At 42.4% G+C, this 59,733-nt stretch overlaps 3 protein-coding genes across 6 annotated transcripts in view; 2 read left to right on the top strand and 1 right to left on the bottom strand.

The window, feature by feature from the left end:
- Nucleotides 1-1,899: 1,899 nt before the first annotated feature.
- LOC108416961 lies at nucleotides 1,900-22,950 on the top strand. 2 transcript variants are annotated; one of them, XM_037531763.1, is made up of 14 exons: nucleotides 1,900-2,027; nucleotides 13,424-13,690; nucleotides 14,345-14,617; nucleotides 14,850-15,143; nucleotides 15,661-15,714; nucleotides 16,567-16,833; nucleotides 17,497-17,769; nucleotides 18,000-18,293; nucleotides 18,811-18,864; nucleotides 19,727-19,993; nucleotides 20,648-20,920; nucleotides 21,153-21,446; nucleotides 22,010-22,063; nucleotides 22,700-22,950. In XM_037531763.1, exons 1-14 carry the CDS (start codon nucleotides 1,979-1,981, stop codon nucleotides 22,708-22,710), a joined length of 2,724 nt encoding a protein of 907 aa, XP_037387660.1. In that variant the 5' UTR covers nucleotides 1,900-1,978; the 3' UTR covers nucleotides 22,711-22,950. The 2 variants fall into 2 exon arrangements, with proteins under 2 accessions (XP_037387660.1, XP_037387661.1); XM_037531764.1 differs by lacking the exon at nucleotides 1,900-2,027 and adding an exon at nucleotides 2,762-2,780.
- Nucleotides 22,951-38,113: 15,163 nt separating this feature from the next.
- Nucleotides 38,114-47,376, top strand: LOC119261802 (saoe class I histocompatibility antigen, A alpha chain-like). Its single transcript, XM_037531540.1, has 4 exons — nucleotides 38,114-38,163; nucleotides 45,758-46,030; nucleotides 47,219-47,281; nucleotides 47,366-47,376. Exons 1-4 carry the CDS (start codon nucleotides 38,115-38,117, stop codon nucleotides 47,374-47,376), a joined length of 396 nt encoding a protein of 131 aa, XP_037387437.1. The 5' UTR covers nucleotide 38,114.
- Nucleotides 47,377-53,093: 5,717 nt separating this feature from the next.
- The window catches only part of rusc2 (RUN and SH3 domain containing 2), a 64,810-nt gene continuing 58,170 nt past the window's right edge, over nucleotides 53,094-59,733 (bottom strand). For all 3 annotated transcript variants that reach the window (XM_017684709.2, XM_017684710.2, XM_017684708.2), the window contains 4 exons: nucleotides 59,061-59,733; nucleotides 56,367-56,639; nucleotides 55,820-55,987; nucleotides 53,094-53,888 (listed from right to left, as the gene is read on the bottom strand). The exon at nucleotides 59,061-59,733 is cut by the window's right edge and continues 177 nt beyond it. In XM_017684709.2, the coding sequence (XP_017540198.2) occupies nucleotides 53,690-53,888; nucleotides 55,820-55,987; nucleotides 56,367-56,639; nucleotides 59,061-59,733 (1,313 nt within the window). In that variant the 3' untranslated portion in view covers nucleotides 53,094-53,689. The remainder of the gene's footprint in view (nucleotides 53,889-55,819; nucleotides 55,988-56,366; nucleotides 56,640-59,060) is intronic.

The raw sequence follows: 59,733 nt of genomic DNA on the forward strand, positions 1-59,733 counted from the left end.
TTCAGCATCTACTATGAATTATTCAGCATCTACTATGAATTATTTAGTTACTATGAATTATTCAATATCTATTACGAGTTGTTCAGTGTCTACTATGAATTATTCAGTAACTAATATTATTGAAAAAAGTAAAATTATCTTCAGATAAACATCTTAAAGTGAAGGTTCAGAAACATTTAAAAACATTCAGGATTTTGAAATAATATTACTACAATACTCAACTCAACTCAACTCAAATTTATTTGTAAAGCACTTTAAAAACAACAGAGGCTGCAACAAAGTGCTGAACACTGCAGGTATAAAATAGACATATAGAACAGTAAACCAATAAAACCATACCAATAAAATAATATAAGCTATAAACAGTGAGAAAGTAAATATAAATAAAACCATACACAAATAAGATGCAGGAATAAAAATTATGTTACATGAAAGGCCAAGGAATAAAAGTGGGTTTTGAGGCTGGTTTTAAAAGTGGACAAAGAAGAGGCCTGTCTAATAAAAACTGGCAGTTCGTTCCATAATTTCGGAGCTTCTATTGAAAAGGCTCGATCCCCTCTGAGCTTAAGCCTAGACCGGAGGCACCGTGTGGGCACATGCAGATGGAGGAGCTCAGAGAGGGAAGGCGGGGCAAGTCCATCTAAAGATTTAAAAACAAATAAGAGAATCTTAAAACGAATTCTAAAATGCACAGGCAGCCAGTGGAGGGAGGCCAGAATGGGAGTCATGTGCTCCCTCTTGCGTGACCCCGTTAGTAGCCGGGCAGCTGCGTTCTGCACCACCTGGAGACGTTTGAGGGAGGACTGGCTGACTCCAAAATAAAGTGCATTACAGTAATCCAGCCGAGATGTAATGAAGGCATGGATTACTGTTTCAAAGTGCTCATGTGCTAAAATGGACTTCACCTTCGCCACTTGCCTTAGGTGATAAAAGCAGGACTTCACTACTGCGCCAATCTGGTGATCCAGTTTAAAATCACTGTCCATTTTAAAACCCAAGTTAGAAATGACTTTCCTCTCATACTGCTTAAGGGGGCCCATTTCCACAAGAGTGTGGGCTCCATAGAAACCACTGGGACCAAACACCATCACTTCTGTTTTATCTTCATTAAAATTTAAAAAGCTTACAGACATCCAGGCTTTAATGTCCTCGAGACAGAAGAGAAGAGGTTTAATAGAAAAGGTATCTTAATAATTTAAAGTATGATGATGTTACTGAATAATACTGATCTTTCTCTCCCTGCAGTGTTTAGGTGACGTTCCTTCTGCTTCCTTTTCATTACATCATGTCAGATTTCCACACATGAAAGAGAGATAATGTATTCAAACAGGTTAATTTATATATACAGTCATATGCCAATAATTACCAATCACTTCCACTTTGTTATAATCCCACTGACAGTTGACTGTTTAATGTTCAGTAGTGAGGAAATTTCACGACTGGACTTGCTGCACAGGTGGCGTCCGATCACGGCACCACGCTGGAATTCACTGAGCTCCTGAGAGCGACCCATTCTTTCACTAATGTCTGTAGAAGCAGTCTGCAGGCCGAGGGGCTCGGCTTTATACACCTGTGGCCATGGAAGTGACTGGAACACCTGAATTCAATGATTTGGATGGGTGAGTGAAAACCTTTGGAAATAAAGTGAGTGTTTAAATTTTGGTCAATTCAGAAAATCAACAGTTAATAATGAAAACATGCCCACTTCTTTTCACCTTTGTTCATGACTTTAGGAGGTGAAAACAATTCAAAACTCTCTTTTGAAAACTCTGTACATCTCCATCAAGAAGCTTTGTTTTGAGAACTTTTGCAAACAAAGTCATGGCCATGGGTAAAGGAAGTGACACTCATCATGTGTGGTTGGATATCAAAGAATTCAAGGATATCCTCCTGCTGTTTTTGGTGGGGTGAAGAACTGGACGGTTCTGCTTTCTCTTTCTCAGTCTGCATTGAGCTGCACAGTGGGGGAACCAAAATCATGAAGTCTCTCCTTTTTCTTGCACTTACCATTAACCTGGCATCAGCAGGTGAGTTCATATTCCTAACATAATGCTTAAACATAAACCTAAAAGCTTACAGGTTAAAGATTGTTTTAGAAGCCATAAAAGTTCAGTGTCGCAGTCATTAACTTCCTGTTTTCAGCAATTTTTAAAAATTCTGCAGTTTGATTTGAGTCAGGAGAATAAAAACTGGCTTAAATATGGTGAGTGTGTTTTGCTGTGAGTCGTCCTGTAAAGCCTGAAATAATCATTTAAAAGTCAAAGGCATCTTTAGACCCAACTTACCCACCTCTATCTATATAACTCAAATTCCTACTTTTAAAAACCCATTATGATACCAATCTTATTTATACATGGTTTGGTCTTTTTAGCCCACAGTCCACCACACACATTGCACTTTGACCCCCAAGACCAAACGTTTGGGCACTTCTAAACTAAAATCTGGGATTACAGATGTATTCTTGGAATCCTGCTGGAGATACTCAGTGAAATTTCATGTAATTTCAACTTTATTTATCTGATCATCTAATGGCAAGGTTTGGGGATGTTCTTCTCTGTTCAAGTTCAACAACAGGCTGGTGACCCTTTTCCTACTGCTTGTGTGAGCGCTGTTCCTGCCCGATGTTACCCTCATGAAGCTGATGGTCTGAATCAGGTCTTTTAGAGCAGGGGAATAATAATGTGCAGCGCAGTTGCTCATACAAGAGAAGAACGGGAAAACTACAAGCTACAAGCAAGTGCTGAGGGTCAACAACTGGAGCAGCGTTGAATTCTTGCACAGTTTGGTGATTTTTCTGTTCAAACGCTTTTGGTAGAACATCCTTTTGGTCACCTTCTTTCCACAGCAAACTCATCACAGCAGTCAGACAGGGACTAGATTCACCTGGTAGATTTCTCCATCAGTTTAATGGTGGCTGTATTTTAGCCTCTACTAGCCCCATGTGGCCAGACACAATCTTGTAACAAGAGCATCAGAAGACAATCATGAGGAATTTTTGGCTAAATGTGGGAGGGAGCATAGATTTATTATGGGGAGATCAAGATAAGAGTGAAATTTCTAAACCAGCCCGACACACCATGAAGGTAGCGCTCACAGTAGGGGGCGCTGGTGCATTCATCAGCCTTGTCCAATGCATAACAAGCCTGTCGTTAGCACATGCATGTAATGTAAGTTAGCATTCCTGAAAGATCCCTCAAAAAAGTCAAACTAAGCATGTAGAAGTGTTCAAACAAGTAAAAGCAAGCAAAATGTTTCTTTAGCTAACATTAGATGGTTTTGCTTTTAACTAATTGAATTGAATCTATTTATTAAAATCTCTACTTCATACTTCTCTATACTTTTTTTTTTTTTTTTTTTTTTTTTTTTTTTTTTTAACCTGTCATATCTGGCCATTTTTGCAATCGGAATGGTAATCCGAATGTACTGATGTACCAAACATATTTGTTTTCACAAGAAAAAGCTCTATAGGTTACTAAAGCCTATTCTTGTTAAAGTTTTTATTTTATTTGTTTGGCCAGGCCTGACAGGCAATAAAAAAGAGGACAGGAAAGAAAGAGAAGAAGGGAGGAGAGAGAAAAAAAAAAAAAATAATAATAATAATAATAAATCATAATAATGATAATTAAGTAAGTAAATAAATAAATAGAAAAAAAAAAATAATAATAATAATAAAAAAGAGAGAAAAAACAAATAAAATAAGTAAATAAACAGACAACTAAATAAAAATAAATAGATAAATAAGTAAGTTAAAAAAAAAAAAAAAAAAAAAAAAAGGGGAGGGGAAAAAAACAATTATACAGATATACATACATATACATATTCACATATACATATACATATATACACCCAGACATAATTCTACTATTTGCTGCTACATACATACACATGTTTACATATCTATACATATGCCTCTATACATATACACCCACCCACCACACACAATTCTACTGTTTGCAGCAATGTGTATATGTGTGTATATGCGTTCACGTGTCATGTGTCATGGAATGTGCTCAGCAATGAGGGCAAGAAGCCGCAACCATGCCCCCGTGGTCCAGAGACAGATAGGGAAGGACCCGGGGGACCCGGACCATCCACAGCCCATTAGGAACTCAGGAGACCTGAGGCCACACGCTCCGACGGCCACCGCGTGCACGCCCCAGAGGACGAAGAATGGAGGCCCCAGACAGAGCGCCCACAGACAAAGGGCAAGTGACCGGAGAGCCAGAGGCAATGAGCAGCCCACCCCCCCCGGCAGGCCAACATCCCCAGCATGAGCCGAGCATGCGGCCCCCGAGGGCCCAGGCGCCCGAGACCGGCCGACCCCCGGCAGGACCCCCCCCCCATGCCAGAAAGGCCCAAACCACCCTCAGGACACAACCGCCAAGGGAGCAGGGCAGGGACCACGCCACGATGTCCAGTCATGCACCCAGGGACCCACAGGGCACCCATACCCCGGGTGTGGGGCGGAGTCGGCAAGCAGCGGGGAGCGGTGGGGAGGGGTAACTCCTGCCCACCACCATGTACCACAGATGTCCAGGCTCAGCAAGTCATAGACCCAGGCCCAGCTGTCCACACACACATGTTCACATGCACCCACACACACCCACACCCACACTCGCACACACCAGTCACCCACTCATGCATACACACGGAACATACATGGACTCACAGTATCGGCGGGCGGACACCAGCACGGGTCAGCGGTAACCCAGGGAGGCAGCCACCCCGGCCCCGAATGACCGGCCGGTCTCCCCACCAGGCAGGGTGCACCAAACCGGTGTGAGAGGACCTGCCCACCCCCCCCCCACACACTCAATATGTGTGTGAAATGAAAAGAATGTGTGTGAGCTACAGTGCAATTAAAATTGGAGGGACAGAGGCAATGTAGTACTGAATAACAGCACACTGCCACGCTGCCCCCCAAGGCCCTCAATGTCTAATGTGTAAATAAAATTGAGGGGCAGGTAGCAGTGAGCAGATAAGTGAGGTCACATCAGCAGCGCCACCCACCATCCACTGAGTGACACCTGCCCCCCAAAGCCCTGTGTGTACTGTACTGTGTCATGAAATGTGTCATTGTAAGGGGGGGAAAAAAGGGGAGGAGTGGGACATCACGCATCACAGCGAGCAGAGCCAGGTAGGTGGCCCTACTCACTGTAGCATGGGCCCCCCTCCCCCAGAACCCCCATGTGTAGTGTGATGTTTGACTGAGTGGGAGGAGGGGAAGGGTCAGGATAAGAAAGACCGAGAGGCAGAGAACTACCCCTCGGAGGAAGAGAGCCAGCTGGCGCTAGCTCACTAGGCACCCCGGTTTCCTACACCCGGCCGCGGCGCAGGGAAGGCCGGCCCAGGGCCCGAAGCGGCCAAGCCCCCAGGACACCACCGCGCTCCAGGCCGGCGCCCGCCCACACAGCTGACACAGCACAAAACATACACACGCACACAAGAGACAACAATTATCACACATACACATACTCACGGTTACAATACACATACTCACGATTACAATACAAACACACACACATACATACCAACACAAACACACTCACCCGCACAAACTTCACACACACCCATATATACGCAAACACAGTGGTCCTGGGTCCAGAACCAACCAGCCCTATGTGGTTGTCCCCCTACTTGAGTGCCCCACCCCTCCTCCCGGGAGGCATCAAGAATCCTGGAATGCCAGACAGACACCCCGGCGCGCCCCAGACCCCCATCACCCGGCGGTGCGCCCAGGGGGGCACAGACCCCTCCAGCGCAGGGAGGAGCCCAAACGGGGGACGGGCGACCCCAGGCGCCAAGGCCCCAGATCCCACACCCCGGCCCACACAGAGGAGGCCAGCCCCCCGGACGGGGCCAGCACCCACCCCCACGGGTCCCCAGGTCCCCACCCCAAGACCGTGAGCGCACACATCCAGGCCCCCCACCATCAACAACAGGGCCCGCACACAGAAACCGCAGAGCGTCAGCCCCCATCTCCAGTCCAAGAGCCATCAGACATCCAAATCCCCCAGCCCACCCCCAGCCACCTGCTGGGTACACCACAAGACAAGACTACAGCCGGTTACCCCCATCACGTGATGGAGCTGATCAGTGGGGACCAGAGGGATTCAAATGTAGTCAATTGATTTTTAGTGGTAGCAGACATTCTTTCCAGACTAATGTGGTCTAGAAGTAGGTTTCTGTAGTGAGTTATACATAAATCATTTTTTGATTTCCACTTCATGAGGATAGTTTTCTTGGCGATGCATAAGGCAGTAAGAACTATAGGTGATATATTCGTTTCTATGTTTAATTCACTTATATCACCTAAAATGCACAGTTTTGGTGAGGCTTGGATATCACAATGGAACCATGTGGATAAGTCTTCACATATTGTCTGCCAAAATCTCTGAACTGGCATGCAAGACCATATAGCATGCATATAATTTTCAATATAATTACCTGTGCAGTTAGTGCATATATTTGTTTCTCTGAGGCCCATTTGGAACATTCTGTGCCCTGTATAATGTATTCTATGGAGAGTTTTGTATTGTATAAGTTGTAAATTTGGATTTTTAGTCATTTTAAAAGTATTTAGACATATCTGTGTCCAGAAGTTTTCATCCGGGATGATGGAAAGATCTCTCTCCCATTTTGTAATTGGAAGGGATATTGAATCATTAATTTTTAATAATAATTTGTATATTTTTGATAACAGTTTAGGGGTATAGAGGTTTAGAAAGTCTGTTATCCACACAGGGATTTCTAGATTTAGATTACTTAGATTAAATCTTGCCTGTATGATGGACCTCAATTGGTGATATTCCAGAAATTTGCTACTGCTAATTTCATATTTTAAAATAAGATCTTCAAATGAAATAAAGGTCCCATCATGAATAACATGTTCTAAATTATTTATTCCTTTTTCTTGCCATTCTGAAAAATTCAGTACTGTCTTTTTCCGACATATATCGGGATTGTTCCAAATGGGTGTTAATTTACAAGGGATTAGTGAAGACTTAGCCATCTTTAAGAATTCCCACCAGGCTATCAGGGTGGTGCTTATTGTAAGGCTTTTAAAGCAATTGTAATGTTTAATGCTGGAGCTAATGAGAGGTAAGTCAGATATTTTCAATTTCCCACAGAGTGTTTGTTCCAGATCCAGCCATGGGCTGTCTGAGCGGTTTGATTTCATCCACCTTGAAACATACTGTAGTCTATTGGCTAAAAAATAGTGATAAAAATTTGGTAGTTCTAGACCACCGCTGCATTTTAGCTTTTGTAAAGTCTTCAAGCTTATTCTAGATGTTTTACTTTTCCATAAAAATTTAGAAATATATGAGTCTAGCGACTTAAACCAAGCAATAGAAGGTTTATTAGGGATCATTAAGAACAGATAATTTACTTTAGGCAGAATCATCATTTTTATTGTGGCAACTCTCCCCATGAGAGATATAGGTAGAGAGTTCCAACGTGTGAGATCGTCCTCTATTGTTTTTAGTAAAGGAATATGGTTCAGTCGTACCAGATCTAACAGCCTGGGAGAAAAATTTATACCTAGATATCTAATGTTGCCCGACTGTAGTGATGTAGGTATGATGTTCTGAAATTTACAATTCAGAGGCAAAACTGTTGATTTACTCCAATTAATGGAGTAATCTGATACAGATGAGAACTTATCTATAAGTGTGATTGTCTTTAGAAGAGCGGTTTGTGAGTTCCCGAGGAAAAGTAATACATCATCAGCATAAAGGCTTATTTTATGGTCTGTATTTTCTGTTTGGATTCCTTTGATGTTTACATTCTGTCTGATTTTTGCTGCTAGTGGCTCAATGAAGATGATAAACATTGAGGGAGAGAGTGGGCAACCTTGTCTAGTTCCCCTCTGCAGACTGAAGCTTTGTGAAATAAGATCATTTGTCCTAACCCGTGCATTTGGAGAGCTGTATAATGTTTCGATCCAGTTTATAAAGGATGGGCCAAATCCAAATTTATGTAGAACTGCTAACAAAAATTTCCAATTTACCCTGTCGAATGCTTTCTCTGCATCTAAAGAGACTACTATTTTTTCTAATTTGTTAATGGAACAGTAATCTATTATATTTATTAGTCGGTGTGTGTTATCGGCTGAGTGCCGGCCCTTGATAAAACCTGTTTGGTCCGAATGTATAATATATGGAGTGATTTTTTCTAATCTTCTTGCGAGAACTTTGCAAATAATTTTAAGGTCTACATTAATAAGAGAGATTGGGCGATAGCTAGATGGAAGTGTTGGGTCTTTGCCTGGTTTAAGAAGCAGGCTAATGTTGGCAGAGTTCATGTTTGGGGAGATTGTGTGGTTATTCTTGATTTGAGTCACCATTCTGAAAAAAGTAGGTTCTAACACAGGCCAAAATTCTTTATAGAATTCTGCTGGGAACCCGTCTGGGCCTGGGGCTTTATTATTTGGAAGGTGCTGTATTGCCTTATAGAATTCAGATGATGAAAACGGTGAATCAAGAGTTGTAATCTGATCCTCATTTAATTTAGGTAGATTTATATCATTAAGAAATTCTTCAATTTCAGCATCAGATGGATTAATCTGTGATGAGTATAAGGCTTCATAAAAGTCTTTAAAGGAGTTATTTATTTGTTGTGGGTCATGAGTAATATTACCGACCGAGTCTTTAATAGAGTGAATAGCTGTTTTTTCTTTATTCAGTTTTAACTGATTGGCCAGGAATTTTCCAGATTTATTTCCATGTTCAAAGTTTTCCAGACGCAACCTCTGCAACATAAATTGTGTCTTCTTATCAAGTATTTCATTTAATTCCAATTTAAGTTTCCTCAGGCTGTTAATTATATTTTCTTGTGGTGATGCAGCATAGGCATTTTCTAAAGATTTAATTTTCTGTTCCAATTCTAATATAAGTGTTTTTTCTTTATTTTTCTTATGTGCGCAGTAAGAAATTATTTTACCCCGCATTACTGCCTTTCCTGCTTCCCATAGAACACATGGCGATATTTCCGGCAGATTATTTTGTTCTAAGTATATAGCCCACTCTCGTTTAAAATAATTAATGAAATCTTGTTCTTTAAGTAATGATGTATTAAATCTCCAGTTCCTAGTTGGTGGTGTAACTCGTTTCTGTGTCAGAGACACAGATACAGGTGCGTGATCACTAATAGTGATCGGATGTATCTGAGTGTCTGTGATTTCCGTCATCATGGAGCTACTGACTAAAAAGTAATCCAAGCGGGAGTGGGAGTGATGTACTTGTGAGAAAAAACTATAATCTCTCAGAGTGGGGTGATGTGAGCGCCAAGCATCGCAAAGACCAAAATCCTTCATGTATTGTTTAAGAATGTCTGCAGACTGCCAGTTTCTTTGACTCACTGCTGTACTAAGCCTGTCAATCTCTGCATTAAGTACCAGGTTGAAGTCCCCTCCTATTACAATTGTGGTATCAGAGTGATCAGCAAGTGAGGTGAAGAAGGTATGAAAGAAGGAGGGATCATCAACATTTGGTCCATATATACTGGCAATACATAAATCTATATTCTGAATAGATAGATTAAGTATTATAAATCTGCCTTCGGGGTCTGACATCGTGTTTCTAATAGAGAAGTTTATCCTTTTGTTAATTAATATAGCTACACCTCTTTGTTTAGAGTTGTAACAGGCTGAGTACATATGAGGAAACTGTGAAGAGGAGAGTGTGTGTGCAGATGTTCTGGACACATGTGTCTCCTGTAGGAACACAATGTCAGCCTGCAAGTCGTTTAATCGGTTAATAATTTTCACCTTCTTCTCCCTTGAACCAACTCCACGCACATTCCATGAAACAAACCTCAGTGTGCTCATATTGAAATTAATCGAGAAAGTGTTGCGTGCTCACTGAAGATGTGTGTGTGTGTGTGGATGTGTGTGTGAGTGTACATTGCATGTTATGTGTCCTGTATAGCATTGTGTGTGTTGTGTAGCAAACATGTTGGATGCAGAAAGAAAAGAAAAGGAAAGGGTGCTCCAAAGTGACAAATATAGCAAAAGAATGAGGGGAAGAGAAAGAAAAAAAAAAAAAAAAGAGAAAGAAAAAAAAAATAAATAAATAAATAAAAATAAAAATAATAATTACTTAACATAAAGTCCACTATGCTGTCTAAACCGGCATTAATTGTTATATATAGACATGTAAAAAAAAGAAAAAAAAACAAAACAAAGAAGATGGAGAAAAAAGGCGTTTGTATACACAGGTCACCTGATCAGTATAGCCATGGCGTGGTTTCCTGGTCGCGATAGAGCTGTCCGTTTATATAGAGTTTGTCCACCGCAATGATAGCTCGTGAACCTTCTTGAATATGTTTTTTCCGGAGAGGGAACAGGATTTTGCGTCGCTCCAGGATCTCTTTAGGAAACTGATCGTTGACGCTGAAGTCCGTTCCTCTCAGCTCCCGTCCGCGGCTCTTCACCAGCTCTTTCTGCTTGAAACGTTCGAATTTGGCTACGATTGGTCTGGGTCTGTGTGCCCCGGGTCGCTTAGCTCCTATACGGTGAACACGATCGAAGTTGATGGTTTTAACAGTGTCTTCCGGGAGCTTCAGGTAGGATTGCAAGAACTCTTTCACTGTCGTTTCCGGGTTTTCCTCCGATTTCTCCGGTAGACCCGAAAACACGAGGTTGTCCCTCATGCTGCGGGCCTGGAGCTCGGTGACGGTTTCCCTGATTTTTTTATTCTCCTCCGAGAGCCGGGTCATTCCCTTGGTGAGGGAATTCACCGACTCTCTGAGAGCGGCGTTCTCCACAGCAAGTGCTTCCACCTGCTGTTGGCTGAACTCTACCGACTCCCGGAGAGCCTGAAACTCCTTGTGAAGAATTTCCAAAATGGAGAGGCGAGCGTCGAAACTGGACAGCTTCTTATCGATGGACTCCAAAATGTCCGCCACTTCGCTGGACTGAGAAGAAGCCCCTGGTGAATCTTCTGGGCGACTCCTCTTGGTGGATGGAGCTCCTTTGTTGCTGGACGGAGTGTTGGTTGGTTTTCCCATTACGACTCGGTCGAAACACTCGTCGATGTAAGCTTGCAGACTGTCCAGATCTTCTTCACCGTCCTCCAGTGTACTTCCGGTAGTGAGTAGTTTATTAATATAAATTTTATAGCTTTTAAAGTTGTTTTATAACTGTGTTGGCTAAGAAAACTAATCCATGTGGTTTATAGATTACTGACTTGCTGCCTTGCTCAATATTGCCGAGGTTCGCGTTGAAGTCTGCGTTACTACAGCATAGCGTCTTCCTGTCTCTTCCTCTTCCTGTCTCCTGTCTCTTCCTCTTCTCTATACTTGAGTATGTTTACATGCTGATACTTTTTGGCTTTCACTCAAGTATATTTCTGGCTCTGTACTTCTGCTTGTAACTGAGAAAGATTTTGACACTCAAACTTTCACTTCAGTACAGTTTCTCTGGACTTTTTACAGCCCTGTCCTTCCAGTCATATTACTCTCAAACTTGGCACCCTTTAGTGAAATTCCTGGATTTGAGTGTTAAATATGCCAGTCATGTGAACTGAGTGGAGTGAAAGAGTTTCAGGAGCTGCTGGATAATATTAACTTAGCTAAGTCACTGGAAATGAGTGCTTTAATGGAACTGCTAAATGAACCATCTTCTGTGCAATAGAAGTTTATTGAGCAGTTGGTTTCATTTGCACAAATACAGTATGATATCATTCTTCAGTAGTTTTAGAATGGTGGGTGTAAAAAGGCTAGTATGAGTAGATTATTATTATTATTATTATTATTATTATTATTACATAACTGATAGGTACCGCTTTGTTTTTGTCTGAAACTGCAAATTACATTTCAATTGGCATTTCACACCTTATGGCGCCAGCATAGGCCTTTCAGCAGACAGAACATAAGCGAATGGCCTCTGTTTATAACTGTTGAGGAGGGCTCTTCCAAGGAGATGTTTTCCAAATTTTGTATACAGTGGCATTGGTATAGTAAGCAATAAGTTAGTCTTCACAAAAATTTCTAAATTTCTGAAAAGCAATACAGTTGTTGACATGACTTGAACTGTCATAGATGTTCAGGTCTATGAACTGAATCTTTCTACAATCTTTATCTTTCAAGGGTAGCTGATCCTGGTCGTTGAGCTCTAACAGCCTGTAGAGTTTAGCTCCAGACCTTATATAACACCCCGGCTCCAATTAATAGATGAAAATTAGACACAGGGATGTTGGATCTGACCTCTGAATCTCCAGCACCAGGAATGGTCCCTTCTGTTCTAAAGCTACCACCCATTTCCCTTTGTGAATGCATAATAATGCTTAATTTACATTTAAAATAACTTTAAAATTTTCTGAGCTAAATGTTCCAAGTCTTAGAACTCTTTACAAGGGGTCAGTTTCTGAACTTGTCACATTTTTTGCATGTCCGTATTTGGTAGGTGTGAAATTATTAGCCTCATGATTGCATTTTACCATGTCTGCTGCTAAATACAAAACACATGAATAATATATTATATGGACAAAGGTATTGGGACACCTATACATCACACCAACAGGAGCTTTTATGACATCCCGTTCTAAAGCATTAATATGGAGTTGGTTCCCCCCTCCCCTTTGCAGCTATAGCAGCTTCCACTCTTCTGCTTTCCACTTTCCACAAGAATTTGGAATGTGTTTGTTGGAATTATTGTCCTTTCATCCAGAAGAGCCTTTGTAAGGTCAGACAATGATGTTGGACAAGAGGGTCTGGCTCACAATCTCTGTTTTACTTCATCCCGAAGGTGTTTGATGGGATTGAGGTCAGGGCTCTGTGAGGGCCAGTCAAATTCTTCCACACCAAACTTACCCTGCCATGACTTTGAGCTGCTTTGTGCACTGGAGCTCAGTCATGCTGGAACAGAAAAAGGTTCTTCCTCAAACTGTTCCCACAGAGCTGGAAGTGTAGAATTATCCAAAATGTCAAGGGTTCTAGGTCAACCCCTGAAAAACAATCCTATATCATTATCCTTCCTCCACCAAACTTTACAGCTGGTACAGTGCAGTCAGGCAGGTAACATTCTCCTGACATTCACCAAACCCAGACTCATCCATCAGACCGACAGACAGAGAAGCATGATTTATCAGTGGCGACGTGCTTTACACCACTCCCCCTGACATTCAGCATTGTACATTTTGACCTTAGGGTTGCGTGTAGTTGTTGGTCATGGAAACACATTTTGTGAAGCTCCTAATGTGCAGTTCTTTGCTGATGTTGCTGATGAGTTTGTGTGGTTCACAGCTTTGTGGTTTAGCTGTGGTTGCTCCTGGGTGCTTCCATTTCACAATAATAGCACAGTTGACAAATTACTGGCAGTGTTTGTCTACGGAGACTACATGGCTATATGTATATATATATATATAGCCATGTATATGCATTAATAATGAATTAACCTGATACTGCTTTTTCATCCTGACAGCCTCCCATTCCCTTCACTACATCTACACTGCAGTAACTCCAGGAATGCAATTCCCAGAGTTCACCACTGTGGGTGTGGTAGACAGGGAACAATGTGATTACTATGACAGCAACATCAGCAGAGTGATCCCAAAGGCTGAGTGGATGAAGAAGATAGAGGCTGATGATCCAGAGTACTGGAACAGAAACACCCAGACTCTGCTGAGTGATCAGGAGACCTTCAAAGCTAATCTGAATACTCTAATGCAGCGCTTCAACCACAGTGACGGTGAGCGCTCAGAGCTTTGATTACATTGTATTCCTGCAATTGCACCTGTCCCTGCGGTGGTTACAGTGGTGGTGATAGGAACCCCGGGGTTGTCATGACTACAACACAAATTGCGACTTTATTTACTATACAAAACCACCAGTGAACCTACATGTGCCTTCTGAGTTTATATGGACTGTTGATGATGATGATGATAAAATAGAGGAAAATCTAAAATAATAGATTCTCTTTTGAGACTATTTTGCCTCATAACAGCCCTGCATGCATCCCTCCACAATTCATTGTAAAACAGCGTCTCAGCCATCAGACAGTGAATTCTTAACCGTTTCATGTAGGAACTTTCTGTGAGGGAGCTTTTAGAGGTGGACGTCTGGTTCCTATCACCACCACTGTAAACGCTTCTGACGTTCTGAAGTTATTCTAGAACAGAGCGTTTCACACCAAACTGCTCTGAACAACTCTGTTTACATCTCAACCACTTAGTCATGCAGAAATTTTTAACAGTTGCTGGAATTTATCTTCATGTTCACTCACTGGATGAGAGGCTCATTTTTACCGTGTATGTGTTCTTACAGGTTGAGATGAACTAATGGTGTCTAACGTGGTTTAATTCCTCATGTTGTGTATCGGTATGAAGTGTTTGTGTCTCTGCAGGTTTTCACACATTCCAGTGGATGTACGGCTGTGAGCTGCATGATGATGGAACCAGGAGAGGATACATGCAGTACGGCTATGATGGAGAAGACTTCATCAGTCTGGATCTGAACACTGAAACCTGGATTGCAGCCAATCAGAAAGCTGTTATTACCAAATACAATTGGGAGCATGTAAACTGGGCTGCTCAGGTGAAGACCTACCTGGAGAACTCCTGTACTGAGTGGTTAAACAAGTATGTGAATTACGGCAGATCCACTCTGGAGAGGAAAGGTAAAGTCTGTGGTCACAGCGGTCAGTCATATTGGGTAAAGCTTTTAGAAGTTTCAGAAGTCACCTGTGTTTAGGTTAATAGAAAAATGGCGTAAATTTGATTTTCTTGCATTATCAATATTGAAAATATAACACAAATATTCAATAGTCAATATATCACATGCTGAACAGTCTCTCTCTCTCTCTCTCTCTTCCTCCCTCCCTCTCCCTCTCTCTCTCTCTCTCTCTCTAGTCTCTCCTGAGGTGTCTCTGTTCCAGAAGGACTCTTCTTCTCCAGTGGTGTGTCTTGCTACAAGTTTCTTCCCCAAAGCAGTGATGATCTCCTGGCAGAAGGATGGAGAGGATCTGGATGAGGACGTGGAGCTCAGAGAGACGCTACCCAACCAGGATGGAACCTTCCAGAAGAGGAGCGTTCTGACCGTCTCACCTGAGGAGCTGAAAAAGAACCAGTACAGCTGTGTTATTCAGCACAGTGGGCTGGAGAAGGAGATGGTGCTACAGATGGCTGATCGAAGAGTCCTATCAGGTAGAAAAAATTGATTCTGTAGGAGAAAATGTGTGAAAGTCAAGAGATGTATAGACGCTAGCTCTAACGTGGTCCAGCATTAAGAACCCTTGTAGCTGTGGTGTAGCATCACTCAAGCAGCTGGCCCAGGAAGCCTTGTAGCTGTGGTGGAGCATCACTCAAGCAGCTGGCCCAGGAAGCCTTGTAGCTGTGGTGTAGCATCACTCAAGCAGCTGGCCCAGGAAGCCTTGTAGCTGTGGTGTAGCATTTTACAGGTGTGAAGGTGTTGCCACCATTTGTGATGGTGGGTAGTTGCAGTGGACAAATGGCCTAGAGGCTCTCAATTCACTATGCAAGGACACTCTGATCTCCATGTTCCCAGTGCTCTGAAGTTCATTGTAGTCACACACAAAAATATGTACAGCCACAAGAACAAAGCTGTACGTGAATGAGTTCGCGAATGAGGACAGGCACTCATCTTACATACATAAGTTAACATTTTACAGCTACCCCAACAGGCTATTTTATTTGATTGCAGTTGAACCTTCTGGATCCAGCAAGTCAGGACCAACCAAGTCAACACCCCAATCTGGTGAATCTGATTTATTTGTTTCTTTAAATGTCTTTGAAATAATAAAAGTCTTCTCAATGTCCCTTGTTCTGTAGATTTGTTAGTGTGCCCTTATATCACTGCACTTTGGTGTAGCATTGCTCAAACGCCCAACCCAGGAAACCTCATAGCTATGGCTATAGCATTGCTCAAGTGGCCAACCTGGAAAGCCTTGTACCTGTGGTGTAGCATTGCTCAAGCAAATGATGTGGGAAGCCTCGTAGATGTAGTGTAGCATCCGGCCCAGGAATTCTCATAGCTATGGATATAGCATTGCTCAAGTGGCCAACCTGGAAAGCCTTGTACCTGTGTACTTGTTCTGCTGAATCATTAGAAACAAAGGGTTTTAGGTCAACCCCTGAAAAACAATCCTATATCATTATCCTTCCTCCACCAAACTTTACAGCTGGTACAGTGCAGTCAGGCAGGTAACATTCTCCTGACATTCACCAAACCCAGACTCATCCATCAGACCGACAGACAGAGAAGCATGATTTATCAGTGGCGACGTGCTTTACACCACTCCCCCTGACATTCAGCATTGTACATTTTGACCTTAGGGTTGCGTGTAGTTGTTGGTCATGGAAACACATTTTGTGAAGCTCCTAATGTGCAGTTCTTTGCTGATGTTGCTGATGAGTTTGTGTGGTTCACAGCTTTGTGGTTTAGCTGTGGTTGCTCCTGGGTGCTTCCATTTCACAATAATAGCACAGTTGACAAATTACTGGCAGTGTTTGTCTACGGAGACTACATGGCTATATGTATATATATATATATAGCCATGTATATGCATTAATAATGAATTAACCTGATACTGCTTTTTCATCCTGACAGCCTCCCATTCCCTTCACTACATCTACACTGCAGTAACTCCAGGAATGCAATTCCCAGAGTTCACCACTGTGGGTGTGGTAGACAGGGAACAATGTGATTACTATGACAGCAACATCAGCAGAGTGATCCCAAAGGCTGAGTGGATGAAGAAGATAGAGGCTGATGATCCAGAGTACTGGAACAGAAACACCCAGACTCTGCTGAGTGATCAGGAGACCTTCAAAGCTAATCTGAATACTCTAATGCAGCGCTTCAACCACAGTGACGGTGAGCGCTCAGAGCTTTGATTACATTGTATTCCTGCAATTGCACCTGTCCCTGCGGTGGTTACAGTGGTGGTGATAGGAACCCCGGGGTTGTCATGACTACAACACAAATTGCGACTTTATTTACTATACAAAACCACCAGTGAACCTACATGTGCCTTCTGAGTTTATATGGACTGTTGATGATGATGATGATGATGATGATAAAATAGAGGAAAATCTAAAATAATAGATTCTCTTTTGAGACTATTTTGCCTCATAACAGCCCTGCATGCATCCCTCCACAATTCATTGTAAAACAGCGTCTCAGCCATCAGACAGTGAATTCTTAACCGTTTCATGTAGGAACTTTCTGTGAGGGAGCTTTTAGAGGTGGACGTCTGGTTCCTATCACCACCACTGTAAACGCTTCTGACGTTCTGAAGTTATTCTAGAACAGAGCGTTTCACACCAAACTGCTCTGAACAACTCTGTTTACATCTCAACCACTTAGTCATGCAGAAATTTTTAACAGTTGCTGGAATTTATCTTCATGTTCACTCACTGGATGAGAGGCTCATTTTTACCGTGTATGTGTTCTTACAGGTTGAGATGAACTAATGGTGTCTAACGTGGTTTAATTCCTCATGTTGTGTATCGGTATGAAGTGTTTGTGTCTCTGCAGGTTTTCACACATTCCAGTGGATGTACGGCTGTGAGCTGCATGATGATGGAACCAGGAGAGGATACATGCAGTACGGCTATGATGGAGAAGACTTCATCAGTCTGGATCTGAACACTGAAACCTGGATTGCAGCCAATCAGAAAGCTGTTATTACCAAATACAAGTGGGAGCATGTAAACTGGGCTGCTCAGGTGAAGACCTACCTGGAGAACTCCTGTACTGAGTGGTTAAACAAGTATGTGAATTACGGCAGATCCACTCTGGAGAGGAAAGGTAAAGTCTGTGGTCACAGCGGTCAGTCATATTGGGTAAAGCTTTTAGAAGTTTCAGAAGTCACCTGTGTTTAGGTTAATAGAAAAATGGCGTAAATTTCATTTTCTTGCATTATCAATATTGAAAATATAACACAAATATTCAATAGTCAATATATCACATGCTGAACAGTCTCTCTCTCTCTCTCTCTTCCTCCCTCCCTCTCCCTCTCTCTCTCTCTCTCTCTCTAGTCTCTCCTGAGGTGTCTCTGTTCCAGAAGGACTCTTCTTCTCCAGTGGTGTGTCTTGCTACAAGTTTCTTCCCCAAAGCAGTGATGATCTCCTGGCAGAAGGATGGAGAGGATCTGGATGAGGACGTGGAGCTCAGAGAGACGCTACCCAACCAGGATGGAACCTTCCAGAAGAGGAGCGTTCTGACCGTCTCACCTGAGGAGCTGAAAAAGAACCAGTACAGCTGTGTTATTCAGCACAGTGGGCTGGAGAAGGAGATGGTGCTACAGATGGCTGATCGAAGAGTCCTATCAGGTAGAAAAAATTGATTCTGTAGGAGAAAATGTGTGAAAGTCAAGAGATGTATAGACGCTAGCTCTAACGTGGTCCAGCATTAAGAACCCTTGTAGCTGTGGTGTAGCATCACTCAAGCAGCTGGCCCAGGAAGCCTTGTAGCTGTGGTGGAGCATCACTCAAGCAGCTGGCCCAGGAAGCCTTGTAGCTGTGGTGTAGCATCACTCAAGCAGCTGGCCCAGGAAGCCTTGTAGCTGTGGTGTAGCATTTTACAGGTGTGAAGGTGTTGCCACCATTTGTGATGGTGGGTAGTTGCAGTGGACAAATGGCCTAGAGGCTCTCAATTCACTATGCAAGGACACTCTGATCTCCATGTTCCCAGTGCTCTGAAGTTCATTGTAGTCACACACAAAAATATGTACAGCCACAAGAACAAAGCTGTACGTGAATGAGTTCGCGAATGAGGACAGGCACTCATCTTACATACATAAGTTAACATTTTACAGCTACCCCAACAGGCTATTTTATTTGATTGCAGTTGAACCTTCTGGATCCAGCAAGTCAGGACCAACCAAGTCAACACCCCAATCTGGTGAATCTGATTTATTTGTTTCTTTAAATGTCTTTGAAATAATAAAAGTCTTCTCAATGTCCCTTGTTCTGTAGATTTGTTAGTGTGCCCTTATATCACTGCACTTTGGTGTAGCATTGCTCAAACGCCCAACCCAGGAAACCTCATAGCTATGGCTATAGCATTGCTCAAGTGGCCAACCTGGAAAGCCTTGTACCTGTGGTGTAGCATTGCTCAAGCAAATGATGTGGGAAGCCTCGTAGATGTAGTGTAGCATCCGGCCCAGGAATTCTCATAGCTATGGATATAGCATTGCTCAAGTGGCCAACCTGGAAAGCCTTGTACCTGTGTACTTGTTCTGCTGAATCATTAGAAACAAAGGGTTTTAGGTCAACCCCTGAAAAACAATCCTATATCATTATCCTTCCTCCACCAAACTTTACAGCTGGTACAGTGCAGTCAGGCAGGTAACATTCTCCTGACATTCACCAAACCCAGACTCATCCATCAGACCGACAGACAGAGAAGCATGATTTATCAGTGGCGACGTGCTTTACACCACTCCCCCTGACATTCAGCATTGTACATTTTGACCTTAGGGTTGCGTGTAGTTGTTGGTCATGGAAACACATTTTGTGAAGCTCCTAATGTGCAGTTCTTTGCTGATGTTGCTGATGAGTTTGTGTGGTTCACAGCTTTGTGGTTTAGCTGTGGTTGCTCCTGGGTGCTTCCATTTCACAATAATAGCACAGTTGACAAATTACTGGCAGTGTTTGTCTACGGAGACTACATGGCTATATGTATATATATATATATATATATATATAGCCATGTATATGCATTAATAATGAATTAACCTGATACTGCTTTTTCATCCTGACAGCCTCCCATTCCCTTCACTACATCTACACTGCAGTAACTCCAGGAATGCAATTCCCAGAGTTCACCACTGTGGGTGTGGTAGACAGGGAACAATGTGATTACTATGACAGCAACATCAGCAGAGTGATCCCAAAGGCTGAGTGGATGAAGAAGATAGAGGCTGATGATCCAGAGTACTGGAACAGAAACACCCAGACTCTGCTGAGTGATCAGGAGACCTTCAAAGCTAATCTGAATACTCTAATGCAGCGCTTCAACCACAGTGACGGTGAGCGCTCAGAGCTTTGATTACATTGTATTCCTGCAATTGCACCTGTCCCTGCGGTGGTTACAGTGGTGGTGATAGGAACCCCGGGGTTGTCATGACTACAACACAAATTGCGACTTTATTTACTATACAAAACCACCAGTGAACCTACATGTGCCTTCTGAGTTTATATGGACTGTTGATGATGATGATGATAAAATAGAGGAAAATCTAAAATAATAGATTCTCTTTTGAGCCTATTTTGCCTCATAACAGCCCTGCATGCATCCCCCCACAATTCATTGTAAAACAGCGTCTCAGTCATCAGACAGTGAATTCTTAACCGTTTCATGTAGGAACTTTCTGTGAGGGAGCTTTTAGAGGTGGATGTCTGGTTCCTATCACCACCACTGTAAACGCTTCTGACGTTCTGAAGTTATTCTAGAACAGAGCGTTTCACACCAAACTGCTCTGAACAACTCTGTTTACATCTCAACCACTTAGTCATGCAGAAATTTTTAACAGTTGCTGGAATTTATCTTCATGTTCACTCACTGGATGAGAGGCTCATTTTTACCGTGTATGTGTTCTTACAGGTTGAGATGAACTAATGGTGTCTAACGTGGTTTAATTTCTCATATTGTGCATCGGTATGAAGTGTTTGTGTCTCTGCAGGTTTTCACACATTCCAGTGGATGTACGGCTGTGAGCTGCATGATGATGGAACCAGGGGAGGATACATGCAGTACGGCTATGATGGAGAAGACTTCATCAGTCTGGATCTGAACACTCAAACCTGGATTGCAGCCAATCAGAAAGCTGTTATTACCAAATACAAGTGGGAGCATGTAAACTGGGCTGCTCAGGTGAAGACCTACCTGGAGAGCTCCTGTACTGAGTGGTTACACAAGTATGTGAATTACGGCAGATCCACTCTGGAGAGGAAAGGTAAAGTCTGTGGTCACAGCGGTCAGTCATATTGGGTAAAGCTTTTAGAAGTTTCAGAAGTCACCTGTGTTTAGGTTAATAGAAAAATGGCGTAAATTTCATTTTCTTGCATTATCAATATTGAAAATATAACACAAATATTCAATAGTCAATATATCACATGCTGAACAGTCTCTCTCTCTCTCTCTCTCTTCCTCCCTCCCTCTCCCTCTCTCTCTCTCTCTCTCTCCAGTCTCTCCTGAGGTGTCTCTGTTCCAGAAGGACTCTTCTTCTCCAGTGGTGTGTCTTGCTACAGGTTTCTTCCCCAAAGCAGTGATGATCTCCTGGCAGAAGGATGGAGAGGATCTGCATGAGGACGTGGAGCTCAGAGAGACGCTACCCAACCAGGATGGAACCTTCCAGAAGAGGAGCGTTCTGACCGTCTCACCTGAGGAGCTGAAAAAGAACCAGTACAGCTGTGTTGTTCAGCACAGTGGGCTGGAGAAGGAGATGGTGCTACAGATGGCTGATCGAAGAGTCCTATCAGGTAGAAAAAATTGATTCTGTAGGAGAAAATGTGTGAAAGTCAAGAGATGTATAGACGCTAGCTCTAACGTGGTCCAGCATTAAGAACCCTTGTAGCTGTGGTGTAGCATCACTCAAGCAGTCGGCCTAGAAAGCCTTGTAGCTGTGGTGTAGCATCACTCAAGCAATCTGCCTAGAAAGCCTTGTAGCTGTGGTGTAGCATCACTCAAGCAGCTGGCCCAGGAAGCCTTGTAGCTGTGGTGTAGCATCACTCAAGCAGCTGGCCCAGGAAGCCTTGTAGCTGTGGTGTAGCATTTTACAGGTGTGAAGGTGTTGCCACCATTTGTGATGGTGGGTAGTTGCAGTGGACAAATGGCCTAGAGGCTCTCAATTCACTGTGCAAGAACACTCTGATCTCCATGTTCCCAGTGCTCTGAAGTTCATTGTAGTCACACACAAAAATATGTACAGCCACAAGGACAAAGCTGTACGTGAATGACTTCGCGAATGAGGACAGGCACTCATCTTACATACATAAGTTAACATTTTACAGCTACCCCAACAGGCTATTTTATTTGATTGCAGTTGAACCTTCTGGATCCAGCAAGTCAGGACCAACCAAGTCAACACCCCAATTTGGTGAATCTGATTTATTTGTTTCTTTAAATGTCTTTGAAATAATAAAAATCTTTTCAATGTCCCTTGTTCGGTAGATTTGTTAGTGTGCCCTTATATCACTGCACTTTGGTGTAGCATTGCTCAAACGCCCAACCCAGGAAACCTCATAGCTATGGATATAGCATTGCTCAAGTGGCCAACCTGGAAAGCCTTGTACCTGTGGTGTAGCATTGCTCAAGCAAATGATGTGGGAAGCCTCATAGATGTAGTGTAGCATCCGGCCCAGGAATTCTCATAGCTGTGGTGCAGCATCACTTAAGCAGCCTTCTCAGGCAGCCTCAAAGCTGTGATGTTGCTATGTAGTGGTGCTTAAGTGACCAGCTTGAAAAGCTTCTGGCCTAACAATAGCAATGTTATGGCATCTTGCCAGCATAGTTCCACCACAACATGCAGTACTGGACATAGAGTATTATGACCTTAGTGTGTTCCAACAGCATAAAGCCTGATTAACCATCATTTATTCATGGTTTGCTTCAAGTGTTTGGTTAACTGGCTTAAGATTTAGGTCATAAAGACTTTCCTCTCATGTTCTGTCAATATCAAATTACCACACCTTTCACCTGTGAATGACTGTTGTTTTTGTATTTCTCTTTACAGAAGGGATCTAAACATCAGAAAGAACAGGACCAAGATGAAGAACTCAGTTCAGATGTCTTGTGGTCAATCTGTCATTTTTTTTCAATCTCGTTTCAGTAATACAATCAATCAAATCAAAGCTTTCAAATGTCTTTAAATTCTCTGCTGTTGAAATGAACACTTTACATAATGTCATAAAGCATTTTTCCTACAAAATCTCATTCATGAATTTAATACCTCACTTCCTTCATAATAAAAGTTGCTAAGCTGAATTGTGAACAGCGACATTAATTATTCATTCTGAGTTTCTGAGAGATGGTTTAGCGTTAGTGCTACACATATTCACTCTTAGGTTTTCTTACCAAGCCTCTGTGAAATGGGACTGAGCACAGCGTGGCCAGTAGAGGGCGCCGTCTGCTCCGAAATTACAGAAAGGAGTAGAGACAATACAGAGAAGCTGAACACAGTGATATAATGTCCAGTGGTGAACTGTGACTATTAAAACAGGGCCTTCAGTTTGGGCCTAAAAGGGCAAAGATCAGTGAGAAAACACCACTATGATAAAGTAAATCAGCTTCTATGCTATTTCTAATACTATGTTAACACTAAGCTAATTGTAATTGTAACATTCATTAACATATTTGTATCGGTTTTAAAGTGACTTCTTCAATAAACGCTGCTGTTTCCCATTCCTAACAACCACCTGAAACCTGCTTAGACTCTTATTCCTAGACAGTGGCTTATCTAGAACAATCAAAAGTGACAATTGTCTCACAAAATTGAGCTCATTGTAATCAAAACATGACGGGTTGATTCCTCTGGCAGCTCCTTAGTATGTTGGAAGTCCTAACCAGTGGGAGCTTGCTTGGCTGTGTCAACCTAGATAACGTTCCTGGTTGGAAACATTCCTGGAAATTAGAGTATTACTACAAAACTTCCAGAGTTTGAGTACAACAAGTAAGATGCTGCTAAATAATAATAACTGGAATATAAGTGACAGTATAGCTAAAGCATAAGACAGCGGTGGGCTTCCAGTGGTGTTGCTGTACTACATTGTCATGTACTCCACACCAGTGGCGCTAAAAGGGGGTATGCGGCGCCGAAACGATGCTGGAAAATTATTACTAGTCTGCATTTTCTGTAAGAGCTGTTTGTTCAAGTCTGATAACACACATCAAAAACCAGCACAGCACTAATCAGGCGCCCATCCACTCCGTCCCCACCCTCCTGTCATCTGCTCCCAAACACAGGCGCTCGAGAACGCGCCCCATAGGGAACGGAAGAGGGAGAGAGAAAAAGATGTTGTAGGGATGAAGAAAAGCTTCTCAAAGTGGTTGAAAGACAGCAGGTTGGTCAGTTTATACGCTTTATTCACCTACGTCACCTTTGTCTACCAAAACGAGACTGTAGGGTCCGAAAGTAGCGCTGGACCACTGGGTTCTAGCAAAGCTGCCTCACTGCTGCGTTCCCAAACGCACTTATTCAAAAATAAAGGAATCTAATGGAGGTCAAACCTTCCATAGTTTCCCCAAAGATCCCGAACTTCACCGGGAATAGATTCACACCATCAGAAGAGATCGCCTCTTCAGTTTAAGATGTATGTTACTGTGCTAGCTAAGGCTAGCCATGTTAATATTACCCAGCCAGCCAGATGAATGATAGCAGTGAGGCAGCAAGCTAACGCTAAAGCTAAACTTGGTTCTCCAGCTACGACCTGATTAACACTGAACTGCTTATTTTCTCGGTTTAACTTCAAAACGAGTGACATTAGTCGAGCCACAGCTCTTTATAGTAGCCTGTTTAGCTAGCTAACCTAGCTAGTCAACATGCTAGTTAATATGCTAACCGTGGCAGCCTGGTCTAAAGCTCAGCTCGCTGGTGGCACTAAATCAGCTTAAACTCTTAGTTTCCAGCCTCATTCACACACATTCAGCCTGTAACTGTTTTAGTTGAGTTTTCCTTTACATTTTTATTTATTTTGTCCTTTTATTTATTTAATTTTCTGTTTTACCTTTTCATTTATTTTATTCCATACTTTTCACCTTTTACCTTTTTATTTCATTTATTTCTTCCTTTTATTTATTCTGTCTTCTGTTTTACTGTTTATTTTATTTCCATAATTTACTTTTTTATATAAACTTGGTGTTTTAACCCTCTTTCTTTGTGCTTATATTTTATTATTCTAATTATTAATCTCTATTTTATTGCGTTACATTTTAGCCTGTCCACTTATCAGTTTATTCTGAATTATTTTATTTCTTCTTAATTAAATCCTCATTGCTTTTTTTTTGCTCTTACCATTTAATTTGTATTCTGTTTATAAAGTTCCTTATTTTAGCTTGCCTGCTTAAATATTTGATTTTAATTTTAATTTTTTTCAGTCACTTTAAGTTAAGGGGCGGGGTTTTGGGGGGAGGGGCGCCGATAATATGTTTGCATCCACCTCAGAAAGTATGTAGTTGCACCCCTGCTCCACACCACACGTATCCAGTGCCCAGATGTTCTTGTTTCGAGATGTTAAGCTGAAAGAAATCTTTACTCACATTTTTGTGGAACGCATTCTTTCTTCAGTGAAGGAAAAAAGTAACCGGAACTGCTCTTTTTTACTCTGTTGCTCCAGTGTTTGGTAAGATATTCTTTCAGTCTGTCTACCCTGTGCTGCTGGAGTGGAATGTCTTTGGAATTTGCTTTACACGGCTTTATGCATAAGTTAGTGCACCCCTGGTCAAATTCCCTGTACTGTTGATTCTGTAAGTGAACATCTTCTACAGAGACACTCACTTTGCACTTTAATACACGACTACTGAATTAAACTTTTGGGAAAAAATAAAACAAAATGAGGGCCATGCAAAAGTTATGACATATTTTATGTTTTATACCTAATTGTGCAGAAAAATGACATATTTAAGTTTGTTCCCTGTAGAGGAAGCATTGACTTATTTTGACATAAAAAATCAACAAACCGTGTATTCTAAACCTAAAAGGGTAACGGCTAAAGGGGTATTCCAGGCTTTGCATGCAGCTGCAGTTACACATTTCAATGGTTTTTTCATTGGAATTCAGCAACAACACACTGGCCACACCAAATACAGATGGAACAGAACTCAGGCGCAAAACTGTGATCAGTGCTGCAGTATTTATTGAGTTTAATGTGTAACTTATTGGCAAAGCAGAATTTTTCAGAGCTGGATTGCAAATACAGCGCAAGCAGGGATACATAGACTTCACAACATCAACTGTTTTATATTTCATTTATTTTTATGTGAGTTTGTGAGTTTTGAGTTTGCAGGCTTTTGCTCTTCTGCACTGTAAAAATTAGTGAGCTCAACTTAAAGTGTTAAGGTAACAGTATAACAGCATTTCATGAGTTAACTCAACTTGAGGACACAAACTCAAACGTCTTAGTCAAAAGTTGGATAAACAAAACCGATTGAGACGCTTTCTATCACGCAATCCCACCAGGAATATTTTTATCTTGGGCTCCCACTTACGTATGGCTATGACATCACTGGGTAACTCGCAATCTCTATATAATGGAGGTAAAGTTTAGATAATTGCATCACGTTACTTTTTAAAGTTGATACAACAAATATGTTTTTCAGTATATCAGACATTTATGGATGAAGAAACATGAGAAACTTTTTCGCAGTCTGTTTCTCATGAAGAAAATCTATATCGTTTACCTAACAGAGCTAAACATGTGAGAACTTTTGACTAAACTAAGAAGTTTGAGTTGGGTAAACTTCAGTGCCCTCAAGTTGAGTTAATCTCATACTGTATAAAATTTCTAACTGACTTTTTCACAGTCTGTATGTAAATTCAGGCATACGTGTTGAAATTACCGTATATGGTAATCCACCCTATGCTACAGGTGAAGTAGATAGATAATGAGTTGAAAAACACCTGTTAGCTCTTTGAAACAGGACAGACATGCAGAGAATTGTAACTGGCAATAACTAATTATGGGAGGAAATTTGGTAGAAATTTGAAGGTAAAGTTTTAAAAAACGTTTTTAACCTCAGTTTCTGTAGATAAATCATACAAACTCTTTGTTGAAACCTGGTAAACAGTCATCTTTTGGGATCCTGACTGCCATTGCATGTTGATAAAGTTTCAAAGTACAGTCATTTTCTATGTGAAAATAAGCTGACATCCTCTGTACTGTCCTGTTTGACATTCTGTGATGTTAAACGTCTACAGGGAGTCCCTCATTTAGGAAAATCATTATACAGCTTGGAGCAAGAACACATATGACATCTTTGTCTCAACTGAAAAAGCTACGATGCTAACAGTGCTAACCGGGCAGGAGAAAGCGTTGAGGTCAAAGCAGGTCTAGTCATCATCGCCGGATGCAGTGTTTAATAGAGATCAGATCAGCACTGGTCGGTCTACCTGGCTGAAGACATACACTGGAGCCTAACGGTCAGCAGGGACACAGAAATTGTTCCTCTCCTCACATTGTTTACAATTAGAATCACACTGATAAAGAGGAACGGTATATGTTATGTTCCTGAAGGCTTTTATCAGACACTCCTTCTTTTCTACGTCTTTTCGATAGATCTTCGTGAAAACAAAAGCCGTTGGCCCTTGGAGGGAGTTAAGATTGTGAAGAAAAGAATAAATACACTTCTTTGTTCCCGACCTTATTTTATCTGCAGTTTCATTTAGACACATTTCCAAACAGGGGGAGTTGTAGGTGTAAAAGATTAAACAGTCATTATGTCTTCCCTCTGGAGTTGTGAGGTTAAATATGGCACTTCCGTTATTTTCTATTAACAGCCGAAACTCTGAATGTTTATTATTCTTATATGTGGCAGCAATAACATTTTGTCCTATATACACTGTATTGTTACCTTTAGAAGACAGTGTACTGTTGAATTGAGCTACTTCTTTTCTGAGTAAATCAAAAATGGTTTTATTTTGGTTAAAACCCTTAAGACAGATGTCTCTTGCAGTCCTGATTGCCATAGCATACTGACGGGGTATTGGTAACTGTTGATCAGAGGGTTCATCCGCTGGTGCTGATAGACATGGACATAGAAATGCCAGTAATCTATTTAGTAAGTTTCTAAATCCTGTCTGATCAGCATCTGGAACTGCACTGCACAGAAATGATAAAAGATTAAAGTGAGCATCAGAGCACTCATTGAACTCCACTCTGAAGTGGATCACTTTTTATTTAGGTTTATTAGGTTTTTATTTACATTTTTTAAAAATGTATATTTGTTATAGTGATCAAACAATCAGTACTTACTGCACATTTATCACCTTGACTATGTTCTCCAGTGCGGTCAGGTCTACAGGTTCCTGGCCTTCAACATCCCTGATTCCTGAAGAGAGCAGAGAGAGGAGGAGCGCTGCCCTCAGCACACCTGTCCACACCTGCACACAGTTTCAAACGTCACTACAGTCGGACAACCGACACAAATACTACAAAAGGGAAGTTTAACTCATTTTTCAAACTTTCACTATAACAGTATAACGGTTCAGACATCTTTACAGTGGTGGTGATGGGAACCAGGCGTCGCCATGACTACAACACAGATACAGACACTTTATTTACCATCCAGAACCACCAGAGAACCTACACAAGTCTTCTGAGCTTATATGATGGTAAAATAGTGATAAATCTGAAAATATAAGTTTTCTTTGGGGGCAATTTTTCTCACAATGCTCTTTAAAAATAGATTTTAGGCCAAAATATATCAAAACTATTATAAAACAAGGTCATAAGGAAGCATATTCATAATCTTTTTACAAAATAAGACATGTTTTTACAAAACCACTTTCTGTAAGGTACGTTGTGAAAGATAATGGTATATTTTGCTGAAAGGTTTGCTGAACTTTGAACAAACTATAATTCTGCTCAAATTACTTGTGAAATTGAAATCAAATAGCAAATTTCAGTAAATTTTATGCTTTGCAATTTATTAGAATTTAGACCCTGAACTTCTGAATTGTCATTTATAGTTCACCATCTGGTTTTAGTTCAAATAAATTTGTTAATTTAGGCAATCAATTTCCCAAAGAGCTTCTTACCATGATGGGCTGAGATGTTTGCAGACGTGCTGAATCTTCTCAGTTTGGCTGGGATGTGCAGGAGAACGAGGAAGACTCGTTCACTTATCATGTCCCAGCCACTCGTCATGCAGGAAAATCACTCATTTCCATTTACTACGAGATTCCAGATAAGAGGTCATTTTATGAAAATGAAGTTATGGTAGAACTCCATTATTTGGTAGAAGACTGCCAAAGACTTCAACAAGAGTCCATATGGTGGAGACCTGAATTCTTCTTATTTACTTTTTCATTGTAAAACTTCGATGTGTATTAACAATATTGAAATTTCAGAATGTACCATTCAAAAACAGCCTGTTTTTAATTCACATATCACAAAAAAACGGCATATTTACATATACACAGCAGGTTAGCTACGCTCACTCACACTTCAGTTATAAAGAGTGTTTTAGCTCGTACTGCATTTTGAATAAGGCGCAATACAGGACAGCCAATCAAAGATGCAGTAACAAAAACAGCTTGTTTAATTCTAAAGGATAAAAAGATTCTGGAAAATGGTCTTATAGAAATTAATTCTGACTATTTTTGGTAAATAGAATCACATATCATAAGTGGACCTCAGGGGAAAAAATATTAGGAAATTGGCTGTTTAATAAACTTTACCAGCTTAAAGGGGAACTCTCACATTCAGAGCGGTTTGGTGTGAAACATTCTGTTCTAGAGAAACTTAGAGTCAGAGCTGTTCACAGTGGTGGTGATAGGAACCAGACATCCACCTCTAAAAGCTCCCTCACATATAGTTACCACAGTATTGAAAGTGATAGATGTGTGTTGTTCTAGTGAGATCAATATATTTTAGCACTTTAAAATCTATTTTTAAGGTAAATGTATTAAATCTTCAGGCCCTGCCTCAGGTGAAGCTGCTCATTTTAATAACTGCTGTGCTGCATTTACATGCCATCTCATACTGTGGCAAAGGAGCTTCATCTAAATCCACGGACTTCTAACTGCAGGTATTTGAACATGGAAATATAATGTAATGTGGTTTAAGATAAGTGGTCAGTTATCAGAATAGAAGACGATGGTTTTCACTAACGGCTTACAGACAGAGGTAAATCAGAGGTTAAGCTAAGGCAAATGAGTCTCCTTATTCTCCACTGCCATTGGCTGCTGATGCGGTGATCTCCAGCTGCTGTTAGGCTTCAGTACACATAGCAAGCTCTGCTAATCAGCTCATGTAAACTGTAACTGAAATGTAGCAGCTTAAGTAACATTATGAATGAAAGTCATGGACACTGTGTCCTCAGGACTAAAGACCACTCAGCTTGTTATCACTGCACAGTTCAAAAGCCAGTATTCATGATGGTTTAGTGGGGCATTAGTGCACATGGCATGGGTGACTGGCACATCTGTGAAGGCTCCATTAACACTGAATGTTATATACACCAATCAGGCATAACATTCTGACCACCTCCTTGCTCATTGTCCACTTTATCAGCTCCACTTGGAGCTGGAGCTGGAGTTTTTAAACACCTCAGTGTCACTGCTGGACTGAGAATAGTCCTTCTTCTTCTTTCGGCTGCTCCCTTTAGGGGTCGCCACAGCGGATCATCTGCCTCCATCTTGCCCTATCCACTGCCTCCTCTACTTTCACACCAACCATCTCCATGTCCACCTTCACTACATCCATAAACCTTCTCTGAGGTCTACCTCTTCTCCTTCTACCCGGCAGCTCCATCTCCAACGTTCTTTGACCAATATATCCACTATTCCTCCTCAACACATGTCCAAACCATCTCAACCTGGCCTCTCTGGCTTTATCTCCAAACTGCTCCACCTTCACTGTCCCTCTGATCTGCTCATTTCTAATCTTGTCCATCCTTGTAACTCCCAACGAAAATCTCAGCATCTTCATCTCCGCCACCTCCAGCTCATCCTCCTGTCTTTTAGACAGAGCCACAGTCTCCAAACCAGACATCATAGCAGGACGCACTACTGTCTTGTAGACCTTCCCTTTCACTCTTGCTGCTATCCTTCTGTCACACATCAGCCCTGACACCCATCTCCACCCACTCCATCCTGCCTGCACCCTCTTCTTCACCTCTTTTCCACAATGTCCATTGCTCTGGATGGTTGACCCAAGATATTTGAAGTCATCCACCTTTACGACCTCTACTCCTTGTGTCTTCACCTTTCCACCTGCCTCCCTCTCATTCACACACATGTATTCCGTCTTGTCTCTACTGACCTTCATTCCTCTCCTCTCCAGTGCAAACCTCCACCTCTCCAGATTCTCTTCCACCTGCTCTCTACTCTCACCACAGATTACAATGTCATCTGCAAACATCATGGTCCATGGAGACTCCTGCCTGACCTCATCTGTCAACCTGTCCATCACCATTGCAAAGAGGAAGGGGCTCAAAGCTGATCCCTGATGTAACCCCACCTTCACCTTGAAACCATTTGTCACTCTAACTGCACACCTCACCACTGTCTCACTATCCTCATACATGTCCTGCACCACCCTAACATACTTTTCAGCTACACCTGACTTCCTCATACAGTACCACAGTTCCTGTCTTGGCACCCTATCATCTGCCTTCTCTAGATCCACAAAGACTCAATGCAGCTCCTTCTGACCTTCTCTGTACTTCACTACCAACACTCTCAATGCAAAAACTGCATCTGTGGTGCTCTTTCTGGGCATGAAACCAAACTGCTGCTCACTGGTCTGAACCTCTCGCCTTAGCCTTGCTTCAACAACTCTTTCCCATACCTTCATGGTGTGGCTCATCAACTTTATACCTCTGTAGTTACTGCAGCTCTGCACATCACCCTTGTTCTTAAAAATGGGGACCAGTACACTGTTTCTCCACTCATCAGGCATCCTCTCAGTCTCCAGGATTTTGTTAAACAACCTGGTTAAAAAGTCCACTGCCTTCTCTCCTAAACATCTCCATACCTCCACAGGTATGTCATCTGGACCAACTGCCTTTCCATTCTTCATCCTTTTTAAAGCTGCCCTCACTTCCAGCTCTATCTCTCTGTTTAGCCAAACGATACAAGTCCTTTACTCCTTCTTTACTGTCCAGCCTCTCATACAGCTCATCATAGGCCTGAGCCTTTGCCTTTGCCACCATTCTTTTCGCTATGCGACGAGCCTCACGGTACTCCTGCCTACTTCCTTCATCTCTCTGGTTATCCCACTTTTTCTTAGCTGCCTTCTACTTCTGAATACTCTCCTGGAATTCCCCATTCCACCACCAACTTTCCTTGTCTTCTTTCTTCTGACCAGACGAAACACCCAACACATGCCCGTTTCTCTCACCACCTTAGCTGTAGTTTCCCAGTCCTCAGGTACGTTTCTCAACAGTCAGGTTTAAAACATTTCTGTTATTATTACTGCACTTTACTATAATAACACTGTAACAACAATGTAACAACATACATTAATTTTTTCTTAAACTTTAGATAATAACTAGAATATAAAACTGTGTTTTTAAGGCCCGTGACCCTGAGGAAGAAGCAGCTTAGAAAATGTGTGTGTGTGTGTGTGTGTGTGTGTGTGTGTGTGTGTGTGTGTGTGTGTGTGTGTTTAATGCGCTCCCTTTGCTTTTTTTTTTAATTCATCACTGGCTATTCAGACCACTGAACCTCACAGACACTTTCATTGTTATAGAAATATTTTTTCGGATTTATGATGTTAGGAACACATTCTTATATACAAGGAAGCTTCTTTGTTGTTTTGCTGATCAGAGAATCACTACTTACTGCACATTTATCACCTTAACTATGTGCTCCAGTGCAGTCAGGTCTACAGATTGCTGGCCTTCAACATCCGTGATTCCTGAAGAGAGCAGAGAGAGTCTGGTTCCTATCACCACCACTGTGAACAGTTCTGACTCGGTAAGTTTCTCTAGAACAGAGCGTTTCACACCAAACCGCTCTGAACAAGTGTTTTTACAGCTTAAACATTTAATAATGCAGAAAATGTTTAAAATTTGCAAAACAGCAAATTTCATATTTAGTTAAAAGTCATATTAACCTTCCAGGACCTGACACGGAAAAGTTCTAGTAAGCTAAATATAATTCCTTCTTTAAAATAAAGGCTGTACTGAATCTTCATGCTAGGCCCTCTTTCGCTCGGAGCTGCTTTTCACTTCTAACTGCAGATATTTGAACATGTAACGGGATGTAACGTGAGAGGCATTTGTCACATGGTTATCACTAACTGCTCACTAATGCCATTTGTGAGGTCAGACACTGATGTTGGATGAGAGGGTCTGGCTCACAGTCTCTGTTCTAGTTCATACCAAAGGTGTTGGATGGATGAAAAGGTTCTTCCCCAAACTGTTTCCACAAAGTTGGAAGTTTACAATTGTGTAAAATCTCTTGGTGCTGAAGCATCAAGATTTCCCTTCACTGGAAATAAGGGTTCTAGACCAACCCTTGAAAAACAGCCCCATATCGTCATCCCTCCTCCACCAAACTTTACAGCTGGCACAGTGCAGTCTAGCAGGTAATGTTCTCCTGACATTCGCCAAACCCAGACTCGTCCATCAGACCAACAGATAGAGTAGTGTGATTGGTCACTCCACAGAATACCTTTCACTGTCCAGTGATATGAGTCCAATGGCAGCACTTAACACCACTCCATCTGACACCTGGCATTGGGCATAGTGATCTTAGGCTTGTGTGCTGCTGTTCAGCCATGGAAACCCATTTTCAAGTTCCTAACATGCAACCTTTTACTGATGTAGTTCCAGAAGAAAGTCTTTTTACTGATGATTCAACAGAGGATAGATACTGTGTGCTTCAGCCTCATTTAGATATTTAGAATCAGCATACACTTTAGAACCTCATATAGTAATGATGAACAAAACAAAACAGTAAAATAAAAGCATTTTTCTCTGTAATAGAAAATAATACGCGATAATAAAACCGTTCCAACAGAAAAATAACGTAATAACGTGACATTGTCAACGGATGCGGTGGCAGTAATCTGAAAAACAAATCAAGATAGAATTTCGCAAATAATGTAGAAATTAAATATCAGGCTAAATGAACAGTGTTTCAGAAATGCCCAGTATGCTACCAGTGTGGTGTCGGTTTATGGCACTTTCAAGACCATAGTAGAGAAACAGTACCTGCTGTGTGAGGGCCCATGGGGGTCCTGACCACTGAAGAACAGGGTAACAGAGTATCAGAGAAACAGATGGACTACAGTCTGTAACTGTAGAACTAGAGAGTGCAGCTATACAGTAAGTGGAGCTGATAAGATGGACAATGAGTGTAGAAACAAGGAGGTGGTCATGATGTTCTGCCTGATCAGTGTATATTGGTCAAGAGTTGTTGTATATACTCAGTAACCCTTGATCTGAATATCTACGATCTGAATATTTCATATTTTTTCCTTAGTAAATATGAAACGTTTCTACTTATTGTAGTTCTGCAATATTTTTGATACATATCCACTTTCAGGCTGCAGACACAAGTGCATATTTTGGATATTGCTGACAGCTAAAGGCGGAAAGTAAACCACAAGTGTGGGAGGGAACTAGATAACATCTTAAAGGATGTTACTTTCTGACTGATCTTAACAGCACGTTAGTTTGAAGTAGCTGGATTGATGGCCTGGTTAACGTGACTATATGAACTCTGTCCACTCTTATACACTCGATCACCCCTGGCAGTGGTCATACAGGAGTAAGAGAGCTTTGGGAGTTCCATCAGAGGAGGTATCAATGGAGAGAACATCGAGAATGTCATCCTAATACTAAGCTAACCTTTTCAAAAACAGATTTGGACTGAAATTCAAATCCATTCAAACTCTTAACAAATAAAGCTAATTAAGAAATAAAGCTAACTCTAAAAAGTTCACATAAGAACAATGGGTTTTTTCAGGATGCAAACTTTAACATCAGATTAAATTAAAAAGAAGAATGAAATAAATAATCATTTCAATTATAAACATTACTTCTGTAGGACTTTTTATACATTAAAATGCAGCTCAGCTTGCTTTACAAGGACGAAGGCAAGAGAACCAGCACAAGAGAACAAAAAACTGAATTCTGAAAATAAAACCACTGAATAAAATAATAAAGGATGGAAAATGCAATAATCGATCAGTGTAAAAATAATAATGAAGTACAAATGCAATAGCAATAACAAAGGAATTGCAGAGACAGTGACAAACCTCAGATAGATAGATAAATAAATAAATAAATAAATAAATAAATAAATAAATAAATAAATGGCCATAAAGTTGGACAAAAAAATTACAAAAAGTAAAACCAGAGAAAAGCTGCAAATATAAACTAAACCACAGCCCTAAGAATATAGAAGGTATCCATGTTAATGAAAAATAGTCATTACTAATATCTTAATAACAAAATAAAATTAATTAAAAAAAAAGTTTAGAATCATCGTTTAGAAAACATTGATGTTTGAATTCACTCTAACGGCAACATAAACCTCTATTTTAAATGATGGAATTCAAGCTTTGGCCACAGTTCATCTCGTTCATCTCGCTTAAAATATCTAAAAATGTCCAAAAGTGTCCAGACAGTCCATCTAACGAGTGAAATCAGGTGCACTTGTAAGCAGTTGTGCGAACATAGCTGATACAGTCTCCATAGAAAAGCACTGCTCGTGGGTGAATGCAATCAGATCCACGCAGCAATGTTCCAACATGTAGTGTAAAGCCTTCCCAGAAAAGTAGAGGCTGTTACTGCGGCAGACAAGGACAAACTCACTACTACTACCCTTCAGAAACAAAATCCCTGCGGTCAGAAGAAAACCTCGTAACTTTACAGGAGAAGGAAAAAACATACTTTACTTTTAATGTAAGTCAATGGAACCAGAATTTTTTCCAAGTCATTTCGGGCCGATTCTATTGGCCCATTCATCATGAAATTAAGGCATGATGTGAAAAACAACAGGCATTTTCAAAATTGATCAAAAACTGAAAAACATCAAAAATGGAGATACAAGGTTTTGTTCGGACAGCAGTGAAATACTCCTGAGCCCCTTTTGTCTTAAACTGAATAAGCTCTACACTTGTAACAGCATGTAAAGCAGGATCAGCGGGTCTCCTTTCACTGGCACACAGTGTTCACCTGGCATCAACAGGTGAGTTCACTTTAGCCAAATATGCAGTGCAGTGTGCAGTTTCATTAGCGTGCTGCTTATGTGTACCAGTAAGGACATTTCACAATGTTTATATTATCATAACAATGCGGTTCAACATGACACACAAGAGTCTAGATCCACTGAATCACTTCATGGAAGTTAGTGTTCAACTCCAAGTTTGCCCAAAGCTTTCCTGGCAAGTTATCTTCACATACATCTCATAGAACCGCCCATCTGCTTGTAGGCTACCTTAAACGTCTAGCTTCCAGCACACTCCCATCAGCTGCAACTGCTCAGCAAGCAAGTGAGCAAGCCAGAGAGAGACTGAGGCCTTTTTCAATGTATATATATTGAGATACAGCACCACCTAAAACCTCTAATGACCTTATGCATTTCAAGGACCAGCCAACAGGCCTGAAAAACAAGAGCAGCCAATAGTAATAATAATAAGCTAATAATATCCTGTATTATTTTAAACTATAGTAAATATAGCCAAGAGAAATGTGCAGTAAAAGTCAGCAAAGTAAACAACAGACTCCTTCTTTTAAACAGCATCATCATAAGCATAAAGACCACAGGATCAACGCAAGCTGCTACAATAAACAGCCAAAACATCAGATAAGACAATAACATGAAATAACATTCCTGCCTATTTAAAGTTCCTTCTGTGTCTAGAATTTAGACTGCAATGCTTTTAGTTTGACAGTCAGAGGTGTTTTTAATTTATCTTCATGATAGAAATATTAATAGAAAGACACAAAACCGTAAAAATGATGCAGGACGTGCACCAGTGAGCATCAGGATTATGGCGTAAACACACTCGACCCATGGAAAACAGTTAAACCAACTCAAAACGTTTCACAAGCAAAACCCCTTCCAACACTGCTGTTCTGCAGTCGGGGAAGACTCCGCCCACTAGACCTCCACCACTAAACAAAGGTGTATCTGCTCCTTCAGTTCAACTGTGAACTTCTTTCAAAGTCATTATGGAAAGTCTGTCCACTCGACGGGCATCTCGATGCCACAGGGCAGTTATTTCCAGGCCAAATACAGGCTCACATTTCTTTAAATGGGGAAAGACCTATTGTTCATGGTTTATGAGACATGGTTTGTCTTCATGTAAACACTGACTTAATTATGATTTAAAAAAAAAACATAAAAACAAAGAAAAACAGGATTAGCTGTGCTATATGAGCTGATTTGCATATGACACACCACAGCATAAATGTGGACACATTTGGCTAACGAGTGTGAGCTTGTGTGGTTGGTTAGGTTATCAGATTACAGCCCAGATGCAAGTCACATTAAACAAGCAGGTGCAAACCAGACGCACGTCGGCTTTTGGGGTAAGACAAGGAACGAAACAGGAAAGCGATGGTTGAACAAAATAGTTACAATGTTACATTAAGTGTGTTTATATGCAGTCAATGATCTCATCATCAGATTTCTGCAGTTATCTGATTATCCAAAGATTAAGGCCTAGAAATCCAACGAAGAGGCTGGATTTTAGCTCCGTAATCAGATTTCTCAGTCCTGTGACTCTTACTCTGATTTCTTTCACACTTCTCAGTCTGAGCATGTGCGAAAACAGATTGCCCTTCTTGAAATGAGAGCAGCGTCGCCACGAGACACAGTTAAAAACTCTGCTGCATCTTGTGACCAAGGATGTAAATATTCGTTATCTTCTAGATGCTGTATGTTCATATTTTCAGGTGAAGTGACAGTGTTTAAAAAAAAAAAGGTGCCGTGTCGTAAAGTTCGAGTCCAGCGCTATGATTATGTCATGTCCTCCTCATGCTGTGAGTTTATCAGCTGGTTGTAAAGCAGAAATCTGATTACTGTCTGACTCATGCAGACCTGGAGTCTCCCCATGATCTGGTTTCTCAAGTCCACGCGAATGTGTTGATCAGATTTTCTGCAGTTATCAGATTATGAAGTGCATGTAAACACGTGTTTTTATTTGATAAGATTGTTCTTAAAACCAAAAAAGGTCAGTTGAAAAGACTGCCACTGCTTTCATGGCATTCGCATTGATTTTTTTTCCAAATCAAGCAGCTGGACTGGAAAATGATCCGACGACATACTTAATCCTCTTATTAATGACTTTATTTTTCATACAGTGTTTTCCCCTTTGGCCAGTTCCAGTGCTCAGCGGTTTACTTCATTTATCAAATATTCAGCGCTGTGTTCCTGTGAAGGAGGGAAGTGACCCTCTTCCTGTACACATGCTAATGGTTTACTGGTTGAAGCAGAGAGCCGTGAAATCTGCATTAACATACAGTGAGTCATGAAGTCTCTCCTTATTCTAGCACTCAGTGTTCATCTGGCATCGGCAGGTGAGTTCACTTTTAAACAGTTTCTTAGGCAAAATATCTATATGTAATATATGAATGTAAAATATAAATACCATATAAAGGTATTGTAGTATTAATTTATGTGTATTAATATATGGCATTAAGTGAAATATAGCGCAGAATACAGTACTCTGTGGGTCATAGCTCATAACTTTGTTAATACTTTCCAAAAAAACTGACTTTTAACCCCTGAAATGGGAGCTGCAAAGTTTTATTACACACCTCTATAAACTAAGAATAGCTCAGCCAGTTTGCACTGAAGTCCCTGTAGTGACTGAATAATAACCAGGTTAACAATTTCTGCAATTAAATCAATTGAGAACATTAAAATAGCATTAGTCCTGTGATGAAAGAGACTGGACACCAAAAATCTCTATATAATAGTGAATATAATGAAGTTATACGGCAGAATGAAAAACATGTATCAGATGAAAATAGAATAATGTTAATGGAACTGATGAAAAGAAGGAATGAAAGAAAGAAAGAAAGATAGTTCTAATGCCATTAAAATAGCATTAATTTAATCCCATTTACAGATGAGCTTGTAGGGGCAGGGAATGATACAGTAGATAAAATGAAAAGTAAATATAAACAGAGAAATTATGATTATACATATGACTCTGGTTTGGTGTCATGTGAGAGTCTGTAGCATTATGGGAAATGGAGTCCTGTTTGGCTTGGAAGCCAGAAAGAAGCGTGACAACTAAACGGTTCAAAGGCCCTAAACCTGGACCTTATGGTACTCCACAAGAAATGTACACACACGTTTATATATAATTAGTAATGTACATATCCGCATATATATATATATATATATATATATATATATATATATATATATATATATATATATATATATATATCTCCATCCATCCATTTTCTAAGCCGCTTCTCCGTCAGGGTCATGGGGGGGGTGCTGGAGCCTATCCCAGCAGTCATCGAGCGGAAGGCAGGATACACCCTGGACAGGTCGCCAGTCCATCGCAGGGCAGTGTGTATATATATATATATATATATATGGGCTGTCAGACGATTTAAAATTTTAATCGCGATTAATCTCAGAATTTCATGTAGAATTTCATCGCATTTTTTTATCTCTGTAAATGTTATAGAAAATAAGGATTTTTAAGTGAAAAGTTACAAGTAAAATGGTGAACACATTTATGCTAAATGTACTTATGTTATAAAACTGCTGGGATGAGAGAAAACAGGGAGTTAGGGAGCTGCAGTCTCAAATATAAAACATGTAGTCACAGACTACTGTGTCTCAGTTCAGATCTGTGTAAGAAAAGAAAATAAAAACTAAATAAAACTTCAATTGTGCTGAAGTTGTATTCATTCACAGCCTGTAGGTCTTCACAGTACTGCACAAACAAAGTTGGACTTCAGTAAAGACATGTAATGTCATATCACAGAGCTACAGCACTGTAAACAGCATGTAAACGTGGCTACTCACTAGCCACATTTACATGCAGCCTAATAATCCGTTAATAATCCGACTAATAGCCCAATTGGAATAGAATACGTCCATGTAAACACCTCAAATCGGAATAGTCTAGTCCGATTGAGGCCATTTGGAATATAATTTCTATCCAATTGGACGACCTGTAAATAATCCGTTAAATAGAAGAATAATATCCGTGTAAACGCCTGAATCCGATTACACTCCGATCGGAATGTGTAAGTACAGTCTGCACATGCCCGGCGCGTCACAGCGAAAGGTTTATACCGTTTAACATGGCGTAGCAGAAACTGGTCTGCAGAGGAGACGAGGTTCATACTCTGAGCTTTAAAAGACGGCGGTGGGACGGACAGCCAGCTTATGTGTCTCAGAGCGCGACGTCTTCCTCTCGCCGCTTCCTTTATAAGGACAGGTGAAGGACGTTTTTCTGAGTCTGACGTCAGTTTAAAACAAAAACACATGCACTGCTCATCTCACTCTGACTGGACCTCACGTGATGTTCACTGACATGTTAACGTTTACTCTGAGCGCTGCTCTACGCATGCGCATCACTTTGCATCGGATTACTTGTAGCGGGCATGTAAACGAAGATTTTCATCAGACTGATGAACAGAGTGAGCATAAACACCTCAGTCTGAATCTGTAATCTGATTCTTTTCATTCGGATTTGCAATAATCTTTGCATGTAAACACAGAAACTTACTCCTGTACTCTTATTGAGAGACACCGCGCACGGTCAAGTCTCAACATGAACTACGGATGACCAAATAGAATTTGCGTTAACGGCACTATATTTTTTAATCACGTTAAATTGAGATCATGTTAATGCGTTATTATCGCATTAACTTTATATATAAAATTAGGGCTGTCAAAGTTAATCAGTTAGTTTATAATGATTATAAATTATGATCAATTATCATTGACAACCCTCTCCATGGATCACCACCTTATCGTGGTGGAGAGGTTTGTGTGCTTGAAGGACCCTAGGAGCTATGTTGTCTGGAGCAAAAGCTCCTGGTAGGGTCTCCCATGGCAAACTGGTCCTAGGTGACAGGCCAGACAAAGTGTGATCCATAACCACCCCTATGAGGACAACAAAGCAGGACTTGTGTACCCTGCCCGGATCAGGGTTACTGGGGCCCCACCCTGGAGCCAGGCCTGGGGGAAGGGTTCGCCAGCGAGCGTCTGGTGGCCGGGCATTTACTCATGGTGCCCGGCCGGGCCCAGCCCGAAGGAGCTACATGAGTCCCCCCTCCCATCGACCCACCACCGATGGGAGGGGCAGTAGTAGGGGTTCGGTGCTTTGTGGATTGGGCAGTGTCCGAAGGCGTGGGCCTTGGCGTTCTGATCCTCGGTTGCTGAAACTGGCTTTTGGAACTTGGAACGTTACCTCACTGGCGGGGAAGGAGCCTGAGTTGGTGCGCGAGGTTGAGAGATACCGGCTAGATATAGTCGGGCTCACCTCAACACACAGCTTGGGCTCTGGGTCCAATCTCCTTGAGAGGGGCTGGACTTTTTTCTTTTCTGGAGTTGCCCATGGTGAGAGGCGGCGGGCAGGTGTGGGCTTTCTCATAGCCCCTCGACTCGGCGCCTGTATGTTGGGGTTTTCTCCGGTGGACGAGAGGGTAGCTTCCCTACGCCTTCGGGTTGGGGAACGGGTCCTGACTGTTGTCTGTGCTTATGCACCGAACAGCAGTTCAGAATACCCAGCCTTCATAGAGTCCTTGGAAGGGGTGCTTGAAAGTGCTCCTCCTGGAGACTCGATTGTCCTACTGGAGGACTTTAACGCTCACGTGGGCAATGACAGTAAGACCTGGAGGGGTGTGATTGGGAGGAATGGCCTCTCTGATCTGAACCCGAGTGGTGTTCAGTTTTTGGACTTCTGTGCAAACCACAGTTTGTCCATAACGAACACCATGTTTGAACACAAGGATGTCCATAAGTGCACATGGCACCAGGACACCCTAGGCCGCAGTTCAATGATTGACTTTGTTGTTGTGTCAGCGGACTTGCGGCCATGTGTACTGGACACTCGGGTAAAGAGAGGAGCTGAGCTGTCAACTGATCACCACCTGGTGGTGAGTTGGATCAGGTGGTGGGGGAAGATGCCAGTCAGACCAGGCAAACCCAGGAACGTCTGGCAGAAGAACCTATCAGATTGATCTTCAACTCACACCTCCGTCAGAACTTCAACCAGATATCGGGGGAGGTGGGGGACATTGACTCAGAATGGGCTATGTTCCGCTCCTCCATTGTTGAAGCGGCTGACTGTAGCTGTGGTCGCAAGGTAGTTGGTGCCTGTCGGGGCGGTAATCCTCGAACCCGGTGGTGGACACCCCAGGTGAGAGATGCCGTCAAGCTGAAGAAGGAGTCCTACCGGACATGGTTGGCCTGTAGGACACCAGAGGCAGCTGGCAGGTATCGACAGGCCAAGCGATCTGCGGCTTCAGTCGTTGCCAAGGCAAAAACCCAGGTGTGGGAAGAGTTCGGTGAGGCCTTGGAAAGTGACTAAGTCAGCTCCGAAAAGATTCTGGCAAACCGTCAGGCGACTCAGAAGGGGAAAGCAGTGTGCCACTAGCACTGTATGTAGTGGAGATGGTGTGCTGCTGACTTCGACTGAAGACGTCATTGGGCGGTGGAAGGAATACTTTGAGGACCTTCTCAATCCCACCAACACGTTCTCCAGTGAGGAGGCAGAGTCTGGGGACACGGGAATAGGCTTGTCCATTACTGAGGCCGAAGTCGCTAAGGTAGTTAAAAAGCTCCTTGGCGGCAGGGCTGCATGAGATCCGTCCCGAGTTCCTCAAGGCTCTGGATGTTGTGGGGCTGTCTTGGCTGACACGCCTTTTCAACATTGCGTGGACAGACTGGGGTGGTGGTGCCTCTTTTTAAAAAGGGGGACCGGAGGGTGTGTTCCAACTACAGGGGAATCACACTCCTCAGCCTCCCTGGTAAGGTCTATGCAAGGGTACTGGAGAAGAGAGTCCGGTTTATAGTCGAACCTCGGATTCAGGAGGAGCAGTGCGGGTTCCGCCCTGGTCGTGGAACACTGGACCAACTCTTTACCCTCTCCAGGATTCTGGAGGGTTCATGGGAGTTTGCCCAACCAGTCCACATGTGCTTTGTGGATCTGGAGAAGGCATTCGACTGTGTTCCCTGGGGTATTCTGTGGGAGGTGCTTCGGGAGTACGGGGTACATGGCTCTTTGCTATGAGCCATTCAGGCCCTGTACAAACAAAGCAGGAGTTTGGTTCGCATGGCCGGCAGTAAGTCAGACTTTTTCCCAGTGAGAGTTGGACTCCGTCAGGGCTGCCCTTTGTCACCAATTCTATTCATAATTTTTATGGATAGAATTTCTAGGCGCAGTCAGGGGATGGAGGGTGTCCGGTTTGGTGACCCCAGGGTCACATCTCTGCTGTTTGCAGATGATGTGGTCCTATTGGGGACATCAGGCCGTGAACTTCAGCTTTCACTGGATCGGTTTGCAGCCGAGTGTGAAGCGGCCGGGATGAGGATCAGTACCTCCAAATCCGAGGCCATGGTTCTCACGCGGGAAAGGGTGGAGAGCCCTCTCTGGGTCGGGGATGAGCTCTTGCCTCAAGTGGAGGAGTTTAAGTATCTCGGGGTCTTGTTCACGAGTGATGGTACAAGGGAGTGGGAGATTGACAGGCGGATTGGTGCTGGGTCAGCAGTGATGCGGGCTCTTTACAGGTCTGTTGTGGTAAAGAAAGAGCTGAGCCATAAGACAAGGCTCTCGATTTACTGGTCGATCTACGTTCCCACCCTCACCTATGGTCATGAGCTTTGGGTAATGACCGAAAGAACGAGATCGCGAATACAAGCGGCTGAAATGAGTTTCCTCCGCAGGGTGGCTGGACTCTCCCTTAGAGATAGGGTGAGAAGTTCGGTCATCCGGGAGGGACTCGGAGTAGAGCCGCTGCTTCTTCACGTCGAGAGGAGCCAGTTGAGGTGGTTCGGGCATCTTGTTAGGATGCCTCCTGGACGCCTCCCTTGGGAGGTGTCACAGGCAAGTCCACCGGGGAGGAGACCCCGGGGAAGGCCCAGGACATGCTGGCGTGACTATATCGCCCAGCTTGCCTGGGAGCGCCTCAGAATCCCTCCCAGGGAGCTAGTGGAAGTGGCTGGGGAAAGGGAGGTCTGGGCTTCATTGCTCAGGATGCTGCCCCTGCGACCCGAACCCCGGAGAAGCGGAAGATGATGGATGGATGGATGGATGGATGTCATTGACAACATTTTCATTTTACAATCACAGCCATGAGCATCATTGAAAAGTATTAGGAATCAGAGCTTTTGTTCCTTCATCCACGATCACTGTAAAGCACAGTCTCTTAGTTTATTGCTTTACTTTACAATTTCTAAAGTAATACAATAAGTTTTTTACAGAGAGTTAGTGATACATATATGCAGCTACACCGGATCTCTGAAATACACTATGACTCGAGTGAAAATTTGTCAGGTAATGAATAAACATCCATTTATCAACATGGAAAGATTCAGAAATGAAATAAAACAAAACTGCGAGGACCTTCATAAATCAAACAATGGCTATAAAATATAATTACGGGCCAGAAAATAACTATTACTCAGTGGATTTGGGTAAGAAGTTTAAAACAGCCAGAGTTGTAGTGAACTTCCCTGGAAAAAGAAGCAATAATACAAATATAGAGACAAATATAATATTTGCACAGAAATGCAATTTGTTTTAAACTTCTTAAAGCTTTTATTTTGTAGCAGAAATATTGAAATCTGTGTGAAATGTTGAATTACAAGGGTCTGAAGGCCTGCATATTGAGCAAGCCTGTTGTGGTGGTAAATACTAGAGCTCAATTGACAGCTGAATGGAGATCAGACTGCAGTGCTGAACCTGTAGATAACGGAGGTGAATGGAGATCAGACTGCAGTGCCGTATCTGTAGATAACTGAATGGAGATCAGACTGCAGTGCTGAACCTGTAGATAACTGAATGGAGATCAGACTGCAGTGCCGAACCGGTAGATAATAGAGCTGAACGGTGAACGGAGATCAGACTGCAGTGCTGTATCTGTAGATAACTGAATGGAGATCAGACTGCAGTGCTGAACCTGTAGATAATAGAGCTGAACGGTGAACGGAGATCAGACTGCAGTGCTGAACCTGTAGATAACTGAATGGAGATCAGACTGCAGTGCCGTATCTGTAGATAACTGAATGGAGATCAGACTGCAGTGCTGAACCTGTAGATAACTGAATGGAGATCAGACTGCAGTGCTGAACCTGTAGATAACTGAATGGAGATCAGACTGCAGTGCCGAACCTGTAGATAACTGAATGGAGATCAGACTGCAGTGCCGAACCTGTAGATAATAGAGCTGAACGGTGAATGGAGATCAGACTGCAGTGCTGAACCTATAGATAACTGAATGGAGATCAGACTGCAGTGCCGTATCTGTAGATAACTGAATGGAGATCAGACTGCAGTGCTGAACCTGTAGATAACTGAATGGAGATCAGACTGCAGTGCCGAACCGGTAGATAATAGAGCTGAACGGTGAACGGAGATCAGACTGCAGTGCTGTATCTGTAGATAACTGAATGGAGATCAGACTGCAGTGCTGAACCTGTAGATAATAGAGCTGAACGGTGAACGGAGATCAGACTGCAGTGCTGAACCTGTAGATAACTGAATGGAGATCAGACTGCAGTGCCGTATCTGTAGATAACTGAATGGAGATCAGACTGCAGTGCTGAACCTGTAGATAACTGAATGGAGATCAGACTGCAGTGCCGTATCTGTAGATAACTGAATGGAGATCAGACTGCAGTGCCGTATCTGTAGATAACTGAATGGAGATCAGACTGCAGTGCTGAACCTGTAGATAACTGAATGGAGATCAGACTGCAGTGCCGTATCTGTAGATAACTGAATGGAGATCAGACTGCAGTGCCGTATCTGTAGATAACTGAATGGAGATCAGACTGCAGTGCTGAACCTGTAGATAACTGAATGGAGATCAGACTGCAGTGCTGAACCTGTAGATAACTGAATGGAGATCAGACTGCAGTAGTTTAATTTCTGTTATTTTGTGTCAGTATGAAGTGTTCGTCTCTCTGCAGGTGTTCACACAGTGCAGTGGATGTACGGCTGTGAACTGGATGATGATGGGACCAAAAGAGGATATGATCAGTACGGTAAAGATGGAGAAAACTACATCAGTCTGGACCTGAACACTCTCACCTGGACTGCAGCTAACGCTAAAGCTGTTATCACAAAAGAGAAGTGGGATAGTGAACCCTTGGCTCCTCAGATGAAGAACTATCTGGACAATGACTGTATCAATTTGTTAAAAAAGTATACAGGTGATGGCAGATCCACTGTAAAGATGAGAGGTAAAGTAATATGTTCTGTTACTGTATCTGTTCACTCTAACTCAGGGTTGGGATAGCTACTGAAAAATTAGCTGCTTTTTTAGAAAAAAAGTAGTGGCTACGTTTTAGCTGTGTTTTGGAAAAGTAGTGGCTACGTTTTAGCTATGTTTTGGAAAAGTAGTGGCTATGTTTTAGCTGTGTTTTGGAAAAGTAGTGGCTACGTTTTATCTGTGGTCACACAGCAATGCAGACAACTTAATGGCAAAGAGAGAGATTTAAGACAAACATCGATTTGGAGATAAATGGATTTATTTACATTTACAAGCGCTCAACTGGTTTCTCCGTATGTTTCTCCACCTTAAGTGGCGCAGCAGTACAGTCTGTTGCCTCAGGCACTATTTAAGGTGGAACGGGAATATCCGAACGAGAAGCTGGAGAATGAGAAGTGACTTCAGCCTTGAAAAAGATGAGCACTGAGAGACAATTTACAAAAGGTTAAAGGTTTCTTATATTTTTAACCTGTAGTAGTACATCAGCACACACTGAGACATATTTACAGCCAAGATGGTAAAACCGATATAAGATGTTGTGCCTCCCAAGGTGGTGTGATTTTTGTTGAAAGGACAAAAAGGCTCATCTTAACATTTCGGTTGAGACCTTTGAGCTAAGTGGTTCAGATTTTGCGCAGATTGGGGGGGGGGGGGGGGGGGGGGGGTTATGTTAGCCAGTTCTGAAAACAATGAAAATGTACTTTGTTGGCAAATAACATGGTGTCATATTGTCTACTGAGGAGAAAAGACCCTGTGTGAAAGAGACCATGAGTCCTCCTCAGCATCCAACTTGACGTGATCGCTCTGTTAGCTCATCTAACATGAAAACCTGGCAATGTCAAAGCCCTCCCTGTGAAAGTGACCAGCGTACGTCGTGTTGGTTTAAGCAGGCCAGGTGCTGATTCACACTTTTCTGGCTGTCCAGTAAACCTAGTCTTGATAGGTTGATCTCAGGCTGCTCCAACAAGAACAGTTAGACATCAAATAAGACTACAGTGCAGCCGTTATTTCTATTACATTTTTATTAACTACTCAAAGACGTAGGCCACATTTTGGCGTAAAGGCTTTGCTGATTTTTACCTTACTCTCCTAATACTGGCTATTATTATACATTTCTTTTATTCAATATGATAAGCCCACCTCTCTTTCTCTCCTCCAGAACCTTCAGACCAGTCTCTGTTAACTAAGGTGATCCTCTCTCCAGTGGATTATGAGTCTACAGGTCAGTTCCAGAGCTGAGACTGTATGAGTGGCGGCACATTCTTCACCTGTGAATCACTGTCTGTCTTTATGTTTGTCTTTACAGAGATGAAGTAGAGGGAAGAAGAACAAAACTGAAGCTGAATGAAAAAGTATTGAACAGTATAATAACGTCCTTTTTATGAGAAAAACATTCAACTGTCTCAATATAAAAGTTCTCTTTCAATATGAATACTATACATAAAGTCTGTATGCTGTCACTCACCCTGATCTCAATCAGCTACAGTCAGAGCTCGGCTGCCCTTTGTGTCTCCAAAGCCTGAGCTATGGAATATTAAGGTTGAGGGCCCCCAATTTAGTTTTTTCAGCATGTCACTCATGTTCTTATAATTTAAAATATCAAAAAACAAGATTCCCAAACAGTTAAACAATGAATGGTCAGTGTAGATGGCAAGCATGCTGGTCTTTATCAGTTGTTGCCATAAGGTGGCAGTATTGCGGAAATGTAGGAATCCATCCACATTTGCACCAAAACTCCTGCTATCCCATAGTCTGAAAAAGGCAGTTCAACAGGTCTTTAGTAAAAGCAAATGGTTCTATACAGAACCATGAGTCCTACATAGAACAATTTAATGAATAAATGGTTCCATGCATGGTGAAATGGTTCTTCAGTTGGTGAATGTGCTATAGATGGCTTGAAACTGTTCTATATAGAAACAAAAAGGGTTCTTCTATTAGTACAATATCACAATAATGTCACTTGTAACAGCAGTAGAACCCTTTTTGGTGCTGTATAGAACCATTCTCAAAAAGTCTGTATACAGAACCTTACAGAACATATTCTCCATCAATCTGAAGAACCGTTTCACCATGTAAAGAACCGTTTAAGGGCGCAAATAGAACCATTGCCTTCACTAAGGACCCTTGAAGAACCATCGTTTTAAGTGTTCACACTAACTTACTTTCGATGTTTAGTTCTCGCTAATTTACCAGCCACTGATTTGATGTGAAGACCACTGAAAATGTTTTGCTGTTTTGGCCTCGGTCCTCGATCATTTTGCACAGCGATGTCCACTCGAGCGTTCAGCAGTGACTCCACCCAGTGTTGTGCTGAACCCCTGACCTGAAGGAGTTAGCGTTAGCATCAGCATCAAACAAAAGACAGGAGGCGTGTTTGATCCGTGTTCACATCAGCACTTTGTTATCGATCTCCATACAAGGTCAGTGATGTCATACACGTCATACAGAATGACGATGGCGAGGGAGGAAGCAGGTGAGCTGCAGGAACGAGCGCGGCCCGTTCCTCATGGTGGCCTGGAGCGGCTAGCTGGCTAACTCTGGCTAACACCGTTTGCTAATCTTCAGTTTAGCATTCTTCATCTTAAACTGGCTTGGTTTACGCTCAGTTCACTCTCGTGGGGCCAGACGTGACCTCAGGACGAGACGAGACTACACGTCTGTGGACAACCTTCAAATCTTCTGGTGCTGGGTTGTGCTGCTAACAAGGGCTCTCTGCTAATCCCCGCCTCCAGATTCCTCTGGTCCATGCTCTTTAACGTCCATCTTCAAGAGGCGGTGGACTGGTTTAGAAATAGACCCTCATATACGTCTACGTTCCCCCACGTTTAGCCCAGAACATCTCATGGTTGTCCCCAGATGTTCTCACATCTGTTCCCACAAGATTTCAGCAATGTTTTGAGTCAGACAGGTCAAACTCGCTTCAGAGTTGTCCAGCTAGCCGAGTCAGCCACAGGTGAGGAACAGAGCCAACAGAGACGACTCAAACAGAGAGAGAGCAGCTGGACCTCACTGACCTCCAGCCTGTCAGATTCGTTTTTGTTTAATTAGCCAATGGACTGGGCAGTTTTACTCATCCAATGATTTCACCAGTAACTGGCAGCTGAATTTAATGGAAACTGAAAGTTGTTCTACAGTCTTGTTTGAGAGGGGGAAAAAAAGCTGTTTGCCATTTTTCTCATTTTTTTTGAGAAAACATCCTTAAAGAACATAAATCAAACAAACTCAATAAGTGACGTAACTGGCCACGTAATTATGTAACTGAAAAATAGCTGCCTGTAAATCAAATGTACAGCAAAACGATGCTAATTAGACATTTAAGGGGCCGTAATCCAGTAACGGAGAGGCCAGTCCACATTTTGCCTCTACTCCAGCTTCCAACAGCACATTAATACTCTGCAGTCTCCACTAGGGGGCGCAGCGATACAATAAAGGCACTAATCCTTAATCTCTCCCTCTCCCTCGCTCTCTCCCTTTGTTTAAGTCGTGGTCAGCAGTGAAAGCAAAGCGCGTCTGGAAGACAAACGGATGCAGAGCGAGAACTAAATCTAGAACACACAGAACATGTTCCTTCGTTGCACTCCTCAGAACCTTCCATACCAGTGTTCTGTACATACTAGTTAAATAGGTTTGTTATTAACTGTTAATAACATCAACAATAATGTCTGTTAATAACAATATCATGAGAACATTAATAGTCTTCCAAGGACCCACATATTTACAACGATGAACAAAACAGTAAAATAAATGCATTTTTCTCTGTATTAGAAAATAATACGCGATAATAAAACCGTTCCAACAGAAAAACAACGTAATAACGTGACATTGTCAACGGATGCTGTGGTGGTAATCTGAAAAACAAATCAAGATAGAATTTCGCAAATAATGTAGAAATTATGTTCATTTTCAGCTGTAATCGGCATGTAAAGAGGCGAAACAACAACGCCGGCCTTTATCGTTACTGTATATATAGAATCCATGTTCACGCGTACAGTAGAATACATTCCCGCTCTAAGGCCTTAAATACCACTTAAATATCAGGCTAAATGAACAGTGTTTCAGAAATGCCCAGTATGCTACCAGTGTATTGTCGGTTTATGGCACTTTCAAGACCATTGGAGACCAATTTGGACCATCGTTTAGCAGATAAACCCGTCTTCACAGGCCTGATTACACTAATACACACTTAGCCATGTGTAACTGGCATCAGTGAACCTCAGCTAATCCAGTGAGTGCAGCAGATTATACAGCACTGTAAAAGTCACTAATCAACCCCATTTATTTCATTTCCAGTCAGTTATGATTTTTAGCCAATATTTCTGAAGGGATTAGATATAAGAATGCATGAAGAAGGGCACAGTCAAAGGAAAGAGTTTTAAAGTTTCTCAAGATCTAATCTTGCTTCAGTAAAAAGTGTAACCAACATCTAAGACTGAACTTTGGACGGGATTTGGCCTTGCAGACTTCGAAAAACTGAAAGCATGGAAAAGAACGGAAGCTGTAATAAATGTAAATTATTCCCCAAGTTTTTCCTGGATGCTACATTACATAGCTGTTTTGGCTGGAAATTAAATCAAGGCTGACTTTTACTCTGTACTGTATAATAAATAACTCCACATGCTGCACTTTGCAAATAAACAGAGTCACTATTTGGCTGCTATAAGCAGTCCTACCCAACAGTTCGCCCTCATACAGGGTCACTTACGTTAATCCGACAGGCCGTAACTAATCTCAAAACGCATTATAAATAATAAATAAGCAAAGATAACAAACCAACCAACAGTGCGTAGCTCCACATAGCCGCTAATGCTAACGCTAGTGCTAATGCTAGCAGCCTCCTCTCCCTTCTCCGCTAGGAGGACGTCCTGGTAGAGGAGGTGAATGCGTGTACAAGTTACAGCAGGTGAGGATGAGGAGAAGCATGGTGGTGGATTCGAGACGCAGTTCAGCTTAAGGTCTGTTCAGTAGCGTGAACGCATGGTGGCGTAGTCCGTCACATGCAGGAAAGCCAGCCCCGCTCTCCGCCACGTCTGCGGTCAGCACAGCCGGAAGTGAAACAGCAGGGAGTTCAGTTGTGTGTCCGTTGGTCCGTCAAAAGCAGCGACAGACCCAACTTGCTATGTTGATTAGCGCCTCAGGACGCTCACTCCTAAGGCCCAGAGGAGTTGACCAGTGTTTGTGTGTTAGTGTCCATAGTCTCTATTCAATAGCATGACATAGTTGCTAAGACATGAGCTTGGCAGCTACATCAAAAGTCCATTTGGGCTCTGAATAGAAGGGAAAGTCCCAGACGCGCTGGCTAACAGCACCATTACAGTGTCGCTTTCCCAGGTGGTTGCTAGGCTACTATGAACTAGCTGTGATCTCCACCTTGCAATGCTTCTGTATGGTTTATAGACAAATGGCTAAGACACATGTACCTTGGGTTACAACAAATGGGTATTTACAAATAAATCATACATTTTATACAAAAAACGAGCCCTGCAAGGCATCCAGAGGGCATCGGTGTCGATCTCAAAACTACATTTGGCTTAAAGGAGTCTATACAGCGTATTAATGTTGCTTCTTATGACTGTGTTGGCGAATTCAGAAAAGCAGGTAAGCTAATTCCCAATCAGGCTAATGTCTAATCTCCACTTGCTAAGCTTAACTTGATAAGATCAAGTCACGGCACTAAAGTAAAAGAACCCCTCATTTAATGAAGTAGTGCACTTATGTCGTATGCTGTTATGAACCGTCATATTTCCTTTCCCGGTGATTAACATGACAGATACCATAAGATTTGAAGTCATGCTGGTTAAGCCATCCTGAAAACATGATGCCAGTCATGAAGATCACTGTTGATGGTAACAGAAGCCATGACAGCACAGAACATCTGCCACAGCACGTTTCTGTCAGTGTTTTGTCCACGTAAAGTGTTAACCTACACGGTTCCTTCTTGGCTAGAGATGCAGAGTGAACCATGCAGAGGAAGTGATGGAACATCTACACTGCTTTGAAAGGCTGATGAAGCTAACATGGCTAACAATGACTGAAAGCTAGTCGTAGCATGATCTACTGCTGGATGCTGTTCAGTCCAAGTTTGTTTGTTTCTGCCACAAAGTTTGTCTCAAGCCAGATTCACAAAGTTTTGGTAACCACCAACTTTTTCCATTGGTTTAAATGGAGAAGAGCACGACAAGTCCGATGTAAAACTGGACAATAACGGCAATCTTATACGGTCACTGTACACCACATGGCCTGAAGTCTTACCCAAACTGTGCGGCTGACTGAGGGACATCATTTAAGTTCACATGCGCTGAAAGCCAGAAAGCTGTGGGAAGTGTTTTGCTTTGAAAAAATATGCCTAAAAGGTACAGCTACTGCCACCTATTCATAACTGATAAACCTAATTTACCCAATGTTCCCTACTCCAGGTGTAGTCGATCAGCCAGGCTAGGTCAAATTTTGCTTATTTAGTCTAGAACTGGAGCTTTGAGGATACCGTTGCTAACAAACAGTAGAAGTCAGTAGTCACCCAAACAGCCCAATTAATTTCTGTACAAAAGAAAAAAAGAAAAAAAATTATATATATCAAATCTTTTTTTAAAACTGTTTTAAGTCATCGTTGAGGTGGTGCAGATTTGTACCTGTGGTTTAAGACTAACTTACTATAGCTATAAGCATTTTCAAACAAAACCACAGCTGATATTGATCCTCTAAACAGGACTGATCTTGGATCAGAGTCCGTCATATTTATGGCAGATATGGTCAGAAACACTGATTCGAGATCAGCACTCCGGCTCCTGAAGGGGTTTGTGAACACAGATCTTCTTGTCTGCAGTGTTTATTCTCATAGTTAAAGGGCAAGTCATAATATCCACAAATCTGCAGTCGTGGCAGTCGTGGGCTGGAGGTCAGGGAACTGATCCTGTGACCGGAAGGTCGCTGCTTCGATCCCCACTACCGACAGTCCATGACTGAGGTGTCCTTGAGCAAGACACCTAACCCCCAACTGCTCCCCGGGCAACCATGGATAGGGCTGCCCACCGCTCCGGGCAAGTGTGCTCACTGCCCCCTAGTGTGTGTGTGTGTGTGTGTGTGTGTATTCACTAGTGTGTATGTGGTGTTTCACTTCACGGATGGGGGTGGAATTTCCCCGTTTGTTGGATTAAAAAAGTATTACTTAACTGCACCGATCTGATTTTGACTGTTTGGGTGATTACTGAGTTCTACTATTTGTTAGCGACATTAGCCTAATTAGTCACACTAAAGTAGAGCAGGATGTGGGAGAGGCTAATCCCTGCTAACTGCACGCTGAAACCAACCAATAGGTCTTTTTAATGGAAACCAAAACGTCCTCGTGAACGCTGCCTTATAGTGGGTACCACGTTAGCCATTCGCTCCGTTTGTCTGAACTGTCCCTTCGAAAGAGCCGAGATTTACTCCTGTAGACTGGACAAAAAGTCAGGCACGTAGATAAACAATTAGAACTGGACAAATATTGATTCCCCCCAATAAACAATACTCTACAGTAATATTCCCTTCTACTCCCACTCTGTACGTGTATGTAGGTGTGCACGTGTTCACATGGGGTCATTTCGGCCCCCAAATCCGTGCACGAGTGAGCCGTGTGTGATCACGGGCTTAGTGTTCACTGTGGTCCCTGAGACCCCCGGCTCTCCTTGCTGTTCAGGGTGACGTAGATTATGGGCACGAGACCCTGGGTGTCGCCCAAAGCACACAGCAGCCAATCAGAATCAGCCCTGCCCAGCACCTGCAGCACGTCGCCCTTATGGAAGCTCAGGTGGCCTGTTTCCGTGGCGATGTGGTGGCAGAGTGCCCTCACCTCACTGAGAGAGAGAGAGAGAGAGAGAGAGAGAGAGAGAGAGAGAGAGAGAGAGAGAGAGAGAGAGAGAGAGAGAGAGAGAGAGAGAGAGACAGAGAGATTAAAAAATAGCCATAAAACACTAAAGCCAAATTAAAACACCATAAAACTCTAAAACCACAAGCACTTAAAGAAATAAAAGGATACAGTAACTATTAAAGAAATAAATACAAGATAAAAAAAACCCTATACTGCAAAAAAATAAATATTCAGCTCACTTCTCTGGCATAAGATGGACCCGATTATTAAATTCAAAGACATTTTTAAAAAGAATGCTTATGATAAGATAAGATCATCCTTTATTAGTCCCACAGCGGGGAAATTCACAATGACACAGGTCCTTTTTGGGCACGTGGCCTTAAGGCAACATTGTGTAACAACGGTGAAAACGACAGAGCCGTGTTCCCTGAAGTGGTGAGACCTGACTTGGGACTGGCCGAGTCCATTCCACTGTTGCTTCTAGGCAACAAACATTTTTGCAAATTCTCATTAGAAAAACAGTGGCATTTAACGTTAGAAAACAGGTTTAAAGTGCCCAGTAAGAGACCGTATGACCAAGTACATGATTTTTATTGCCTTACTCAAATGCTTCCTTTCATTGCTCACCCGGTCGTCGTCTTTAAATAAGTATAATGTTATTGTAAAATAAGGAAAATGGGTTTGTTGCCCTGAGGCAACATTGTGCAAAGGGTTAAAATGATTTGAACGTTTTAGGTGTTAATGTTTTAACAAGTTAATATTTTAATGAGTGGGTTATTCTGTTATATCTGATGTTTGTGTGTATGCAAAGGTTTGTGCACCTCTGGGCAAATTCCACATATTTTCCAAGTGTAAATACATAAACATCACAGGATCCCATTGTCCCCCTGAGTGTGCCCGTTTCTTCCCCCGTGTTTGGCCATCTGCTTTTGTTTTTGGTTTCTTTTGCTCCGCCCTTCTCCCCACCTTCCCTATTAAGGTTCTCACCCGTCTGCTCCCTCGCCCAGGTGTTCCGCAGTGTTCGTAGCCTGTATCAAGCCCTTTGTTTCAGTCATGGCTTCATAATCCACACACATTGCTTTGTTACTTGTAGTGTTTATGTGACTGCCCAGTGTTTTGTTTCCTCAGTTAAAGCCAGCTGGACACTTGCAAGCCCAGCACCCTGCCACTGCGCCACTGTGGAGCACTGGTGAGGAGCGGAATCACACGTTGGAAAATCAGGGGGAAAACGACGGGAAAACCAGATGAATACGCCTAAATGGCATCACACAAACAAAGGCTGAACTCAAGAAACCAACTAAGTGACCAAACCAAAACGCCTCTCAAAGCACAGGCCAGAATCTGGTTATATTCCAGCCTCGGCCCTTTAGTGCTCCTCGGTCACCTAGCTTCGAGCAGCGCTCCGTTTCCTTCTCTCTGTTTTCTGTTTCTACTCTCTCCTTCCCTTTCTTTTTGTCTTTATACCCACCTGGTCTCAGGTACCGTACCGGTCACCCCTCTACAAAGGTGTGACAAGGGTGTGCTGTCTGCCACAGCCTTAAATGCTGGTACCAACAGGTGCGCCTGGTTGGCACTGATTACCTCTTGGTATTCTGGGATTTTGAGTCTCCTGGAGTAACAATGCCTCAGTGCTGTCGCCCTCTGCTGGCAGCCAGCAGCTCAGGCTGGCCCTTTACAATGGCACACAATTTCTATAGAATTCAATCAATTTAAAAAACTACTTAACATGCCAAACGTGCCAAAAAAAACAGGCCACGTTACATGTTTTATTTTTCCCTGTATGTTAAATACAGAACATAAACAGCACCTGTGCGTTAAACTGTACAGGAGTGTGTCTCTGTGGAGGACTTACACTCATCTACACTCACACGGACACTGAACTTTCCTAACTTTCCCACACCCCTGAGTGTTAGTTACCATTTAGCGTCAGGGTGAACGGGCGTGTCCTGTGTGGAGCTGCATGTGTTTTGAGTATCAGGACTGTGGGTGGTGGCACTGTGAGGCTCAGCCCGTTTCCCCACCCCCACCGACTGGACCACCAGATCCAAAACAGAGCAGTCCAGACTCAGCCAGCCGGACGGCAACCTGCACAGAAAACAAAGAAAAGAGAAAACCTGAGAAACATTATACGTGAATATGTTTTCTGTAATGACACACAAATGAGACTGGGGGGGTCGGGTGGGCTCTCCTGCACTAAAATACAAAAGCTCAAATGTTCATGTATCAGGATGAATTCCCATCAGGACAAACGCCCATTTTTCATATTATTTATTTACATGTATCCTAAGCTACCTATACAATGGAAAGTGAATAAATACATGATAAAAACGAGGAATAAATAAATATTAAAATGTTAAAATATATAATTAAAGTAAATCCGAACACAGAAACGGATCACAGGCAGTGTAACGTTCATTAATGCGGTAAATGTGATGATCTGCTGGGATCTCTGATCTCCACTCACCTGCCCTTCTGGTTCTTGGCTGATTTCTGCTCAGGCTTTTCCGTCCTGCCAGCGTTCCCGGCTCCGAACAGCCGACCCCAGCGCAGGTTCTGAGGTGAGGCGTCCGCCGCCGCTCCGGGCTGACCCTGCGCTCCTCCCGGGGGGTCCTGACCGTCCGGCTGCCTCTCCTTACTCCTCTTCAGCTCGGTCAGCACTGACTCCGGAGGACTGCCCATCCACGACGGCTTCCCTTTACACGCTCGGGGCGGTTCTGAGGGAGGACCTGACGTAGGCCTGAGTGACAGAATGATAACGATAGATACCAAAATCAAATATATTGATTACAATCAGCTGATATTGATCAAATTATGATGGTGTTTCATTACACATTCCAGCAAACGCTGGAACAGTTAGCACATCACTGCACCGCAGCGTTAGCTACCGTTAGCAAAGTTGGATAACATTAGCTATATTCAGGTAGCAGGCTACGCTAGTGATAGCTGTTTTCAGTCAGTTAACCAGTGTTGGTTGTCCTTAGTTAGTTAACTTACCAAGTGTTAGCAAGTTTTAGCTAGCAGAGTTAGCTAGTGTTAGCAATTTTAGTTAGCAGAGTTAGCTAGTGTTAGCAATTTTAGCTAGCAGAGTTAGCTAGTTAGCTATTTTCATTTAGCAGAATTACAGTGCTGGCCAAAAGTATTGACACCCTGCAATTCTGTCAGATAATACTCAATTTCTTCCAGCAAATGATTGCAATCACAAATGCTTTGGTATTAATATCTTCATTTATTTTGCTTGCAATGAAAAAACACAAAAGAGAATGAAAAAAAAAGTCAAATCAATTATTATTTTACACAAAACTCCAAAAATGGGCCGGACAAAAGTATTGGCACCCTAATACTTGGTAGCACAACCTTTAGACAAAATAACTGCGAACAACCGCTTCCGGTAACCATCAGTGAGTTTCTTACAATGCCCTGCTGGAATTTTAGACCATTCTTCTTTGGCAAACTGCTCCAGGTCCCTGAGATTTGAAGGGTGCCTTCTCCAAACTGCCATTTTGAGATCTCTCCACAGGTGATCTATGGGATTCAGGTCTGGACTCATTGCTGGCTACTTTAGAAGTCTCCAGTGCTTTCTCTCAAACCATTTTCTAGTGCTTTTTGAAGTGTGTTTTGGGTCATTGTCCTGCTGGAAGACCCATGACCTCTGAGGGAGACCCAGCTTTCTCACACTGGGCCCTACATTATGCTACAAAATTTGTTGGTAGTCTTCAGACTTCATAATGCCATGCACACGGTCAAGCAGTCCAGTGCCAGAGGCAGCAAAGCAACCCCAAAACATCAGGGAACCTCCGCCGTGTTTGACTGTAGGGACCGTGTTCTTTTCTTTGAAGGCCTCGTTTTTTTCCCTGTAAACTCTATGTTGATGCCTTTTCCCAAAAAGCTCTACTTTTGTCTCATCTGACCAGAGAACATTCTTCTAAAATTCTTTCTCAGGTACGTTTTGGCAAACTCCAGCCTGGCTTTTTTATGTCTCTGGGTCAGAAGTTGGATCTTCCTGGGTATCCTACCATAGAGTCCCTTTTCATTCAGACGCCGACGGATAGTACAGGTTGACACTGTTGTACCCTCGGACTGCAGGGCAGCTTGAACTTGTTTGGATGTTAGTCGAGGTTCTTTATCCACCATCCGCACAATCTTTCGTTGAAATCTCTCGTCAATTTTTCTTTCCCGTCCACATCTAGGGAGGTTAGCCACAGCGCCATGGGCTTTAAACTTCTTGATGACACTGCGCACGGTAGACACAGGAACATTCAGGTCTTTGGAGATGGACTTGTAGCCTTGAGATTGCCCATGCTTCCTCACAATTTTGCTTCTCAAGTCCTCAGACAGTTCTTTGGTCTTCTTTCTTTTCTCCATGCTCAATGTGGTACACACAAGGACACAGGACAGAGGTTGAGTCAGCTTTAATCCATTTTAACTGGCTGCAAGTGTGATTTAGTTATTGCCACCACCTGTTATGTACCACAGGTAAGTAACAGGTGCTGTTAATTACACAAATTAGAGAAGCATCACATGATTTTTCAAAGGGTGCCAATACTTTTGTCCACCCCCTTTTTTATGTTTGGTGTGGAATTATATCCAATTTGGCTTTTTGAAAAATCTTTTTGTGGTTTTCCATTGAAGACAAATTAAATGAACATTTTAATATCAAAGCATTTGTGATTGCAATCATTTTCTGGGAGAAATTGAGTATTATCTGACAGAATTGCAGGGGTGTCAATAGTTTTGACCAGCACTGTATGTACCATTAACTGTTCAGTTAGCACAGGTGAACAGTATTAGCTATTTTAGTTAAATATCATTAGCTATACTCAGTTAGCAGAGTAAGCAGTGTTCACTGTTTTCAGTGCTGATTTATGGAAAGTAGTGATTGTGACAGAAGAGTAATAATTAATTAATGGCAATTAATTAAAATTACGTCTATGTAATAACTGTCAGTCATGAAATAATAAGGAAAAAATCCATCACCATTTTCATTAAACGAAATGAAACTCTTGACCTCATACATATTTATATATTTATATATTTCATATATATATATATATATATATATATATATATATATATATATATATATATATATATATATATATATATATATATAAATAAAAAACCCAATGAATACAGAAATTCTCATTTCACCCAGACCCACCCTGATTGGTCGAAAGCTCCGTTTCCGGCGCTACGCCCTGCGCCGCTGCTTAATCTGATCCGTTGTAGGTCCAGCCGTTCATCCACCTCATGACTGGCCTCGGCTCCCTCGACCACGCCCTCTCTGGGGGGAGGGTGGCTCTGTCTCCGCCCCTCGGCCCCTCCCTTCTTCCTCTTCTCCCACTTGACGAACTTGGAGCCCTCGGCCGAGTTGTCGATGTACACCTGTGAGCTCTGCATCAGCTGGAACCACCAGCCGGCCTGCTTACTCTTCAGCCTGGCCGAATCCCCGTCTCTCTCTCTCCTCCTCTCCCTCTCTCCATCCTCCCCTCCTACTCCTTTCATCCTGTCTGCACTCCTCTCTCCTCCTTCCATTCGACTTCCCTCGCTCCTTCTACCTGCGTTCAGCATTAGCCCCGCCCCCTCTTCCAACGATTCACTACCTGCTCCTTCACTCCTCTGCACTTGCCTCTTAGGCCCCACCCCCTCCATCCTAGGCCACGTCCCCTCTCTCCTCAGCACAAACCTGTCTCTCTGAGTCCCCACCCCATCTGGTTTAGCCTCCACCCCTGTGTGTGCAGGCTCCGCCCCCAATGTTCCGCAGCCCCTCATGAGCTGGAAGGTGGAGCGAGCTGATTGGTCGAGGCTGTGGCGGGCGGAGCACAGCTGCTCCT

Source organism: Pygocentrus nattereri, chromosome 20, assembly GCF_015220715.1.
Source record: "Pygocentrus nattereri isolate fPygNat1 chromosome 20, fPygNat1.pri, whole genome shotgun sequence".
Classification (NCBI taxonomy): domain Eukaryota; kingdom Metazoa; phylum Chordata; class Actinopteri; order Characiformes; family Serrasalmidae; genus Pygocentrus; species Pygocentrus nattereri.

Excerpts from the sequence above, each read along its gene's own strand:
- LOC108416961 (XM_037531763.1), top strand. The coding sequence starts at position 1,979 with ATGAAGTCTCTCCTTTTTCTTGCACTTACCATTAACCTGGCATCAGCA. Across the intron at positions 18,294-18,810 it reads TGATCGAAGAGTCCTATCAG|TTGAACCTTCTGGATCCAGC; the intron begins GTAGAAAAAATT and ends ATTTGATTGCAG. Across the intron at positions 19,994-20,647 it reads GCGCTTCAACCACAGTGACG|GTTTTCACACATTCCAGTGG; the intron begins GTGAGCGCTCAG and ends GTGTCTCTGCAG.
- LOC119261802 (XM_037531540.1), top strand. The coding sequence starts at position 38,115 with ATGAAGTCTCTCCTTATTCTAGCACTCAGTGTTCATCTGGCATCGGCA. Across the intron at positions 38,164-45,757 it reads TGTTCATCTGGCATCGGCAG|GTGTTCACACAGTGCAGTGG; the intron begins GTGAGTTCACTT and ends GTCTCTCTGCAG. Across the intron at positions 46,031-47,218 it reads ATCCACTGTAAAGATGAGAG|AACCTTCAGACCAGTCTCTG; the intron begins GTAAAGTAATAT and ends TCTCTCCTCCAG.